Genomic DNA, 70,060 nt, shown 5'->3' on the forward strand with positions numbered 1-70,060 from the left:
GCTGTGCTTAAATTCTGTCATTTTCCAAGTGTGTATTTATAAAAGGGCCTATTTATAGCTGAACTTGTGTGCTTGTCTTCAATTAAGTTTTATTTTGGACTCCAAGGGCTAAATCTCCCCCACATGGGGCATCCGGCAGCAGAAGAACACAAAGACTTACACCCCCCCTCCCACTCCCCTCTGCTGGGAGGTACCATCACATTAGACCGTTTGCACAGAGAATGAGTCCATATTAAACACTGTAGTTCCAGCTTGTATTAGACACTGTGTAGTTCCAGCCCTTAAATGCTGTGTAGTTCCAGCCCTTGAATGCTGTGTAGCTTCATCACATAAAATTGCGTAGTTTCAGCCGGTAAGAAACACTGTAGTTTTCTTTCTTTCCACACCATTCAGCGAAACCCAGATAAGGAGATCTCCCATGCTACAGTGCCAGCTCATTCTGCAGACATGCACTCTGTGCAATGGGCCCAGAACAGCAGCCTACAGGCAGATCCCAGAACGGCAGCCTACAGGCAGATCCCGGAACGGCAGCCTACAGGCAGATCCCGGAACGGCAGCCTACAGGCAGATCCCGGAACGGCAGCCTACAGGCAGATCCCGGAACGGCAGCCTACAGGCAGATCCCGGAACGGCTGCCTACAGGCAGATCCCGGAACGGCTGCCTACAGGCAGATCCCGGAACGGCAGCCTACAGGCAGATCCCGGAACGGCAGCCTACAGGCAGATCCCAGAACGGCAGCCTACAGGCAGATCCCAGAACGGCAGCCTACAGGCAGATCCCAGAACGGCAGCCTACAGGCAGATCCCAGAACGGCTGCCTACAGGCAGATCCCAGAACGGCAGCCTACAGGCAGATCCCAGAACGGCAGCCTACAGGCAGATCCCAGAACGGCAGCCAACAGGCAGATCCCAGAACAGCAGCCTTCGGATAAATGATCCTAGGATAAATACTTAATAATACCTCCGCTGTACACAAAGTTCCAGCCGGCAGTCTCTGAGGAGGAATGCAGTCCGCTGCCTGACTGATAGCTTTGCAATGCTAATGCACAGCGCTGGCATGGAGCGCTGTATTCCCAGGGTCTCAGCCAATGAGGCGAGACGAGGCAGAAACATCAGCACAGGGGGCTCTGAGGACAAGCACTGAGGCACGTCCATGGCCATGAAGCCGGAGCGAGGTTTCACTGTGAGGGAGTCACTCACAATGCTACTCTTACTGTACCACTCACAGCGCAGAGTCTGTGGAGGAGCTGATGGGGGGTTCAGCATGGCAGTGTGCAAAACAGGGAAGGGGCTAGGAGGCAAAGCCCTCAGTCATGGAGACTCATTGCTGTCATTAATGGATGGTGCTGCTCTATTCTTCCCACAGGAAACACACTGCTGTTTGATTAGTCAATGGGCCAGAAACAGATGAAAAGAATCACACCAGGCCCACAGCAGCACTGGCTGCCTCGGCAGCCGTCTGGCTTTTGGATTTTTTATCAGTTGGATTTTTTATCAGTTAAACAGCTGGAGGATTGTGGGAGGAATGACTCAGTGCTGGTGGTGTTCCCCGGCCGTGAGGCGTGATCGCTGTGAGCGATGTGTGTGGCCAGGGGGACAGCACAGTGATTGGAGCACCTGCTGGTGGTGTTCCCCGGCCGTGAGGCGCGCTCGCTGCTCTCTGCACAGTGATTGGAGCACCTGCTGGTGGTGTTCCCCGGCCGTGAGGCGTGATCGCTGCTCTCTGCACAGTGATTGGAGCACCTGCTGGTGGTGTTCCCCGGCCGTGAGGCGTGATCGCTGTGAGCGATGTGTGTGGCCAGGGGGACAGCACAGTGATTGGAGCTCCTGCTGGTGGTGTTCCCCGGCCGTGAGGCGCGATCGCTGCTCTCTGCACAGTGATTGGAGCACCTGCTGGGGGTGTTCCCCGGCCGTGAGGCGTGATCGCTGCTCTCTGCACAGTGATTGGAGCACCTGCTGGGGGTGTTCCCCGGCCGTGAGGCGTGCTCGCTGCTCTCTGCACAGTGATTGGAGCACCTGCTGGTGGTGTTCCCCGGCCGTGAGGCGCGCTCGCTGCTCTCTGCACAGTGATTGGAGCACCTGCTGGTGGTGTTCCCCGGCCGTGAGGCGCGCTCGCTGCTCTCTGCACAGTGATTGGAGCACCTGCTGGTGGTGTTCCCCGGCCGTGAGGCGCGCTCGCTGCTCTCTGCACAGTGATTGGAGCTCCTGCTGGTGGTGTTCCCTGGCCGTGAGGCGCGCTCGCTGCTCTCTGCACAGTGATTGGAGCACACGCTTCCATGCATTGCTGCAGTTTAGGGCGACTGACAGACGCCGTGGTCATGTAACCGGCTGGTCGTGATTTCTAATCCTGGTTCCTGCGCTGCTGTTGTACACTTGAGCAAACTATAACCTGGACTGTGTTAGCAAATATCCGTGTGATGTGTAAAATGTAATTCACTCTGGATACACATGCTGTAGTGATGCAATGGCTCATGAGAGAAGCAGCAGCTCTGGTCAGATACACTGACACGCCGGTGCAGAACGGACCCAGCGCTGTGTTTCTGAAGCAGTTCTCTGATCTGTCTGTCAGCTGCACCGTTTCTGTCCAAACTCAGGATCACTGTTGCTGTGCATGACCACCCTGCGGTTGTGTGGGAGTCACCTGACCACATCTGACCAATCAGCTGCAGGAAAGGATGTGACGAGTCTGTGTTTGTGCATGAGCTAAAGTATGTCAGCTGTGTGTGCCTCTCTGTGGAGGGTGAATGGAAAGTCTGCATGCTAAAGCAATTCTTCACAGCTGAGAAAATCCATTTTTATGAAACACAATTTTAGTCATTGTTAGTTAGAGACAAGTCAGTGGAGTTACTCACATTCCCGAGGGATTCCAGGGCTCATACCTCACGATCACACCTCACTGCCTCTCAGCTTTGATGTGGTTACGTGACTACACAACCCATGTGACCCACCTCCCAGCCCTCGGTGACCTCAGCACCAATGTCAGACTTAATTCATGTGATCAGCTTAAAATATCATTTTAGCAAATGTCATACCCTCTCATTATCCATTAATTAACAGCATAATTATTATAAACTCATTGTAGCATCTACACTGTAGACAGACCAAAGATCATGCACATACAGCAGTCTGCTGAAGCTGCTCCCCCTGCTGAAGAGAGTGACTTCCTGTTATCCCCTGAGTGCGGTTCCTCCGGGCGGTGCTCTCAGAATGCAGGAGCAGAGACAGGCAGCTGGGAAGAGACAGCCTGAATGGATCCGTTTGTCTGAGGGATGAAGGTACAATTTGAGAGGGAGAGCGGGGGGGGGGGGGGGGGGGGGGGGGTGATGCAGTTTGCTCTTTCTAACTTTATGTTTGGATTCATTAGCCAAATCTCCAGACATTTCCACACTAAAACTCAGCTGTGTGTGAAACTGTTTTTCAAGATCTGGTGAGTTTGGGAAAATCTAAAAGTCCAAGATGATCAGCTGCTCTGAACTATGTGGGAATCTGCTTGTACAACATTGTGAAAACTGTAAACTGAAAACTTCCGTAAAGTTAAACACACCAGTCCAGTCTCAGACTTCCTATCTGACGCTATGATTCTGATGGTTTTTCTTAATCTGTAAGAAGTTCTGCATGTCCCAGGAATGTCAACAAGAATCGGACGAACCTCCGGAACCGCTGTGGGACTGATAAAGAGGGGACAGGAAAGGGGGCTGGGGGGGTGAGGGCCGGAGGCATGTCAGTGAAAATCAGTGCAGGGAGGATGACTGCAGTGGCTAATTAATAAACAGCAGGAAACGAGACTACTTATTCTGCGCAGCTGAAGGTTAAAAACGCCGCCTTATCTCGGCCTGTCAGACTCTGTTCCGAGGGAAGCCCAGAATCAGTCACAGGAGACCTCCGCCACACCTAAACGACGCCACATTAACCCAAACGAGGGCAGAGGGCTAATTACCGTTCCATCTGCTGGAGGGTGATGTCATATCCAGCCTGTCAGAGCTCACAGTAACGGGATCAGTGACTGGCTCTACAGTGAGAGCCTGATTCTGATCTCTCTCTCTCTGATCTCTGAGTCCCCCCCCCCTCCCCATTTCAGCACTTGTTTTGGGGTCTCAGTGCATTTGCTCGTGGGAAGGTGTTTCAGGGAGCTCTGGCTATATTAAGCTCTCTGCCTCAGAGCTCAGGCAGTTCTTAGCCATGGCCTTCCCACAGCAACGTGCTGCCAAGCCGACGCAGTTTTTCCTGGCTGCGGTTCAGGAAAGCGGTGCCTGAAGCAGGATCATGGAAACTTGGAGCTTCTGGGGCCTGGATACAATAAAACACAGACAAACACGCGGGGCGATGAGTCACGGACTCACACAGGCCCTCCTTTATCACAGGGCATTCCTCCCGGCCCCTCCCTCCCCAGGCCTCACCACCAGCGGGGGGGGGGGGGGGGTACAGATTTATGAGGAGAGAGACAAAACAAACAGGGGGCAAGGACATCCCCTCTAATCACTGCTTTACGTCTTTCATTCTCTGCAGGAGTGAGTTCTGCCCTTTAAAAAAGTGCCCCTGTTATGGACCTGGCTAAGAGGGTCACCATGGAAACCAAAGCTTGGACACCCCAGTTGCTGTCTGCAAACTGTTCATGTTTCTGTGTAACTAAAACAAGGGATCTGATTGGCTAACTGTGCAGCAAATAAGAGAAATGGATTCTAAAATCAAATGCGAAACTCCAGAAAAGGCTGAAGTATAAGCTGTCACAAAATTCATGGGAGCGATTTTCAATATTCAGCCATGCAGGAAGTGGCAGGAGGTTACAGTGAGTTGAAATGACCTGTTCAGAGACACATCCACTTGTGCAACAGGGTTTCCCTAATGACATGATTGGCTCACATGCTGCTGGAACTCCTGACCTGGGCTCAGCCTCCTGCTGATGAACCCCGCCCATGCGTGACTCCGCCCACCTTCCAGCAGCCCATTGTGAAGTGGCCCATTGTTCCAGGGTCTCTCTGGGGCCATTCAGGTTCAGACAGACTGCTGCAGTACCACTCACTGGTGTCATATTTATTTACTGCTACTATTTACTGCACATTATTACTGCTAATAACAGGCTGTTTCTCACCGCTCTCTGGTAAGCAGTTCCCATGGTTCCATTCCTCTCCATCACTGACACACAACAATTACAGCCAGCAATTCCAGCATACAGACACAGCGGTTACAGCCAGCACACTGTCAACGCAAAGACACAGAGATCACAGCCAACATAGTTTCAGCAGACAGTGAGCACAACCAGCACAGTTACTGGATTAGGCAAACCCCTCAGTACCAGAGATTCCAGCCCTTCAACCTTTCCCATGCACCTAGATGTAGCTCCCTCAGCGTTACCATGACGCCACCGAGCAGGTACCATGCAATGCTGCTATGATCCACTCCTGCTGCGGTTAGACTGTATCCTGCAGGAAATGAGCAGAGCTGAAGGTATAAGCCCTGTGGCCAGCCAGGGAATGCACACTACCTTACACAGGCAATGCTTTCTCACTGAGCTGGACATGAACATACAGCCGCTTTTCAATCAGAGGAATGTGTAGGGCTACACCACCCATCACAGCTATCATTACCCTGATGAAAACATTGATTATCATCATCCTCTACACATGTGGTAACATTACTCCTTATCCTTAAATTCATCTCAGAGCTACTGCTTCCTGTGTTAAATCCACAGTTTGGATCCAAACAGCACTCATGCCAAACAGGCACATGGTTTTATTGGGGAAGCTCTTGCCAGATGACACATTGGTCCTGTGCATGGGTGACAGACCATAGTAAACATTGGCTGGTCTCATCACCGTGGAGACCAGCCAGCCTGGCTTGAAGTGTTGGATCACAGTAAGTGAGACAACTGTCCTGATCACTCTATAGCTCTCCTGATCTGCAAACTGTCAGACAACAAAGCTCTTTGGCTGTAAACTAAACATGGTCAACATCTTCCTCTCTGACCACTGCAGTTTGATCACCTGAGAAAAAGTAGCTGTTGAAGGGACTGAAATACCTCAGCCAATGCCCAGGCCCCCCTCATCCCCAGTGATGTCATGAGAGAAATTCTGATTGGATGATGAGACTTGCGGAGAGCCAGGCCTTTTTTACAGAGAAGTTTCTTTAAGGAGACCTCAGCAAGGCTCAAACAGAAGTCAGTTTTTTGGCGCTGACCTCCTAAGACAGCAGAGTATAGGGGTGATTCCTCCACATGAAGGGAAATAGTGGGAGCTGTGATCTCTGCACTGCGGTCACTCCACTCATTATCCACTGGAATGGTGATGTGTGAGCGCACTGGCAGGAGCATTCAGAGGCTCCCAAACATCTGCTCTGGAGCGGAGAGGCGCAACGATGCATGGGGTTCCACCGTTCAGGAGGAAACGGGTGAGACCCGCTGCAGAGTGATGTCAGCAGATAGAGTTACAGGAGGACATCCTCAGAGCTGCGGGGGCCCACTGAATGCTGGCCTCAGGTGCAAGGCCTTCCCCTGCCACCCTACGGCCACCTGGTGAATGCGGCGAGCATGTAAATCTCTCCTCTGGGCCGGGAGACGCGCCCTTGTGTTTGCATTAGTTGGAGGAAACCCCTGCGTTTTCAACAGATTTGTTCTCCTATTACACAGTTACCCTCACGGACAGTGTCAGAGCTCTGATTGGAGGAGGGAGGGGTGGTTTCCTGGCTGCTAGTGTCAAAGGGAGGAAGGAAAAATAAAAGCGGTCAGAAGGACAGAGGATGGGGGGGTGCAGCAGACCCTGAACCCCAGCGTGGGGAAACCCTGTGCGATGGTGTCGAGGGGTGGAGTCTGCAGACGGACAGTGATAGAGAGAGACAGACAGAGGGGGGTCAGTGAGGGAGCGAGACAGAGGGGGGGTCAGTGAGGGAGCGAGACAGAGGGATGAAGGGGATGAGGAGGAACATTCAGCGCAACAAAGACCTAAACTGACAGAGCTCCCTCCAGAGGACTGATGGGGTAATGCAGCCAACTGTAGCTGAACCAACAGTCCATCACTGAACCGAAGAGATCCTAGGAGTGACAGAAACGGGAACGCGTGACTCCGAAGGAAGGCCTTGCCGTGTGGAACACAGAGCTGCTGGAGCTGCTGGAGCTGCTGGAACTCAAAAACTCTGTCCTTCCAACTATAACACCCAAGCATGGGGTCTGTCACACACAGCAGCTCTCAGCCTCTCTAAACTAGATCAAAACACTGATAAAACCCAGTTTCAAAACAATCCCATTTAAACAGAGAGCATTAAGAGCAAAGCTTTCAAAGACCCCGTGCTCTGGATGAAGCTGAAAACAACCTCATGAGATCAGATACATAACAAACACCGAGAGAAAGCCAACGACGGGGTTGATTGGCCTGTTGCTTTGCTGGTCCTCTGAATTCCATGAATGTCTCTGGCTACTTTGCAGAGTTGATATTCATAAATTCAAACTTAATCTAAAGCAAGCAGTTGAGAATCCTCTGCTTTATCTCATGCTGGCTGTACTGTACCTGCCTTTGGGAGGGACTCACGCTTAACAAATTCATTCCTTCTAGGCTGAAATCAAAATTATTCACTGGCAATGTTCCCTGAGGTTCACTTCAATTATACAGTATATCATCTTCAGCCAGCTGCAGTCTGTCTGTCCACAGCTCACAGAACACACAGCAGATGCGCAGACAGACTAACTGACACAGAGTGAGTCAGACTCGGGGAAAGCAGGGTGATGTCCTGCAGCGGGTGATGTCCTGCTTTTCTTCTGACTCTGAAGGTACTGCCCTCATCAGCATGATTTCTGTGTTGTAATGCAAACTCCTTGTGCGTGGTCTTTGCCGACAGCCACAGATAAGCCAGGGGCGCCTGTTTTGACACTAGTGGAATTGAGATGCTTTGCCTCTAAACTGCAGGAAGCACTGCAGGGCGATCACTAACCGGTGATTCCTGCGAGATCTCTACTGGCTGCATTGTGAAGAGTTAGACTCTATTTAATGTGTATCAAAGCACAGATATGGTGCCCTGACCACACCCGTGTACCCATTGAAGGGCCCTTTGTTATTAATCTCTGCATTTGCATGAAGTGCAGCATCGGCTCCAACAGTCAAAAAACCACAAGCGCAGTGCCCCGCTGTAGCGTCGCGGTGGCTAAAGCTCTCCCGCGCCCAGCAATGCAGAGCTCTTCGTCAGCTCGGCCACAGGCCTCTCCCACAGACAGCAGTGAGGGGGACTGTTACACACACGCGCGTGTGGATCTCAGTGTGTATACAGTCCTGATGATGTATGCGCTGTCACCACATGCAGACCTTTCTGTAAACTCTGGAGACTGAGGAGAGCAGGGCTGCACAGTATTCCTCTCACAATGCATTCACCCAGCACCAGATCTCACTGGCCTGGCCACTCCCCTCACCCCGCTCTGTGGAGTCCAGGTGGCCTCTCTCCCTAACTGTCTCTGGCAGCAGGTAGGTAGGGGTGTTGTCTGGTTTGATCCAGTCTGTTCTGGTCTGCTCCAGTCTAGGCTAGGCTAGGTCATACCCCTCCCTCCTGCAGAGAAAGACTCCCTCCTCGCTGTGACCCCACCTTGACCCCTTACATTGCCTCTAACCCTAACCCTAACCGTACCATTAACCCTCACCCTACCCCCACCCCACCCCTACTCCTACCAGAACCCCATCCCTCACTCTGCCTTGAACAGGGAGTGTGGAAGCTCACAGAGAGAGGGGATCTTAAGGACACTTTGAGGGAATACCTATCTGAACCCCCACCCCCTCCCCGCCGACACTGTATTGAGGAATTTTCCAACTGTCTTGTAAAAGTGCTGTGAGCCATAATCCCCTGTTGCAGTTTTTGGCTGTGCATTCTCTTCGGAGGGCCAAGAAGGAGTGTGAAGCTTTGACAGAGATTAGCTAATTACACTGAGCGGAGAACTCCCTGCTCCACAGGGGTGTGCTGGCCGGGGCAGGATGCCTGCAGCAGTGTCTGGGTGTCTGGCCACTGAGGATGCTGGGAAACACACACTCTCACTGACAGGAGGAATTCTGGGATTTCTCTGACACAGCCTGGTCCCCCTCTTCCTGGGCTTGCAGTGATTCTGGGAAAGGTTACTGTGTGACATACCCCTGTGTGCTGGTGTTTCAGCTCTCTCCCGTGCTGCTGAGTGCTGCTTATGAAGATTTAGACCTCACTGTATTGTATGCCAGGCTGCACATGCCAAACATATATCTCTGAAAAGTAAGGAAATACTACATGTTTGGGCCTGGGCTCCTTAGTAACACCTTAAGCAGCAAATCCCACAGAAAACCCGACGAGCGCTGTTCAGCATTTCATTTCAAAAAACAGCCAGTGGACCCCGGCACACTGACGGCATTCTGTGCCGTAGCAGCCGCCGGGGATGAAATGCCGAGCTGACGGCATTCTGTGCCGTAGCAGCCGCCGAGGATGAAACGCTGAGGCCTGGCTGCAGTGTGGGAGAGCCCTGTAACTGATCACATACCAGCATGAGTCACTCTGAGGCCCTCAAGGCCAGGGCAGAACTGAGGGGGGATTCAAACCATCTGTACGTGTTTAGAACATGAAACACACAGCTGATTCTCCGGGAATGCTGCACGCTCCTGTCTCTGGTCTCCCTGCTGAATATACTGTATGTACAAACATACACTTATATATCCTCTGTCCCAATGCCCAAGAAAGGGAAACATTTTGTATGCATAATTTGGTTTACAGATTTTTTTCATTTTACCACTCTACCTCAGTGTTAGTAAACATGAACAACTACATAATTATGTTTACCATAGGCTATGAGCTCTAAGCACTAAAGTACATTTTAAGTAAGAACTAATATGATATGATTAGTACTACTTTTATTATGATTCATCATAATTGCCTTTTACACTCCTCATCAACCTTCATTGTTTAGTAACTGCCAAGGATCAGACCCTGCTGTTGGTGGCAAGATGCTGCAAGTTAATGTTCCAGTGCAGTGTAACTCAAGCAAGCAAGGACCAGAACTATGAAGCTCAGAGAGAGGGATGACGGAGCTGTAATCAGACGAGAATTCTGTTGGAGCAGGTTCATTCATACAGGTGCTATTGTTCTGAAACAGAATCCCACAGGCTATAGACGGTATCACATCATTACTGCATGAAAATAATGAGGATGATGTTGATCAGTGTGAAGGATTAACGATGTTGGAGATATTTCATGATATGATGCAATGGGATTCATCTTGCTGAGCGAAAGCATGCTCTGACTTGGCAATGTGCAATCTGAGCAGTTTCCAGTTATGTCAACCCAGTTTAGCAATGTATGAATTTATCAAATCTTGCATGCTTGACTGATGAAAACCACAGTTTTTTTGCCAAGTTTTACAGATAATGAATCACATTTCCCAATATCTGGCATCTCACTCTGACTCTGGTAAGGATTTCGGCAAGGTCCCGTCATCAATTGGGAAAGTGTGGCAAAAGGTCAAGGGTGAAGAGGTCAAACAGGGTGAGTTTTGAACTTAATTTCTGAAGCTGCGGTGCTGGAATGTAGCAGCTTCTGACCAAACAGGCGTGTCCCTCTCGCTCCAGCTCAGGTCCGAGAGAGGAAACCCCGACAGGGGGAACACAGAGCTCAGAGTCAGTGCAGCCAAGCTAGAGATTCAGTCAGTGGCAGAATCTGAGGCCGTTGTAGGCTCCGGGCCCTCCCCTAAAAGCTCTGCTCTCTCTCCCTCACACACAGCGCATGAAGGGCTTGGTGCAGGGTATCTGTGTGCGGGATAGATGGTGAGGGCGTCACGCCTGGGTCCCCCTGAACCCAGCTCCATGCACCTCCCCTGGGTCGCGGTTTCCTTTATTACTGCGCAAGACACCCGGAAACTCCTGCCAGTGCCACACTGACCCACTGGGCTCTGAGGAGTGTGGAGTTCTCACCTGCACCGAATGAGAGGGTTCACGTTCACCTGTGCATCGGTGGAGGAACAGTCTCACCTGCACCGAATGAGGGTTCACGTTCACCTGTGCATCGGTGGAGGAACAGTAAATGTGTGCAGGCGTTGCTCTCCGCGGTCACGGCTGCGGCTGCGCTGTAATTTCGTCAGGAGAAAAGCCCTGCAGATAAACTGTGAAACAGTAGCCGGTCCCTCCTCTTGCACTGGAGCCGCTTGTTTGCAGGGGTAAGATCTCTAATCCTCCTTAATGAGGGGATTAAGCTGGCCAGGCTGAGCTGAACAGCGAAAGGGAGCGTGTCCCTGCTGAGACACGGAGTGACCTGACAGGAGTCATCTGAAATGAGTCTGATGGAGAGTAAGAGTTTGTGGACCCTAAAAATGTAACAGCAGGTGGGCAATGAGGCCCATGGGGGTGATGTGGGTTGTAGTCTTCACCATACTGCTGCTCTCAGACAGACAGAGAGACAGAGAGAGAGAGAGAGAGAGAGAGAGAGAGACTGTGTCTGCCCAAAGATGCACAAATTGCCACATTGTTACCAAGGAACAGGGTTAAAGATCAAAATCATAAAGAATATAGTTTAATTGAAAAATCATTGAGTGCGATATCAAAGGCTGTCTCAAAGACTGCCTCAAGGGAGCCAGAAACAACGTGAAACTAGTGAACACAACAGTTTCCAAGCCCTCGCTGCCCACGCCAAGTCAGAACACAGGATGGAAAAAGACTGGCACAAAGTTTCAAATAAATAAAACCACTTAAATAAAAATGAACAGCTGGATGAATCATCACAGTAAAAGACTCAGGAACAGAGTTTGTGTGTAAATTCCTGTTGGAGCGTTTTTAATCGCACTCATTGACCTAAAGCAAATTCAGTGGAAGCCATTGGGTTCGGTCATATTTAGTCATATTCTCTTCTCTTCTGACAGACACAAGCTCTAAGCCCACATCAGAGGCAGGGTTCAGCTCCAAATCCCACTTATCTTACTCCTTTCTTATATGAAACAAACCATTTGAGTCCTGGGCTTGCACATAATAACCCTGTTCCCAGTCTGGGTTCCTCCCTCACACACAGGAAGTCTTAATGCAGGTTAAAGTTTCATAACTTTAACAATCAGATGGGTTGGGTTTTTATCCTTCAGGGCAGCCTGACCCTGGCCTTTGTTTCTGAGATGCTACACTATTCACTTAACAAAACCAGTTTCTCCACTGCTTCCTGAGCTGAAGTCATCAGTCAGAGCATAATTCACTCTCTTAACTGCAGGAGCAGGAGAGATCTTGTGCCTGCACCTTCTCAATCAGGAGGTTTAAAATGCAACCCCCTTATTGCTGGCTTTAACATCATTTAAAAACTGGTTCAAATCTAAACTGCACCACTTGTCACTGTGACATCACTGAAAACATTTAAAGCTGTGCTACTTTTGCCACAAGAACAAGAGGGAAAACAACCCTTCTAGAGTTCATTGCCACAGGGTTTTATGGGTATCTTGTAATTAGCAACTGTTTAGCACCTGCAAAATGGTTAAAATTTGAGCCTTGAGATAATTACATCAATTACACAATCAGGATGTGAGATGGAACGTCTGCCACATGGCAAGTGTACCAAACCACCGCAATTCCTGACACAAATTCATATTAATTACATTCCAGTTACTTAATTGATAAGATAATTAATTGCCTAATATGCCATATGTATCTACTATCTATTTAAATCTGAAACAATGTTGAACTCAGAGAAATCTAGAATGCTGAACTGTCACACCGCTTAATGAGACTTGGTAAACCATAAGCTCTAAATAAGAGTGGATGGATGACCTCTCTTTGAAGATCTCTGGGAGAAGCTCAAGGCCAGTCAGACCATGTGTAAAGTCATCAAGCTGAAACTGATTAAATTCACTCTGCAAGCCCTCTGACTCAAATGGAAAAACTTGGTGTGGTGAGTCTGGTAAGCTCAGCGACAGCTGTGAAACACAGATGCTTGTAGTAAAGGCTTTTGTAAAGATTCAGATCTCACCCATTTGTTGAATTCCCTGATTTGCAAAGACAACATGTATTTCCCCCACTAATATCATTACTAATAAATTACTAATTAATTAATTTGTAGAATAACATGTAAATAGGATTACAGTCACTCCATGTTTTTGATCCTTTTTTGTCTTTATTCAGCAGTGATCTGAGTGAGGCATAAAGGCACAGACACACATGAAAAGCACCTCTCTCTGCAGTGATGGGATTAAGACCATGTCAGGTATATATTTGGTGAAATGCTTGTGATATTATCATAAGTGGGTGTAGGACATAATAAACTCCGGCTGGTTTATTTTTCCACTTTCTGGGATGGCTCTGAAGAGGATCAGGAAACTCCTGAAAGTAAATATCACCCTGTGAACCTGTAACGAACCACAGAGACACTGTTTCTCCTGTCAGCCAATAAGGCCAGATCTCTCTCCCAGCGTTCCACAGACAGCACAGACTCTCCTTCGGAAGGAATGCTGGTCTTACCTGTGTTTGAGACGCCTCACCTTTACTGACACATTGTGCTTGCTTTAGTTTAAAGTTAATCAATTACACCAGTACTCTATGCTTTTCTTTGTGTATTTTTTTACATTGATCTGAAAAGTTATGAAGATGTATCGATTATTCTGTCACATTCTCAATAATATTTTGCTATGTGCCTTTTAGAAGCCACATGAAAATGTAAAAAATACCAGCTGGTTCCAGTGAACTTTGCAGAAGTAGTTTAACAAAGATAAACATGCACAAATGACAAGTGCTTGAATGAAGATCGATATGATCCTACAGTGCCAGTCTGTTTGAATGCAGAGGGAAACAGCGCCCCATAGTGGCTATGTGGTAATATGAACGCTGCCATTAAAGCTTAGTATGGTCACAGTTATTTTCACAGACCAGAGTTCTCCATTTTTACTGTCTAAACACAGTGAACCAAACTGCAAGTTATCACTTAATGTAAACCACTTAATGTCTGGTGTGCAGCACATTGCCTTCATAAAAAACAGAAAAACAAATGTTAAATATGTTAAATATGCTGGCATTTTTACTGTTGAAAAAGCTGCTTAATGAATTCAGACAGTGGCATAGAGTGGGCCACATAAGGCGCACCTGTACTCTACACTCCACATCCTTCAGCGTGAGGCTGGCTAAGAAGATCGGCCTGGGAGGACAGCTCCACGCCAGGAGCAGAGACAGACCTGAACCACAGGCACCTCGTTTAATTCAAATGTTTATTCGGTTCCAGAGCGGATCAAGCGTGCATAAGACAGTATAAAGTGCATTTGATCAGACAGAAAGGAAATAATGGCACTTAAAGAAACACGGTTGTGGAAACTGACACTTTGCGTAGCATTGCTGTGATAGAGTGAGACCCTGGAACAGGACAATAATACTGCACACACCCCTCTGCAGGAACGCAGGCGTCTGATTGGCCTGGCCAACGGCTCTGCAGCAGAGATCAGTACGATCCCCACAAACACCCCGCACCTGAAACAAGTGTGGCACAGGTGCAGAGAAGAACATTTCGGTACCGTGGTTCACATTAATGCAAAGTGCACTGCTTCCTGTACAGGGGCATAGAAAAGACTTCCTTTGTAGGCCTCTAGGTGGCGCTGAACAGCTACTGGCCATTAGAAGACCGTGAGAAGGTTCGAGGGGCAGGAGGAGGGCAGATTTCGGAGGGCGCGCCTCTAGGCCAGGGTCTTCTTTTTGCACTCGACGGAGCAAAAGAGCATTCCCTGCACGGCCATGAAGCGCTGTCCCATCAGGCACTTGGAGCAGCAGGAGCACTGGAAGCAGGCGGGCTCGGCATGCCAGTGGTGCTCCCCGTACGACACCCGCTGCGCCTCCGGCTCCACCGCGTTCTGACAGGCCGAGCAGCGCTGGGGGAGGAGACACGCGATGACATCATCACTGCGCACAGCTCAGGAGCCACCACCAGGTGTCACTATACTGCTGACTATGTGAGCACTCTGAGTGACTGAATGACCAAATGAATGAATGAATGAATGAATGCACTGCTACAGTACTAGTGATGGGAAGATGAGGTCCCAAAATGGGCGGAGCCATCACAGATTATCTATGACTCACTGATTTGCTAAGGAAAGAATTGGCTGTGTTTGAGAGTGTCTGTGGGGTGTGTGACGGGGACAGTGTTTGGGAGCGTCTGTGCGGTGTGTGACGGGGACGTTACCACGGCGTGGCTCTTCATGTAGCAGGCCCGGCAGATGGGTTTCTCTCCCTCCATGACGTAGGTCTCCCCGGCCAGCACACAGTCACAGTCGAAACAGCAGAAGTGCTTCAGGTGCCAGTTCTGCCCCTCCGCCTGGGTGTACTCATTACTGAAGATCAGCTGGGGGGAAAATGAGGCACAACCACAGACAGGTGACACACTGCCCTCCTCAGTCACCACACAGTGTGCTGCGTATCTGAGGCTGCTCCATTAACACAGTGTGCCACATAGGATCCGTGTTTCAGCTGGCTTTTTGCGAGTTTGTGTCTATAAACTGATTTTGAGATATTTGGTTCCTCCTTCCTCTGTGCAGGAGGCTGTGGTTAGTAAGAAAGGTTCTGGTGCTGTCTGTGTTCCTATGCTGACTACGGATGTTCTGTTCATAGACCACGCCCCTCATGAATATTCAATACCATCCAGCAAATCCACACACTTCACCTTCAACAACAAAACAAAGAGAATTTTCAATGTAACACTTTGAGCTGAATTAGCTCTGTCCAAAGAATGTTGCCCTTCTGTACGATACAGGCGATTCACTTCTTTTGTTAACAGGAAGCAGATGGAAGCAGACCTCTCTATCTGTGTGTAATATCTACAGTTCACCTCTTGTGTTAACAGGAAGCAGATCGACACGGTCCTCGTCCGTATGTGTGAGCTACAGTGAACTTCCTGTATGAACAGGAAACTGAGTGAAGCTGCCCTCTTCGTACCTCATCACAGCCTCCACAGCGGGGCTTCTCACTGTCGCCGTAGTGACGGCCACAGTACAGCTTGCCCTTCTTCCAGAAGTAGATCATGTCGACCAGCAGCTCGGTGCAGGTGCAGCACACAAAGCAGGCCGGGTGCCACAGCTTGTCGTAGCCCGCCCGCTCTGCGTACACCGCCGGCTCACCCTCCCGCATCGGCTGCTGGCAGTGCTGGCACGACTGCAGGACAGGAGACATGCGCTGAGCCAAAGCGAACGTCTATGGTACATGGTAAAGGACATCTATGGTACAGAGCAGGAGAACATCTATGGTACAGAGCAGGAGAACATCTATGGTACAGAGCAAGAGAACATCTATGGTACAGGGTAAGATGGATACACACATGAAACAGTCTATAAAACTCTATGGCCCCTTTCTTCTTCATTCCAGTCCAAGATCACTCAGATAACTCGACATGAATATCGATGAGAGGCCACCAGAACCTTGCTATTACACTGAAACAAGAGAATGAAGGCACTCTTTCTCCACTCCCCAGGATAACGTGGCTGCTCATGAAATTCAGTGACTCCAATAAGGTACAGCTGAACAAGCTAGAGACAGAAACAGCTACTGAGATGTCAATGTTAGCAACAGCATCAATGTTGACTCCAACTGAAGGCGCTGCAGACATTACCTACAAATGTGATCAAGACACGTGTTTTTGATTTGTGAGTAATCACCTTGACTTATTATGGTAAACAGCTCCCTCTTGTGACCAATTCCATATATTGCTACCTGGTTCACTTCGACTGGAGGATGAAAGTGTGAGTGAGAAAAATTAGCCATAACAGGAGGAAATAACTTCAGCAGATACACCTGAGGCAGCTGGCAGAACGTGCGGGTTCTGAGCACACTTACGTAGGTTTGCCCTTTCAGGCCCACGGGTTGCATCCCAGGTGCCCCTGGGGTCCCCACTGTCCCCATGGCCGCAGTGGTCCCCCCGTTTCCAACTCCAGCTCTGGCTCCAATTCCAGTTCCAGGTGTAATTCCCGCTCTGACTCCGGCTCCGGCTCCGGCTCCGGCTCCGGCTCCAGCTCCGACTCCAGCTCCGGCTCCGGCTCCAGCTCCGACTCCAGCTCCGACTCCAGCTCCGACTCCAGCTCCAGCTCCAGCTCCGGCTCCGACTCCAGCTCCAGCTCCGACTCCAGCTCCAGCTCCAGCTCCAGCTCCAGTTGGAATTCCAGCTCCAACTCCTGCTCCAGCTTTGGTTCCAATTCCAGCTCCAACTCCAGCTCCGGCTCCAGGTGGAATTCCAGCTCCAACTCCGGCTCCGGCTCCGGCTCCAGCTCCGGCTCCAGCTCCAGCTCCAGCTCCAGCTCCAGGTGGAATTCCAGCTCCGACTCCAGCTCCAGCTCCAGCTCCGACTCCAGCTCCAGGTCCAGCTGCGACTCCAGCTCCAGCTCCAACTCCGGCTCCAACTCCGGGTCCTGCCCTACCTGGGGCCCCTGTGAGGGCCTGGCTCATCTCCTCGGGCAGTCGGAGGTCACCCACGCCCAGCGCCTCCTGCTTATACTTCTTGACGTACTGCTCCATCTGCTTCACCTCCCCAGGGGACAGCTCGTGGCACTTGGAGGGGTCCTGGTCATGTTCGGGCAGCTGCTTAGCCAGCTGCTTCTTACGGTACACGGCGCCCTCCGAACCGGCCACTGGCCGCTTCTCCGCAGGGAGCAGCTCAATGTAGCGCGCCGCCTGGGGGGGGGGTGAGGGGGAGGGGGAGGGGGAGGAGAGAGGAGGTGAGGAGAGAGGGCGTGAGAAGGGAGAACTTTAGGATGACCTCCTGGCTGCTCTCAGTGACTCACTGGGGTGTGATGTATGCTGAGGAACAACAGCAGCCTGACAGCATCACTCACAGCATTTAATGGCACCGAACGCTAACGCCTGATGGGCACTATGACTGCCCCCTGCAGGCGGAGGGGAGGATGCGTGATCACTACGTGTCTGTCTGTCCGTATGCCGCTCTGGTAACAGGATAATGAAATTTACTGGATGACAGTTTGTGATCGACTGCCTTTAGAACAAGTTGGAAAACATCACATTCTGAAGCTGCTGCTGTTAACAGTGATGTGGGCTTCAGTTTGCCTTCTGACTGGCCAGGTTGCTTGTGCTGCCTTCTGCAAGCATACAGCATGCATGCTATTGCACATGAGAGTCTGAACGTTAAACTGAATGTCCTCCGCGGTTAACATGATCATCAACCCACTGTGCTGGTCTCATTCAGTGTTTCCCTGTGGCCAAAGCCACCTGAAGAGGCGACACACAGCGTGTGAACACCTGGGCACCTGGCTGCAGGTAAAGCTGCTCTCTTCAGCCACAGATCTTATGCTGTTTGAGCGAGAGAGAACTCCACACCAGCAGAATCAACAGCTGAAAACATGACAGCTGCTCTTCCCTACCTACTTTGAGCATGATCATGGCCTTTGGAGTGGACTCATTCTGGTTTGTGTTTTTAGGATTTATGTGGGCTGAAGTCACTAGTGCTGCAGACCTTTACCCCACTGCTCCACTGCCCCAGTGTCCCTCCCATCCCCCACCCCCACCCCCACCATTCCCCAGACCCGTACCAGGCTCTGATTGGCTACAGGCGGCGTCCACTCATATGCCACGGCCTTGACGGCGACGTCCTTCTTGGCGGGAGTGGCATTGACGACGGTTGCCATGCTGCTGCTGTAATTGGGAAGCCCGTCCTTCTTCAGCTTGGCCATGAGGCCCGTGTACTTGGTATCTTCAAACAGCTTCCCCACCTTCCTGTCATCCTCCGTCGCCATTTGCACATCGTGGTCCTCCAGGCCGCATTTGCAGTTCCGGCAGATCTTCCTGTAGGGGGCGGGATCACGGCCATTAGGGTCACTCCCATTTAAAGGCACAGCGACCTTTTATTCTCCAATCCAAAGCCTGGAATGCAGGGTGGAGCCGTGACAGGAAACTGACAATTCATGTCACACCACAATGGGTGGAGCAACCATGTATGAGCCAATCAAAAGACATTGCAAAGACACTCCACAGCAAACCACCATGATTGGTGCAAGTCAGTGAATCACTGAATACACACCATTGCCCTGCCATTTCAGTTTCTGGTTTATGAAACCGAGCTCTCACATCACTACAGTTTATAGCAGCAATCACTCCAAACACTGTGCACATACTGTACAGCATGTAGCTACATGCTTTTTATCCCCACAGCTAGGGCAATTTACACTGAAGAATGTGCATTTATATATTGAACAGAACTACCACTCCATAATGTTAGTGTTAGTTAGTCCTGCATTTCTGCCTTTAATTGTAAATTTAAACAGTAATATCATTAAACGCTACTACAAATACACAAGTTATAGTACTGTCTCACACATTGGGGTCTTTGGGGTCTGTCATGTTATACCTTGTAGCATGTATATTAATATGAAAAATTCCCTTTTTAAAATGTACAATAGTGTTGAAGAGCTGTACTTTCTGACAATGACAGTGTGTCTACATGAGGAAAAACAATGTGATAATGTGCAAGAGGAAGCAGTGTTTAGATTAAAAGCTCATTTCTGTGAGCAGAGATAATAACTCATAGTGTTTTTCTTGAAAAACACAGTCCTGAAAAGTTCCTAAGCACAGACAGATAAAAGGTGAAGTGAGCAGAAGGCTGGATTCATCTGCCTCTTCAGCAGCGGGGACTGCAGAGATCTTTATCTCCAGGGTGACACTGGAGGGCCTGGCTCACTCTCCGGCAGCTGTTTCAGCTTCCTCCTGTGAGAGAGGAAGTCTCCCACACAGCGTGGTCGCAGTGGCAGCGCACCCTGCTTCCTGTCTGCGCTGTCTCTGACAGAGCGGGAGAGCGGCCAGCTGTCCGCTACCGCTCAAACCCGCTTACAGCTGGGGAGGGAAGAGCGGACGGCTGCATTTCAGTCCCACAGTGAAGGCAGGTACAGAACGGAGGCTTTCAGTCCCCATTCCCGAGCAGTTCAGGCCTGTCTCTGCTACCCAGGCCCAAAGGACCTTACATCATAGCCTTGGACTGCCAGGCATGCTTTGACTTGAACAGACACACAAGTACTAACTGGAATGACTTAAAATACTTTAAAAAAAAAAAACCTCCACTGTGATAGTCCTTAACAAATAACAAATAATAATTTTTTCCCACATCAAACTTTCTATTCACATGAGAAATCTACACGTTTTAATATAAAATTTAAACTTCTGGAGAGTAAATAGTGTATTGTACCAAATGAAAACATTAGCAGTAAGACAACAGGCTAATCCACAGGGAGGGAACAGCTAGAGGAAGAGGGGAGACAGGTCAGGGAAACTGGGATCCCCCAAACCTCCCCCACGACACGGGACACCACACACCAGAGGGCTCATTTCCTCCCCACTCAGTGCCCTCCCTCCAGACCATCAGGGCCGGGCAGACCTGGGGCACCGCCGGGTCGTTGTCATGGAGACTGACCGCAGCGGGCAGCAGGCTTTCTGTTGAGTGGGTAGCTGCAGACAAAGAGGGTATCCTGCCCAGCAGAGAGGCTGAAACTTCCCCCCAGGTCCTGAACACAGCCCGCACTTGACCGACTGGAACGAAATCCAGCAATGATTTACAGCAGCACGGAAAGGCAGAAATATTTCACCATCAGCTAAACTCATGATGTCACAGCAGATAGCTCTCACAGCCTCTGCAGGAATGGTTTTCACAGCGTGTGTTTATCACAGACACACAGCAACAGACACACCGCAGACGGCTCGAAAGGGCGGGGCAGACGCACCTCCAGAAGTGCAGCTCGAAGCCCTCGCATTTGTCCTTGCACTTCAGACACGCTGCTCCTGCGCCGATCTCGTGGCCGAGCGTTATCTGTGAAGAGAGAGAGCCACGTGAGACCCGCTGCATCGGTGCCTCACAGCTGAGACCCGCTGCACTGGTGCCTCACAGCTGAGACCCGCTGCATCGGTGCCTGACAGCTGAGACCCGCTGCACTGGTGCCTCACAGCTGAGACCCGCTGCATCGGTGCCTCACAGCTGAGACCCGCTGCATCGGTACGTCACAGCTGAGACCCGCTGCATCGGTACGTCACAGCTGAGACCCGCTGCATCGGTACGTCACAGCTGAGACCCGCTGCATCAGTGCCTGACAGCTGAGACCCGCTGCATCGTTACATCACAGCTGAGACCCGCTGCATCGGTACGTCACAGCTGAGACCCGCTGCATCGGTACGTCACAGCTGAGACCCGCTGCATCGTTACGTCACAGCTGAGACCCGCTGCATCGGTACATCACAGCTGAGACCCGCTGCATCGGTGCCTGACAGCTGAGACCCGCTGCATCGGTACATCACAGCTGAGACCCGCTGCATCGGTACATCACAGCTGAGACCCCCTCCATCAGAACCACCCAGCTGTGAGGTCCACTCCCTCAGAACCACTCAGTCACTAAGCTCACCCAGCTCTGGCACATTACTGTACTGCCTCACAGACACCCACACCCAGGGGGAAATACATGGCATTTGTGTGTACCAACTATGCATTTATACAGTTGCATATTTACTGACGCCTTTCAAGTACAGGTTAGTACAACTGTGCCTCATGTGGGATTTGAACATACAACCCTGTGGTAATAAGTCCAGCAAGTTGTCCACACAGTCCAAACAACAACAATCACAGTTTTGATTTACATACAAAAATTATGGACACAGATCAGTACTGTGCTCTCCAAATAAATGCCATGTCAGATCTTTTTAGAGACATGTTTTTGTCTGCTGTTGGCAAAGCACTCAACTTTTCAGTTAACGGCTACATTCAGGGAAGCCGTTCTCCCCGGGATCTGTCTGCCTGTAGGGGCTTAACCACATTCAACCGCTGCCTCCAGGGGCATTTTTGGGGCCCTCCCCTGTGACCAAACACCCCTTTCTGGACAAACAGCACCTCATCCCCATTCAGGCCTACTTTCACTCAGGCTGCCTTATATGGGCAAGTATTCAATGATGCTGGAACAGCAGCAAAGTGTTTGGAGAGTGTATTTTTTGCTGGAGGAGGGCCTAAAATGTGGCATGCTCTCAGAAGATCTGGCAGCCTGTCGTTACCGAAGAATGTGAGTCTTGACACTGGCTTTTTAAAAGCGTGACCCTGTGAATAATGCTCAGATCATCATCCACGCTGCATTCAGCAGAATCCTCACTCTGGCAGCAAATCTGCCAGAGGGTTACCGCGTTTTAAAGAAGGGGTCCCTCCTCCCTGGACAGCAGCACGGATCAGAATGGGAGTGCACCACGGCTCTTTTGAGAGGCTCTGAAAACAAGCTGTCTCTGAAAACATAAATATTGGTGAATGATTTCCGTGAACTCTTAACGTGCAGAGAAAAGACTGCCAGTTTACGGCTGTATGCCGCGACTCGTTTGGGGTCCTTTCTGGCGACACTGTGCTTGAAATGAGCTTTTGGAATGCCGGTGACTCACTGATTACCAGCACAGTCAGAAACACATGGAGCCGGAGCACAGAGGGACTCATTGTGTCATTTAGTCACTCTGCTCCTGGGTGTGTTAACACACCCTTGCATGCACACCAAGAATGAATGAACATTACAGTCAAACAAAGTCTGATAAGACCTTTGCACCACCAAGAACACAACATCCCTGTGGATACTCAAAGCCCTTTACAGAGACTCACTTAACAATCTTCCCTAGTGGGAATTAATAAAAACATGAATTAATATAAAAACAGTAACTGCAATATATGAAAGAGAAAAAGCTACCGAGAACTGTCGGTGCTCTGACTGTTGAACAGAACAGGACACCGCGAGACACTAATTAGAGAAATCAGGAACGCTTTTATGGGGTTTTTATCTGCGTTTACAGTTTATTGAGACGAAGCTGGACCTTTTCCAGTGATCAGCCACAATAAAACGGCGAAGGAGCGCAGACGCGGCGCAGCTGTTCCGTGCGTTGCACATCTGTCACCTCACTGCAGCGGAACAATGGAGCCCGATTCCGCACGAAGCCATGAAATCCCACACCGCACAGCCTGCCAGGAATGTTTCACTTTTTAAGATTTAGCGTTCTAAACACACTTAACACACTGCTCGCTGAACTGAGCTTTCCAGTTGGCCCAGACGTAGATCAGGCACTAAGCGTAATACTTTTCCATACCGTTTCATATCATCTAGTTCGCGAGGTGGACTCGGGGTGTAGGTTCTGCATCTAACTTCAAATTATCTAGTTAAACAAGCTCCTTAAGAAACTCTAACGTTAGGTCTTGGTTAATGCAGAGTCTGCCTACCAAAGTAGCGAACGATTTGAATCCAGAAGTGGATCCATCGCGTTTCTCAGTCCTCACACTTTGTGAGAAATATCACACTCGATTTTAAGATTATAAAAACGGACAGTCATTTAGAACGCAAAGGAAGCTTCCGGTCAGCGACGGTGGTAACTCAGGAAATGCACGGAGCTACCTTGCTGGCTTGTAACTAACGTTATCGTCTACCTTTATGGGCGTTGCCATTTTTTGTTCTTACCGGACCCGTCTTAAGACAGACATACCTTTTTAATTTCCTTTTCCACTTCCATGTTCCAGCACTCCAGCACTTAACTGTGTTAAGCAGTGATAAAACGTGGCAAACTAAAGACGATCAGATTAATAACATACAGTAAGTAACTCGCAGGTCCCGGGCGTCAGATGTGCACGTAGCCCCCCACACTCCGGCCGATTGCTGCAATCGCGCTGAACGCGCTCCAGCTCCATTGTTCCTAAGAAGGGCTTCCGCTATCTAACTCTACGCCAATAGAAACTGAGCATCGGCGGCAGGCTGGCCAATCACAGGGCGGACCAGCTGCAGGGAGTTTTGCGGAAAAACGGAGTTTCGCTTTAAGTGACTGAACTTGTGGTTCATCTTCCTAACACAGCTCTGCACTGTGGCCACAGCACAGCTGTGCTAAAATAAAATATGTTGTAGGATTTTAATAATGCTTCGACGATCGACCCATTGTTGAAGAACATTTAAACACACCAGCTCCATCCATAGAGTTTATACTATCAGAGGATAAACACTGAAAGAAAACAAAACTATATATCCAGTTCGTCCGTTGTAATGAAATAGTTTTAGAACTTCTATATTGGTCAAATATTAAAAAATAAAGACAACACAATCTTCCTATTTTGATAATAAAAATCCATCCATGGTCAACCACCGCGAGTGGCACCGTCATCATGACAAAAAAGGTCTTTTTAAAGTTCATTTTCAGGTACTGACCGCACTTTACAACCAGGTTTGGTGAGTTTTGGCCCCAGACGCACCGCACCCCTGCAGAGGCCGGAAGCGCGCTCCGGTGCGGTTTCCCGTTGCAGCAAACAGCAGCCGCCCGCATGTGGTGTTCTGCAAGGGAAACACGAGCAGGTCCGTCATTCAAGAGGAAGGGTGGAGAGAGTATAGAAGCAGTAGTAACTGCACTATTAATAATAACGACATGGGCAATAAATAAATAAATAATTAAACAAGGATAATAACTTGTATCACTGTGCATTCATATAAAGATAACGATAAAAATGGGCATCTGTATATACTGCTTGGCAGTGAACCTTTCCACCAATGACAGAAATGCATTGAGAGATTATGGATTTGTTGCCACATGTTGCTATACAGGACAGTCACTAAGAGTATGTGAGGATTTTAAACACAACGGACAGCTGTACGTACAGGCAACAGGCTATTGTAGTGAGAGTTAAAGTGTTACAATGGTGCACTACTCACAACAATGCACACTGAAATCACAGCAGTATCTTACATATGTTACAAATGCTACATATTTGCATATTAACTCTACACCAACAAACCTGAAGAAGAGTTATAAAAGCAGACCACACCTCAGGTAGTTCTTCCTGGAGCAAGAGAGCTTTTGGGATTTTTTACTCTGTTCTGGTCTCTGGAAAATGACACAGCTGGGATCAAACTCCTCAGTGGAGATCAGCCTCGCTCAAAGTGATCATGTTTAACCACTGAGCTACTTGTGAGCTCAACCATTGTTAAAATATGCACCTTGGATTTAAATATTTCAGTGACTTTTGGTACCGCAACTAAAAGAAAATGGGCTTTTGTAAGGCTTCATGAAACTATTGTTCTTAGTAAACTCCACATACTCATGCATGGTTCAGTGAACAGAGCAACCACCTCCAATCAACCAAACTGGTAGAAAGACAGTTATTAAATACATTTATTAAGTACATTTCTCGACAATGGACAACCAAAAACATCAAAACTGCTAGTTATGGTAAACAGGCAGTATTGTGTACACACAACTAATTTAATTTACTGAACTTTGATAGCAATGGATATTGAGTACAATCAAATCTGTTAAACAAAATTAAGGCCATTTCTCATCAAAAATTAAAATGTATATATCTACAGTCTAAAAGCACGCATTTTAGCAATCCTGTAAAAAAGCTTCTGGACTATAGAAAGCTTCACAGATGGACAGAGGGTTTTAAGAGTACAGTAGAGAGGGTGAGTCCAGTGGCTGAAACACAGTCATTTGTGTGGTTAGCGTGTTATCTCCAAGGCCGGCTGCTCTGGGACCTGGAGCTGTCTGTCCCTGCGGCTGAGGAGATCTGCTGGCTCCTGCTGCTGGAGGATTTGGACAGACAGCTGCTCTTGGATGAAAGAGTCACTTGGCCTGTAACACATACGTGCACAGGTACACGCACACACATGCATCCACACACAGACACACAGAAACAGAGGAAACCACGTCAGAAAGTTCTGTACACTGCTCCGGAGGAGTGCGTCTGCTGCCATGGTGACCAAGCCCTATAGTCTTAAAGGCATAGTGAATACACACACTCACTCTTACTCACTGAGCGTGTAAGTGAATACACACACTCACTCTTACACACTGAGTGTATAAAGGCACAGTGAATACACACACTCACTCTTGCACACTGAGTGTGTGCGTGACTCACTGTTGGAGGCTGTGGGCATGAGCATCTCGTCCTGGTACTGCTGGATCTTCCTGAGATCCTCGGAGGTGAAGCGCCACTTGACCTCGGCGGGGCGGGACTCGTGACGCAGCGGGGCGCGTAGCAGACTCCTGTGAGAGGCAGCACACCTCACGCAGTGCGTCGGGAGGGAGCCTGTCGTCATACCTTCCTGAAACTTCTGTGCGATCACCCTCAGTCCTTGGAGAGAGAGAGAGAGAGAGAGACGTTATTCCTGATTACACTGCCAAACCAGGTCACCAATCAGAAAGAGGGAGGTCTGAAGCCTGACATCAACATTTATAATAACCACCAAAAGCTCAGCTACAGTTTCACTTCGTGTGAATGTTACACATTATAGCCTCAGTCTCATTTGTGGCTAATTACCAAATACACCTGATTAAGTCCAGTGTTAAATAAGACCAGTGTTAAATAAGGATGTCACCAGCTGAGCTCAGGCAAGGCGTTGCTGCAACCTGAACCCATGCTAGCGCGCTCAATCAGAGCTGACCTCCGGAGAGCATGAACACATTCTCAAATCCCCTTTCACACATGGTGGTGGCGGCCACACTTGCAATCCTCTCATCCTCGTCGTACACGATGATAATCTTCCCTGGAACATTTTTCTGCAGTGGCGGTTGGTTAAGGCGGCCCTGCTTCAGTCGTGAGGACACAGTTTTTTAAAAAATGTTTACCTCTTGGTTAAATAACAGCATCTCAACATGAACACTGTCACTCCACAGTTTCTCTGTCATGAGTTACAACACACACACACACGCACCACATACCACATAAACAGTGGTTTACAGTTTGGTTTTCTAGATGTAAAAAAGAAGACACAGGCATATAGGCTGTAATTTCATTATGTGAACATCATTATGAAACCAACCCCTGCTAAACGCAGGTGGATGTCCAAGGATACATACTCCAGCACTTCCTTGGTGTATGGGTCCATGGTCCGAGACAGAGTTGCAACTGGATAACTGTAGGCTGACAACACATGGTGCCACATTTAACTTGACAGCTATATCATTTTACAAGCCAAGGTTCAACAGCAATGTCCCACTGCCGAATAAATACTGGTGAAAGGACCCATCTCTAAAAAGGTGGTAAATTGCCAGTCACGCCTTCCTCACCATGCGGCTGGCCTTACCGCTAATGACGTGGCACTGGGCGTAATCCTCTCTGTCTCGCACGTCCAGCAGGAGGTAGGGGCAGTCAGGGTAGGGCTGGTTAACGGGCCCGGGGCTGGACACAGGGCCCTGGCTCCTCTTTCTCTGTCCGTGGCTCTCCATGTCCAGCTCTCCAACGCCGCTCACCAGACTGTTTAATCACAACCACACCACTTTCACTTGGCTTTTAAAGCCTTTCTGCCTTCTGTTTAATGGTGTGCGAATGCACCCCCATCCGCACAGACATATCGAATTTCAGCCTTTGTTGCAGTCACGGGGGTTTGTGCCGTGTAACGTCCCCTGCAGCGTGGGGACGGTGGAAGAGACCTGCTCACATGCACACAGACAGGTGGTGGAGACAATGCGAGGTTGGAGGGTGGGGAAGGGGAGGGGCTAGTGCTACCTCTGCAGTGTAGACCTGGGGGAGACTCCTGCCTCAGAATCACTCTCATCATCGCTGAATGGCTCGGGTGACATACGCAGAGTTCCGTTGGTCTGCTCCACATCCTCGTCTGACAGTGGGGACATTTTGCCTGCAGAACCGAGAGCCATCATCACTGCTCAGACAGGAGGGCAAATGTGTCTCACATTATGTTAAAGTGCTCATGAAAAGAACAGGACGTTGTGAAATTTTATTGCACAGACAGCAGGGAAGATGAACTTCTTCACAACTTTACAAATCAAAAACTTACTGATTGGGAAGTGACAAACAGCTATTACCATTGAGCCCTGATGTTTCCTCATCAATCAACACATCGTTCATGTCCGAAACCGAAGCAACCTGGATTACCTAACAAACAACATTGGAGACATTGGAACATTTGAACAAGAGTCGCAGTCACTTGCTGGCAGTTGCTATCCTCTGTTTTGTATTAGTGATTATGTTATTTTTAAAATGTCTGATAATTCACTGTCTAAAAACATCTGGATGTTTGACGTGTCCTTTCAGACATTATATGAATACAAACCCATGAGCATCATTTATGTTTCTTACCAACTGAGCGAATGTTGACACTTTTAACCTTTTGAAGAGTTCACCCTTTCTGTATCTGTAATCTAAGACAAAGAAACAAAAGTTTTCCTTAGAAACAAAGAGGCAATTACTTTTTATCCTTGACAGTAAATAAATAAATTCCATCTAACGTCCTGGATATTATTTTGACAGGACATCCGCGATGTGCTTCACAGTTCATTATGAATGACAATGGATTGTGAACATCATCAATCCACTGGCCCCTGAGATGCTGAGAAGACCGGCGTTCAAATTATAGCTGTCAACAAAGTGAAGCCAGGGTGATAACCCTTAAACCCTGACTGCAGGGGTGAGAACCCCTAAACCCTGACTGCAGGGGTGAGAACCCCTAAACCCTGACTGCAGGTGTGATAATCCTTAAATCCTTATTACAGGTATAATAACCCTTAAATCCGTATTACAGGTGTGATAGCACTTAAACCCTTTATTCCTTGATCTTGAGGCAAAGCCTCAGATGTAGTTATTCTGTGATAATCCCCCAGTTCCATTGTACTTACTCTTCTTCAGATCCTCCATTTTCTCCATGTACTTTATCAGGCTGCAGCCTTTGAATACAAAAGATGTTATTTAAAGACAATGACACTTTCTGCAGGCACATTTAATAATACGTAAAGTCATATAAATCAAGCAACAACATTTGATAGAAACACTGGATGATGTAAACCAACTCTTTACATCATATACATCGCAATACACCAAGAATCAGACTGACTTCTCTGCAGGGCTGAAGTTATACTTTCTTAAAAGTTAATTAAATATCTCATTCCTTCCTATATCCCGCAGAAATGTTACAGTTTTTAATAGATAGGCAGTGATGTGGAAGAAAATCACATAACTGAAGAGGGTGTCTTTGCTTTCCAGTGTGAAGACAACCAGCAGAACAAAGCTGGCTGAAGAGAACTAATATGGAAGGGTGTTGTGTTTGTTTCTTTCTTTGAACTCTGAGGCTCTGACAAGCTTTGAACATGATATCACCAATAAATGTTCACCTTTGCAAATTCAGGGAGTTCTCTCTTGTCCTTATTTTATTGTGTGCACTTACTGTTATGCACTTATTTTGTACTGTCTTTCTTTTTAATATTACCTGTATCCAGCTTTGATTTCACATGTCGGTATTTAGGATTCCGTGGAACTCTCTTTTTCATGTACTGTAACAAATTGGAAAACATGAAAGGAATGGTAACAAAAAATCTAAACCTGAATATTTTGGAGAACAGGCCATTCAGTCCAACTTAGCCCCTCTACCTGAATCGATCACTATGGCCAGTCTAGACTGGACTCTAGAAGGATCCCACAGTTTCAACTCTACAAGTTCCAGCAAGGTAACGCCATTCCATGCATATACAGTTCTCAGTGTTAAGGAAATCTTTCTCTGGTGTTACAGATATCATAAGTGTACACTGGCAAACACAGCTGGTTAGTGAAGTTACATGTGCTGTGCTTTCAATACATTAGCTTCATGCTACTTATATATTGCTCATTAGGCCTAATTAAGGTCTGGGGAACTCTGTTTGCAATTGTGCTGGGCAGAAAGATTAACAGTCCTGCTAAAACTACCAACTTTTCCAGCAAACCGCTGGTTTGTCCGAGCTATCTAGCTAACATCAGTTTGACAGAGTTTGACCAGCTCGATAAGCTTTTTATGAGTTTTGCTAAGCTACACCGATAGCTATCCAGCTAACTTAAATTACATAGGATAATGATGTTATATGCACTACAACTGACGGACCACTTGAAAAAGCTAAAAAATAGACATATTCGACAGACAGTTACCTCTACACTGCCCATACTTTTCACGGACGACATCTTTTAAAACTTTACACAAATTCGGTCCAAAATGACCAATTTGGACAAAATCCCCGTCGATTGATCGATGTGAGACGGACCAATCACGGAGCAGTTTTTCCCATGCCGGGTCCGGTTTGGGCTGGGTTGCTCGGCAACGGTGGACGCGAGCCCCTCCCATCGGTTGGACACGCTGCCGGACTTTTAAATAACAATAATAAAAAGTTATGATTCGAACACCGTGAATAACAGAAGGAAACTTTGATGTGCTGTGATCGATAAAGCTGACAGATGCTTAACGCCAGCTAGCCTTGCTAGGCTGTGATAGCCTCAAATCAAGCTGGTAGCTGGTTAGACAGTATCCACAAAATCAAACTCTTAAATTCCAGCTAGCTAGCTATCTATTAAGCTAACTACACCTAGCTAGCTAATTTTGCAAAGTTATTAAGTAAAATCATCGAAATAGCTCTTAGTTAGCTAAGTTACTGCGTTCACCAACACCAGCAACATTTGCACAGCAGCTAGCCCGTTACTCTGTGCGTGAATGGAGAGGGTGAGACGGGGACTGCAGACGCGCAGGATCCCTACCTTACACCCTCCCCATCCATGCACAGATGCTACATCTACTAGCTCCGACATTGTTTACAATGTCACCTAACGTTAGCCAGCTGGCTAACTCGCTGTTTAAGCATGGTGTTTGCAAGTCATAACTGCTGCGATTGCATGACGTGTCAGGTAAACTTGATTGGTGTGTCGGAGCTCCGCTGCCCCTGAGGCTGCAGGACGCGTCGGATAAAGCGGATCGGTGTGTCGGAGCTCCGCTGCCCCTGAGGCTGCAGGACGCGTCGGATAAAGCGGATCGGTGTGTCGGTGCTCCGCTGCCCCTGAGGCTGCAGGACGCGTCGGATAAAGCGGATCGGTGTGTCGGTGCTCCGCTGCCCCTGAGGCTGCAGGACGCGTCGGATAAAGCGGATCGGTGTGTCGGTGCTCCGCTGCCCGGGTCTGAGGCGCTGAAGCGCGCTCGGTTTGACAGGGGAGAGCTGTCAAACCAGTGCTGTCCGTGTTTATCTTCCGTAGTCCCCGCCATGCAAAGAAGGATCGCATCTACTAAATGGCATCTGTTTTGGTGAGAGAAGTAATTTTTTAGCTCTGTGGCATGATTGTACTTTTTAAAATGCATATTAAGAGCGGCAGCGCTGTTTAGCTCAGGCCTTCCTAAGAGGATTGTGTTGATACCGCCCGCTACATGCAAGCTTAGCTAGCCGGCTAACTTATATTACCATCTCCAAATACACACAGAGCTAAGTTAATTGAGTAGTTAGCTAACTAATTAGCTGGGTGGTTAGGAAAGGGTCGTAATTTGTCGTAATGTTACTACGATCTTGCACAGTCTAATATAGTTAGAAATCTGGCTAGCGAGTTAGAAAGCAAGCCGACGTTAGCGGCATTTGAAGAGTTGATAGCTATAGCTAGCAAAACAGATCGCAACCTTAAGTTAGGGTTAGGGTCAGGGATAAGTTAACTTAGTAGCAAACAAATTTTGGTAACTTACTAGTTACGTTGGTTTTGGAACAGGCTAAAGCTACTAGCTAACGTTACCTGTTCACATAATAGAGTTCACAGTCTGAATAAGTTCATAACAACTATAGGGAAATGCCTTTAGCGATAGGAAATGCTTTAAGCGTTTTTTTTGTTGGTGTGTTGTCAAGTGAAAGTAAAATATATGGCGCAACAACAAAATTGATATTCTTTAAGACATTTCTGTCATTTCTAAAACTTTCGTGAACACAGCACAAAAATGCATACTTTCCATTACATGAGCTATGTTTGGTATTTTGATTCTTACTGCTAAACATGCAGTGATTATTCCTTGATGAAAGATAGTTTGTCTGTGTGTAGAATATAGATACAGCTTGTATTGACTAACAATGGGCATTGCTAGATACAATAAAACTGTAATAATCCTGTTTTAGGAGGATCCTTCCTTGGAAAGACATTTCAAAGGTCATAAGGATGCAGTCACGTGTGCTGACTTCAGTCCTAACAACAGGCAGCTGGGTATGTTGGCACTGAGATGTGTAGTGATGGAGACTGTCAGGACTGACGGTTCGGTGCCCACCTTATACCGTTTCCCTTTTTTGCTTGTTGACCTCTCTCCAGCCACCGGGTCAGCTGACACAAACCTCATGATCTGGAGCATGAACCCCAAAGCCAAGGCTCTGAAGTTTGTTGGGCACCGTGATGCCATCACCAGTGTGCAGTTCTCCCCTTCTGGTGAACTGGTGGTTTCTGCATCCAAAGATAAAACCGTTCGGCTGTGGACGCCCAGCATGTAAGTACTGGAGAGAGGCTGATGAAGGAAGCGAAAGTTTTTGACACAGCGGCAGTGTTGTGTAGTGGTTAGGTGCCTGGACTTTTACCTGGAGCAGGTTTTTTACCTGGTTTGCAGACCTGATGAACACTGCAGTGGAGCCCTTGCCCAAAGTTCCTTTAGTGGAATTAGGTTTATAAAGTATCCACATGCATAAATGGGAGATATGCAGGTATGAACTGTAACTGCCATCAAAGGCAGAAAAGGCAGTTCCATTCAGACTAAGTTACAGTGAGGAAAAAGTTTTGTAAACGTATAGCTGCACAACTGGAATAAATATGGATGTCCTCGATTAGTGCGATATTTACATGTTCTTTTCATAATTACACCACAGCTGAGTTTTGAATGTGTAGCTGTACACTTGTGAGTGTGTGCTGTTGATGGGTGCTTTGGGTTAGGGTCAGGGTTAGGGCTGGGGTCGGGGTTAGGGTTTAGGGTTAGGGTTACACCCCTTAGTGCGTGCTGTTGACAGGTGCGTTGGTTTGGCAGACGAGGCGAGTCGACCGTGTTCAAGGCTCACATCGCCACGGTACGCTGTGCCAGCTTCTCCCACGACGGCCGCATGCTGGTCACCGCCTCTGACGACAAGTCTGTGAAGGTGTGGAACGTCCACCGGCAACGCTTCCTCTACTCTCTGAACCAGCACACCAACTGGGTCCGCTGCGCCCGGTAAGAGCTCTGCACTCCTGGCTGCTGCTGGCTGTGTGTTTGGGAGTATCTGTTCTCAGGGATATGTATTCAGTAACAGAAGTAGGCAAAGCATTGCAGATAATTCAGTGGCAGCGCTGCCTCAGGCCTGTTGTAAACGTACTCCACAGGGGTTGGTGGATGATGACGTCAGAGCTCTTGTAAATGTATGTCACAAGGACTGATGGGTTATGATGTCACAGGTTAATTGTAAGCGCACTGCACAAGGGCTGGTGGGTGTTCATATCAATATGATGTCATGTATTGCCAGAAAGTGCGTAATGTTACAATGGATAAGCCTATAAGCTATAAACCTATGAATCTCTGAACTTGCAGGTTCTCTCCAGACGGGCGCTTGATCGCCTCCTGTGGTGACGACAGGATGGTGCGGCTCTGGGACACCAGCTCCCGCCAGTGCATCAACGTCTTTACCGACTGTGGAGGGTAGGGGGCGCTCCGTCTTCACATGAGCAGTGTTCCAGCTCCGCCTCAGTGAGGAGCCTGAAACAGTGCAGCTAGAGAGTATTCATAATGTGCCACCGCAAGAAGCAAGTGGGCGTGGCCACCAGAATTACTGTCACTTGCTGCAGTGTACTCCCTGACTGTATTAAGTGTGAAAATTAATGGTTTTTGGAAGAGATAGATCTGCAGATCATTCCCTTAGGTTGTTGGGGGGCGTGCATTCAGTCTAAAGCAGCATACACGGGCTGATAGACTGCTTTGGTACTCCCGTGTGGATTTCCTGTCTTTGTTTACATTTGGCTGCCTTTTCTTCCACATGAAACAGCCACACATGTTAGAGTGGGTAGATATAGAAGGGGAGCAGAGCCAGTAGATTTCAAACAGTTCCCTCCACTCACAGCTCTACCCCCTCCAGCCCACAGTGGTGCTCAGTAAAGCCTGCTGGCAGAAGGGCATTTACAGAACAAAGAAGGTCACCTGACCAAGGGACAGCTGCTCTACTAAAGTCAACCGGATGTCTGGAGACAGTCATTTCTCAGAATATCCATGGGGTGGCACTGTTGTGTAGCATAATGCTGTATGAGTATGGGTACATTCTGCCAACTCTTCCCTTGGTGGATGGCCATTGCTATATCACTATAATGTAATGATTGCATTATAACGGCCTTTTAATGAAAAAGATCAGTTTTCAAAGGCTTGAAACCTAACTGAATACCAAGCTGTTAATTTTGTGTTTGTTTTTCCTGAATTGATTCTCTAGATCTGCGACTTTTGTGGATTTCAACTCCAGCGGCACCTGCATTGCCTCGTCAGGAGCCGACAACACGCTGAAGATATGGGACATTCGCACCAATAGGCTGCTGCAGCACTACCACGGTACTGTGCAACAGAGGGCCAATCAGCAAACACTGGCAGAGTCTAGAGCCAATCAGCAAACACAGGCTGTAGTTTTAGACCTCAGCCCTTTGGGATTTCTCAATGGCACCAGTCCTGCTTATGTACTTATGTGTATGTATGTCTCTGACAGACACAGCCGTAAGATCTAATTCAGCTAAGCAGTTCACCCAGAACACTGTACCCTTGGGGAATGTGTGAATCACATTTAAACACTTATTTTTGAATATTTTTAAGCACTTTGATCATATTGCGCTGACGCAAAGTAGTTTTTCTATTTTATGGTGGGTCTCAAGCCATTTTTGGACTGTAGTGTGGTGAATGTAATAATGTCTGCCATGATAAATTAAAATGGCATTTTATGGCATGATTCTGAGTGCCACTTGCTTTGGGACAGTTCACAGATCAGGGATCAATTGCTTTTCCTTCCACCCGTCGGGGAACTACCTGATCAGCGCGTCCAGTGACAGCACAGTGAAGATCCTTGACCTGCTGGAGGGCAGGCTCATCTACACCCTGCATGGGCACAAGGTAGCGCAATGTGATGTCACAGTGGGTGTGCGTGGTTGTGATGTCACACTGGACTGTCTCTAAACGTTCAGGTCACCCAGAGTGAGGATTAGCCGGCACGCAGAGGTGGGAGTTCCTTTCAGCGCCTCCTAAGATGTTATACAGTGTTATAATGACAGCTGGGTATTATGTGACTCTAATCTCCTTCTCTAGAGCCGGATGGTTGGCCTGCTTAGCGTGGGGTTCTGTCTGCTTTTCTGTTGTCCTTTTTGTTAAGCTGTATGAGGTTTACTGGTGTCAGCTCAGCTCAACTTACAAGTGAGCTCTTTGAGTCAGATGGCTGTGCAGCTACTTGAAGAGCCTGAAGAGCTTTTGAAACAGTTTGGGATGATGATGACAATGACGATGATGATGATGGCAGCATGCCCTTCCTCAGGGTCCCGTCCTCACCGTAGCGTTTTCCCGTGGAGGTGACCTCTTTGCTTCTGGAGGCAGTGATTCTCAGGTGAGAGATTTTGCTGTTTCAGGTGCTTTGGCGATGCAGAAGTGGAGTCAGTGTGTTCAATAGGGGATTCAGAGTGAATGACAGGCTGCTTCTGTGTAGGCCTGAGGGGATGTGGCAGTGCAGTGTTAGGGTGCAGTGTGTGGTGATGCGGTGTGGGGATGCAGTGTGTGAGGGTGCAGTGTGTGGTGACGCGGTGTGGGGGTGCAGTGTGTGAGGGTGCAGTGTGTGAGGGTGCAGTGTGTGGTGACGCGGTGTGGGGGTGCAGTGTGTGAGGGTGCAGTGTGTGAGGGTGCAGTGTGTGGTGACGCGGTGTGGGGGTGCAGTGTGTGAGGGTGCAGTGTGTGGTGACGCGGTGTGGGGATGCAGTATGTAAGGATGCAGTGTGTGGGGATGCAGTGTGTGGTGACGTGGTGTGGGGATGCAGTGTGTAAGGGTGCAGTGTGTGGTGACGCGGTGTGGGGATGCAGTGTGTGAGGGTGCAGTGTGTGGTGATGCGGTGTGGGGATGCAGTGTGTAAGGATGCAGTGTGTGGGGATGCAGTGTGTGGTGACGCGGTGTGGGGATGCAGTGTGTTAGGGTGCAGTGTGTGGTGACGCGGTGTGGGGCTTTAGTAAAGCTGGCCTGGCTTCTCACTGTAACGCGCTCTGCAGGTGCTGCTTTGGAAAACCAACTTTGACGCCTTCAACTACAGGGAGGTGCTGAAGAGGCACAGACGGCGTGCGAACCCCGACCCTCCCCCTCACCTGAGTGACATCTTCCCCCGCGGACCACACCTGCACACAAACCAGTCAGAGTCCATCCAGGTGGGACCTCCATACAGCCCACTTCAACACTCACACCTCTCACTGAATTAAGCTGCGCTAGAAATTTTAAACAGGGGCACAGGGCTTGTCTCGGTGAGTTAGCCTGAACTCAGATCAGTTATTTAGCCGAGGCTGTGAGACATTTACATTTACATTTATTCATTTAGCAGACGCTTTTATCCAAAGCGACGTACATAGGTTACAGTTCTTTACAATGTTATCCATTTATACAGCTGGATATTTACTGAGGCAATTGTGGGTTAAGTACCTTGCCCAAGGGTACAGCAGCAGTGTCCAAGCGGGGATCGAACTGGCAACCTTTCGGTTACGAGTCCTGCTCCTTAACCACTATGCTACACTGCCGCCCCCGAGACGTTTTGCTGAACGGTGTCTCTTTTCTACTGTCCCCAGATCAGCCCCATGGTGGCGGATACGCAGTCCGCAGACCCGCACATCGTTGAAGTGGGCCAGTCGCTGTTCTCCAGATCGGTAGGCTCCATGCCCTGTCCGTGAATGACTGTGTCCCGTGTAAGAAGCAGAGAGAAGAGAGAGCTAGGAAACAGCAGCAGGAAGGGGAGAACTCGTTACTTTACTTTATTTGTGTGCCAAACAGATCTGTGATCTGGGCTGTCTGTACGTTATGCTTTTATGCAGTATGTTTATGTCCAGTTCACAGAAATTATTCTTGCCACTTTATATGAATTCATTTCACAATGAAGCAAGTATAAGCTGAATAAGCAGTCACACAGAGGATGAATAAACTCACGAGGAAGCAACATCAGGGGGGAGGTTGCAGACATACGTACTGCTACATCTGTTTTGTCGGGTAGAAATTGGCACCTCATTACCAATCTGGAATCGGTGGGAATTAAAGGAGTTCTCAAACTGGATTCGAAACTGGTTTCAGCACAAAGCACGAGCAATGAGCGGAGACATATCTGAGAAGGCTGCTTTGGGATATTCTCCCTCGGGGTCTGTGCTGGGACATCTGCTCCTTCTTACTGGCTTTAATAACTTCGATGAGTACATCAGTAACAAAACAGTTATATTTGTGTGAAGCGCAATCATATTTGTCTTAAGGGGTTTCAGCCAATTCTCAAAGTATGAACAATGTCCACCAGATGGCGCTGCAGGCTGTTTCACCCCATTTGCTCACATGAGTACGAGAAACCAAAGGTGGGTCATCGTGGATACTTTTATTGTGTTACCTTTATTGATTCAAATACTTGGTTCAACATGCATTGCTAGAAATTGAGCGCTTAATACAGTATCTCATCTGATCTCACAGATAAATTAAAATCTCTTGACTGTTAAAACATCTTGGTTGCAGAGCTAGATTTTGAGAGCTGACATTCACATCAATGGGGTGCAGAGTCATTGGTAAACAGGCACACAGAGACACACACACACACACACCCCTCCCTCCCCTAAATGAACATGGCTCAGTGCACTGTGGGGCAGCATGCACAGCTAACCCATTTAACTCCAATCATGGGCACGTTATCCACAGAGGACAGTGGCACCACTCTACCCAGCCCTGCGGCCCCTCCCCTGGTTGGTTAGCTGCTCATCACCCAGGTGAAGGAGTTGCTCTCTCTGCGACAGCCATTTTCTCGTAAGGAGCATGTGGGAAATGTCACATTTCTGAGAAGGTAAAAGCTGCCTCACAGGAAGGTCAGGGTGACCAGGCTGGTCGCGCTCGAGGGTGGCAGTTTGCAGTGCTGGGGAGGGCACTGTGCCGCCTTCTCTCCGCAGTGTGGCATGTCTCTGACTGAAGGCACTTCCTCTCTCGGGGTGTGTGTAAAGGATCTTTGCGTAGGGAGGTGAGCTCCCATAATCCCCTGCGACTGAGGAAGGCGAAGGCGCGTAGGATGATGGTGATCCTGTGATATCACCCAACAAGGTCACAAGAGAATAGCGTTTCCACCGGATGCTTCCTGTAACCGGTACGTTTCGCCGGAGACAGTCTGTCCATTTCCCCTGGTGTTGTCTTCCCTCTGACGTGACGGTGGAGGAAGTACGCAGCCTGTTGATGGCCCTGTCTGTGTGGACGCAGGGAGGGGAACCGTCTTTAAACCGCGGCGCCTGTGGAAACGACTGAAAGGCAGGAGGGAGACTTTCTGTCGTGTGGGCAGCCGGTTATCGGAGAATGTTGTTGATGCTGTACTTTATGGTTATTTTGGGAGATAGGGGGAGGCGGCGTTGGTAAGGTCAGTCTCTCTCTGCACCTGCAGCGGGTACTGCGACCCCATTTCCACCTCTCTGTGTTTGATCTGTTTCCAGAGGGAGAAAATGCTGCCTTTGGGAGCAGCTAAAAATACACTGACAGCACCTTGACATGGAGGCTAAAAATAACATAGCATCCAATTGCAGGTACTGGGGACACCTCAATGTCAGCGTTTTGATGTGCTTCTCGCTTTCTGTCTCCCTCTCCCTTGCTCGCTCTCTCTCTCTCTCTCTCTTTCTCTCAGTGGGGCTTTGAGTACTTGTGGCGGTTTCTAAGAAACGGCCATTAAAATGTGTGTCAGAGAGTGGCAGAGCAGCAGGCCAGTGTAAATGTGCATCAGTAGCAGCAGTGATTACTGAAGGGATATTACTGCCTCCCCACTCGCTGCGGATGACCCGGGACATCCTGTGGCTGATACAGGGGCTTGTATGATGGCATACCGGCCGTGTTTCTCCGGGTTACGTAGCCTGCGGGGGGTGTGCATGCACAGACTAACAAAACCACAGCAGCAGGCATGGGTAGGGGTCAGATGCATGCCTGAATCCCGGCTGAGACGCGACCCTGAGAAAGAGGTCTGGACCTAAAGCGCTTCAGCGCAGAGCATGTATCTGCATCGGGTTTTCCGTATAATCACACTCTAAAGAGTACTGCTTTTCATCACACAGGTATTCCTATAGGTAGCACAGAGGTGCGGTTACCTTTTAAAATAGGAGGTGTATTTGCAGTAGTTTGTGTACCACATACACTCTTTATTTTGCTTTATTATAGCTTTATTATACTGATTTTAACTAATTGAATGCCATAGTGGTTGTTGTTTTTTAACATAGTATTTATAAATAGTATGTGTGTGCATCCTAAGTCATTAGAGTATATCATGACGTATTTAATTTGAAGAATTAAAGCTAGTCTCTTATCTTGAAGGTGAGAAAACGGTAATGTTCTAAGCTTTGAATGTTGTAACAGTGATTCCATAGTTATAACAGGAAGTACCCCAACAGGAAGTGGAATGTGAGAGTTTTCAAATCATTTTTAAGTCTGATTACAGGATTGCATTAAAGGACTGGTGGGTGGATTCCTTTTAGAAGAGAGCAGAGGGTCAGAGAAAGAAAAACCCCGAGGTCAAAGGTCAGGCTGTGGTGCACCTGTCCCGTGGTCTGGCTCCGGGCTCGGGCCGTCTCTGTCTCTCTGTGGGGTTCAGTGCGGAATCCCGCTGTGTTTCTCTCACGGTAGCTCTGAGCTGCCTCCACAGCCTACCTGTCTCCGTGGAGACCGGAGGCCATGCACCAGCTGGTTTTTGCAGCTGAGTGACAGGGTCTGGGGAGAGCTGTGTCATTGTAACCCATCAGTCACCACCACCTGACAGCCGCTTCCTCCCCATCTCCTGCCCAGGCCAGCAGGGGTGCGCAGACAGGGTGTGTGATCGTGTTTCTGTTGAAGGCTTTTGTGATCATTAGGGACTCTGTAGCAGCCCTGATACAGGAACGCCTCAGTGGGGCGGAGCTTCGGGGCATGAGCCTTCTTCCTGCTGCCATGCCCGCCTGTCTGCGGGCCGTCTGTGTCAGGGGCAGCGGTAGCAGGCCAGTTTATGCTGTGAATGCAGTGAGTGGAATGCGCTGTGTTTGTACACACCTGCCATAAAGATAAAGCCCTGCAGGGAGAGTTCAGCCTTTACTGCTTTACTGGGAGAAATGATCCGGAGCAGAGGAAGGAAAGCCGCCAGAAGACTGCTTTTACTCCCCCAGGCCTGTGAGGGAGGGACGTTTCCCTGAGGCTCCAGATACACACAGTACATCTATAACTACCAGAGCTGCGTTTGCAGAATTACATGCATGAATACACACCCCCTCCATCTTAAACACACGCTCACACACACACACGTGCACGCGCACGCGCACGCGCACGCACACGCACACGCACACGCACACACACGCTCACACACACACACACGCTCACACACACGCACGCTCACACACACGCACACGCACATGCACACGCACACGCACACACACAAGGCAGTTTTCTGGTGTCTGTCTGCCGCACACACCCATTGTGTGCTCAGTTTCTGGGAAGGCAGTGGTTTGTTTGGTAAATGATGAAGGCTCTCTGTTTGGGACGCAACCTTGTGGTGGCTCAGGTGCCCACTCACCTGAACCCCCAGCTTCACCTTGGAGTGTGGCAGCCCTCTGGCTAATGCAGCCTGTGCTGCTTTTCACTGGAGGCCCTGGATCCCACACATCCTGGCCTCGGAACGCAAACCCATCCGGCTTTTTATTCCCGGATTTATTTGTTTTGCGTTACCTTTTTGTGCTGTCTCTGGCAGGCAGCTCCCGGCAGGCAGGGCTGGGCTACACCCCCCGTGTTTGTTGTGGCAGAGTGAGGAGGCAGCCTAATGCTTCCACCACATTCACACACTGTCTTTGTGGAGATTTGGTATTGCCTTGAGTCTGAAAGCAGATTATTGGCTGTTTGTTTGGCACCAGAGCTAAGCTCACTGGTAATCCTGCACTGTGCTGCTTTCTATGGATTTCATTTATTAGTTGCTTTGTTATTGTTCTGTGGCATGTTTGGGAGAGTCAGAGACAGCTCCCGGCAGTCAGAGAGTCAGAGACAGCTCCCAGCAGTCAGAGTCAGAGACAGCTCCTGACAGTCAGAGACAGCTCCCGGCAGTCAGAGACAGCTCCCGGAGTTAGAGAGTCAAAGACAGCTCCCAACAGTCCGAGAGTCAGAGACAGCTCCCAACAGTCCGAGAGTCAGAGACAGCTCCCGGCAGTCAGAGACAGCTCCCGGCAGTCAGAGACAGCTCCCGGCAGTCAGAGACAGCTCCCGGGAGTCAGAGACAGCTCCCGGCAGTCAGAGAGTCAGAGACAGCTGCCAGAGAGTCAGAGATGACACTGCCAGTCCAGAGTTTGCTGAAATGTTGGTGCATCTGGTGTAGCAGTACAAACACAGGCTTTTCACACAACAGGAAAAGAGGTTTTGCAGCATTTCAAGAATGTCAAACTTCCTTTATTCACACAGAAGGATCAGTGATATGAATGGGGACTGAATTAAAATAGAAACGCTTTCCCTCTCATGTCCAACAACTCAGTGATACTGTTTCTGTAGAGTCAATCTGTTGAGTAAATTTTAGTCTGTCAGTTAGCTCTCAACTTGAATCAGATTCAGTCTCTCAGTCCCTGTGAAGTTGAGTCAGTTTTAGTCCATCTGTCTCAGTAAAGTAAGTTTTTGTCTGTACCTCACTGTAGAGTCAGTTTTGGTCCTCAGTATGTTCCCACTCCACTGAAGCCCTAATCCCCTGTGCCGTGTTTCACAGTGTAGCTTACAGTTAGCAGTCTAGACTACGGTTGGCAGTGAGGTCTATGGTTTGCGGTGAGGTCTATGGTTTTTGGTGAGGTCTGTGGTTTGCAGTGAGGTGTATGGTTTTCAGTGAGGTCTGTGGTTTTCAGTGAGGTCTATGGTTTGCGGTGAGGTCTATGGTTTTCAGTGAGGTCTGTGGTTTTCAGTGAGGTCTGTGGTTTTGCGGTGAGGTCTGGTTTGCGGTGAGGTCTATGGTTTTGCGATGAGGTCTATGGTTTGCAGTGTATTCTGCAGTTATCTGTGTGGTCTGCAGCAGGCAGTATAGACTCCGGCTGGCAGTGTGGTCTGTTTGCACGTTTACAGGGCTGTGAGATCACCTGTCCTTCCTGTAATATGAAAGCCGTGAGTCATGCCTTTCCCTGGCCAGCTTACCTGAGCTTAACCTCCTTCTGTCCTCTAAAGCTCTGTGTCCCCCAGCAATTTCCCACAATTCCCCAGGCTGCCTCTGTGTATGCTGTAAACACCCTTATCAGCTCACTGTCTTCCCACCTAAAGCTATGGCCCTGGCAGATTTTTATGCCTCAGACATTTTGCCCCAACCCTGGACTGTTTATTCCTTTCAGAAATGCCCTCTCCCTCTCTCTCTCTCCCTCTCTCTCTCTCCCTCTCTCTCTCTCTCTCTCCCTCTTTCCCTCTCTCTCCCTCTCTCTCTCTCTCCCTCACTCCCTCTCCTCCTCCCTGCCGTATCCACTCACCCATGCATGCTCTGTATTGGCCTTTATTTATTTCTGTGTTTGTTGAGTACTTTATTTAATCGTTCACCTTGTTAGCCCTCAGCAGACTGTCCGTTCTCGTTGGTCGTGTCAGAATCATGTCTCTGCTCAAGGCCCTGGTGTGCAGAGCTTTGTCCCCATGCTGTGGGACTGCAGCGGCACTGGAGATCAATCCACCTGAGAGGGCCAACCTCTCTCAACATGGCCGCTAATTCACACCGACAGCTACAGAAGCAAACCTTTTTTAATTTATTGGTCCAGACCAGGAAAAAAAAATACTTGTATCACTTGAATTCCAGTGGCTTTTTGTGTATGATTTTCGTGCCCTGCGTTTGTAAGGGTGTTTGTAGCAGCGGTGGAGGCGCTGGGCTGGTGTTGGCAAGAGTAAGCGGTGAGATAAACCTGTTTGATGGCAGATTACCTCCGAGCTCTCGATCGATCGCTCTCACGACTCTCTTCTCCAGCAGAATCTCTGCATGTGACTCCTAACATCCTTAAAAGGAAGTCATGCTTTTAGTTATTTTCTGTGCGCTGTGGTTATTTATTTATAGATTCTCTTGGTGGTGCTGTTGGGGGATATCATACTGTGTTTCAGAAGAGAACGTCTGAAGTCATCGTTTGACCATCACCAAAGCCTCTCAAACGGCGCTTTATCGTTTAGATTACTGTTAAGGGTCCAGTTCTTCACAGATTTCGCTCAGGTGAAGAGAACCGTTCAGGATACGTGTTAAACAGGCAGCTCACGGAAGTCCCAGCCTCCGGCGGATCAATCAGATTAGGAGAGCAGGTTCCCATGGAATTCCTCTGGGGGCCCAGGTCTGTCCCATTAGGGGCCTGGAGACGGGTGTCACATGTGTGGTTCTCTGCAGCGTGTCTTGGTGCGTTTGTGCTACAAACTGGGCCTGATTTGCTCCTGTTTGAAGCTGCGAGTGGAGACAGTGTGTCTGTGTCCTACTTTGCGGTGGCAGTGAGCGCAGCGCTCTACAGGCCTGGCCATATGGCTCCGGTCAGGTGAGAAGGTGGCGTGCCTGAGTCATCATTGTACCACTTTTCTGTATAACTGTCCTGCCCCTTATCTTGGATGATCTATGAGACACTCTTACGCAGAGTTAGTCACCAGGAAAGTGGAAGCAGGTTTCTGTCCAGTCTTTTCAGTCTGGAAGATTCCTTGGGAAACGTTCATCGTGCTACCCGTGGGAGGAGCTGTGTATGAAGGTAGTTCCACACGCAGCGGAATCCTGGCCAATAGTTTCACTCTAACAGTACAGAATTGGACTGTGAAAAAGAGCTACCAGTTTTTCTATATAGTCAAGAAGACATTTGGGGTATTAAACAGTGAACAAATACATTGCAAGTAAATGCTTTATGAACAAAAATAATGGAGGTTTTAGTCATGGTGACTAATGTACCTCTGTATTCAAGACCAGGGCTATATTAGTACTAATATTATTATTACTGGTAATATTAGTGGTGATGTGTAAAAGTGTCTTTCCGGTGAAGCCAAACGCTGTTTATGTGTTTGTCCGTAAGCCGTCATGGCCTTGTGGGGTGGCAGCACAGTGAGCTTCTCTGGCCCTGAACCCAGCTCCTGATGGGAGTGACACAGCCCCTCTGCAGCACAGAGACGCGGGAGGGGAGAACAGGACTGAAAGGAGGATCATCTCTTCTGAAGGACAGCGTGGGGAAGGAGAGGAGAGGAAACTCTCTGCTGAGATGATAACATTGCAGAAGCAGGGCGTAGGGGCGTTGTGTGGGGGTGGTGTGTAGGGCCAGGGCGTTGTGTGGGGGTGGTGTGTAGGGCCAGGGCGTTGTGTGGGGGTGGTGTGTAGGGCCAGGGCGTTGTGTGGGGGTGGTGTGTAGGGCCAGCGCATTGTGTGGGGGTAGTGTGTAGGGTCAGGGTGTTGTGTGGGGGGTAGTGTGTAGGGCCAGAGTGTGTAGAAGGGGTGGGGAGGCCAGTGTTCCGGCCAGAGGAAGAGGGTGTCAGAATTCATGCTGCTGTTTTCTTGCATTCCATCCTGCTCCCTGGGGGAATTATTAGTTGCAGCATGGGGGGGGTGGCATTTCTCACTTTTTAGAAGCAGGTGAATTTGACACTTTCTGGAGCGTCAGCCTCTCTCTCCTTGGCTGTGGGAGGAGGAACGGGACTGGCTGACTCTGGGATCTCACTGTGGAATGAGCTTCCCGTGTGGGGGAATCAGATTCCCTGCTGTGCTGTTCCACGCTCAAGGTGCCAAACTTCGCACTGTTGAAAACTCATAACTAACTCAACTATTTAAGGCAGTGTAATAAATAATACTAGTCATGGAACGCCCATGCTAAAATCACCAAAAGAAGTGTTTAATTCATGTAAGTGCAAGGCGTTTGGTACAGGAGTCTGGTAGAGATGGAAGGTGGTAGCGAGTGTGTGTGTCATTCCAGATTATCAGACTATGTGTGACTAATGTGTGTTTTGGGCCTTTGAAGGTTAGCTTTCGAAAATGCGCGTCCGTGTGGAGCAGAAGAGTTAAGTGGAATTTCATGGGGATGCCTCAGCCTTTGGAACAATGGAGGCTTTCTTCCTCAGAACGCTCTGAGTGTCTCTCCCGTCAGAGCCCAGTCACAGAGCACAGGGGTGGGTGAAGCCCTGCAGCTCTGAGCCCTCACTCAGAAACAGGCCAATTAAAGTTTCATTTCTATTAATCAGCTTGTAACAGAAACAAGGGAACAGTTTCTGACAGGAGCTGAACATCCTTTTTCCAGCTTACATCTAAAACTGAACTGTGTCTCATCGCTGACAGCCAGGGTTTCCGTAGCTCAGATGAACTGAGTTTCATAACCTGCATGAGCTCTTCGGTACATACACACACACACACACACACACACACACACACACACACACACAGGCCTGCAGACTGTTGGCCTTCTTGTCTGATTGTGCCTGGCCTGACCGTGGCCTCTTGGGTCCGGTCCCGTTGTGTTTGGACCACATTTTTCCAGCCCCCCTAGAATTCCGATTCCGGCCCCAGTCTCCCGTCTGTGGGCAAGAGTGATGTCGTTGCCGTGACATAGCCATAGCAACGCAAGCCAAAACAACAACAAGGAAGTGGATGCAGGAATGCTAGCGTGTGCTTGCCAAACAACAGATGACAGCAGGAAGCTAATGGCTAACAGAGACAGACTCTTCTCAAGTGTGTGGGTGGAAGAGAGTGTGATTGTTGTGTTCACTCCTCCGCTGTCCTCATAGGAACACAGACAGTGGAATCCCCGTTCTCTGCGCGTGATGTCATTCAGGTCGGGAGCAGCCCCGCCCGGCGGGCAGGCGTTAGAGGGCGGCTCTGAGGAGCTGCGGGGTGTCTGCGCATGAAGCAGACAGCAGGTCAGGTGGACACGGCCGCCCTGTTAGCAGATGCAGGGAGCTTGCTGACGGCGTTTTCCTGTACACAGGAAGTTAGGAGGGGTCTTTCAACGTGGCCACAGTTCTGCCTGCGCTCGGCTGGTCAGCAGACGTGTCGCAGGAGACGGTGCTGGCGGTGTCGGCAAGGTCACCCTGTGGTCTGTGGAATGTAACGTGCACATGAGCGGACCCCTCGTGGCTGTGTGCGTCGGGCAGTGCCAGCGCCCCCTGGAGGAGGCACCTTTTCTGGCTGTCCCAGCAGCCCCGGCGGACTGACGGTGGTGCGATCCTGCTGTGGAGGGGAAACTGATGCCTCAAACTCAGGAAATGCCGCAATCAGAGAAACCCCGCCCTGATCTGGAGGGAGGGGGAGGCTCTTCTACCAGCCCGATAAATAATGAATGCAGAGTCTGCTGCTATTTTCTGACCGGCAGAAACAGAGACCACCCTGTGGTTTCTCAGAGGGCAGCGGCATTTCACGATATTCACTGCTGCTGCTGTGCACTAACCCCCCCCCCCCCCCCCGTTAATCTTTCCTGTTCTATAGCCATGTGAGCCCTGACTGCAGGCATCAATGTGAGAGGTCACAGGAACACAGACACACCGTGGAGTCACTGCAAAAAGTCACACATTCATGGAGCTGGAGGCAACTCGGTGAGATAGCCGTGGCACAGCCAGGATTTGAGTCTGCAATCCTCTGCTTACAGAGATAGGAAAGAAAACACAGATAGAATTTGAGTGAGTGAGAGAGCAGCTGATAGAGCTGGATATGGGCAGGTGTGGGCCAGGTAGGCAGCACCTGCCAGTATTTCTGTCATTTTTACAAACTCCCCTAAGTCTGTGTTTCAGCCCTGCTGCCACAGGGGCTGTTGCGCTCCAGCCTGGGCCAGGTGATTGACCAGGACCTCCAGGTGGGACTGACATTGCCCATTTCCACGCAAAGCAGTCATCTGCTGTAACCCGGCTGCACAACTTGTGCTTGAACTGCGTGTTTTGTTGAACTGCGTGTTTTGTTAGCAGAGTGAGGGAGAGTGAAGGGATTGTGGGATATTGTAGGAATCATGGCTGTAACGAGCAGTCCACCTGAAACTGCTAGCTCTGTGTCCCCCTCCCAGAGGCACGGCCTGGGGGTGGTGGAGTGGTACAGGTGTTAGTGATTTGTGTGAATATTAAGCAGGTATTAAGGTAATTATTCTTTCTCTGTGGAGCAGTGTGTGGGTGTGAGGATTATGCCTCCTATCAGGCAGAGTGACACGCAGGTTCAGTGTTACTGAATGCAGGCTGTTTTAACAGCATGGCTAGGCTACAAACATTTCCATGTAAATTTGATTGGATGTAGCCCTACTGAATAAATGGTGACCCAGGTTGCCTCTCGCTTTCACTCTTTTTCTCCCTCCCTCTTCTGTCTTTTTCCCTCCATCTCCTTCTCTCTCTCTGTGGGACGGGGGGAGCCCCTGAAGCTCCTCTCACCCCCCCTCTCTGTGGGACGGGGGGAGCCCCTGAAGCTCTGTATCCCTGGCTGAGGTCTGGAGAGGTTGGGACCCAGAACTCCTTTAGATAGAGAGTGAATAAAGAGGCTGGTGTGGGAGAGAGGCCCGGGGTGCAGTGCAAAAAAAACGGATCATTCTGGATTTCCTGTTACACACTGAGCGCTCCCTCCCGGGCTATCCCCCCGCACACGCCTCCCCCGCTCCGCTCCAGAAAGAGGCCAGTAATGATCAGTTACCCTGCACAAGGGCTGGGACGGCAGTTTGGGAGGCTGCGGAATTGAATTTCCTGCCCTACATTCACCGTGTAATGACACATTAAGAGTTTCCTGCTCTCAGGCGTCTTGCCTGCTGCAAACCGCCAGCACAGGCTGACCTGAGCACAGTGCTGGAGCATCTCTCCCCATTTCATTACATTAGAGACTGGGGTCCACAGACTGTTCCTAGGTCAGCCCCAGTGCTCTCCCTGGATCGGGTTCATCTCCACAGGCCCTGATTTTGGGGGTGGGGTTTCTGACCCTCAGCCTGGATGGGACGTTGGAACTCCATGACCGCAGCCGTTTCTGTGATGTCCTGCGGCTCTGCGTTAGGCTCTGTTCCTTTTACGGTCATCGTGTGACGTGAAGGCTGGAACAGTGGAATATAAGACTGTTGCAGAGATGAGAACAGGCCATCCATTGGCTGATTGTCAGTAAGAGCAGTTTGAATGTGAGCTCTCTGTGTGTGAATCTGATAGGAGCCTGCAGTGTTGTACTGGGAAACACTGAACAGACGCTCCAGGGACAGACTGTGTTCTGTGACTCTGTAGTGTCTTTGGGCCGTGAATGAATGACTCGAGTGTGTGTTCGGACAGAGTGTGCGTTCCACACTGCTCTGTCAGAGGGTATTATCTGCAGTTTATAACAATGAGTCACGGATGCATGACGTCTTACTTAAGAGGCTAAATTTCCTCTGGTGTTATGCCACAGATGACAGCAGTCAGCTTCTGCAACCCTTTGTCCCAATAGAATGGGGCCATATTGAAACAAGTATAACTAAACATTGAAATTGATTTAAAAATAGAATGACTTTACTTTCATATATAATCATATAAGCTATGACTATATATGGTCTTTACATTGCGATGTGCAAGGGGAAGCTCTTAAAAAAATTACCCCTTTGGGGGTAGCAATAAAGTACTGTATTATCATCTGCTGTTAAAGCGCTACATTAAAATCTGCAGGTATGTTAATTCTTGTGGGGTGGCCTGAAATTTGAGCTGTTAGGACAGAACGAACCATTTGTGTACTCGATGACACTGCTACTGGCTGGCCTGCTTTCAGCGTGTCTCCAGGGGCATTGTGGGTATTGCGGTCTTTGTGATGACTCACAGTGGCACTGTGGGATGTGGCAGCCGTTTCCTCGGCCCTAGAAGTGGGTCAGAATGCAGTCGCCTGGAGTCCGTCGCTTGTTCGTGTCTGGCCTTGCTTACAGGAAGGATATCTCTCAGCCCTCTCTGCGTTACCATAGAAATGCTGCCGCCTCTGCTAGGGTTACTCTCCCCTGCGAGCCGCCCGCTGCCGCCCACAGGAATGAGCTGTGTCCCTCAGAGCGTGTGGTACCAGCCCTGCACACCGGGACTCAGAGCCGTCAGAGCGTTGGACAGCCCACCTGACCCAGAGAGGACCTCTTATCAGCACGACAGCGCTGTGATGCTGCTTTCCTCCCTGTTACCGCTCTGACTCACCGCGCTGACTCTCCGCTCGCCGCTCTGAGTCTCCGCTCGCCGCTCTGCTCGCCGCGCTGACTGTCCGCTCACCGCGCTGACTCTCCGCTCGCCACACTGACTCTGCGCTCGCCGCACTGACTCTCCGCTCGCCTCACTGACTCTCCGCTCGCCGCGCTGGCTGTCCGCTCGCCGCACTGACTGTCCGCTCGCCACGCTGACTCTCCGCTCGCCGCGCTGACTCTCCGCTCGCCGCGCTGACTCTCCGCTCGCCGCGCTGGCTGTCCGCTCGCCGCACTGTCTGCTCGCCACGTTGACTCTCCGCTCACCTCACTGACTCTCCGCTCGCCGCTCTGCTCGCCGCACTGACTCTCCGCTCACCCCACTGACTCTCCGCTCACCCCACTGACTCTCCGCTCGCCGCTCTGCTCGCCGCACTGACTCTCCGCTCACCTCACTGACTCTCCGCTCGCCGCTCTGCTCGCCGCGCTGACTCTCCGCTCACCCCACTGACTCTCCGCTCACCCCACTGACTCTCCGCTCACCTCACTGACTCTCCGCTCGCCGCACTGACTCTCCACTCGCCACGCTCACGCTCCGCTCGCCACGCTGACTCTCCGCTCACCTCACTGACTCTCCACTCGCCACGCTCACGCTCCGCTCGCCACGCTGACTCTCCGCTCACCTCACTGACTCTCCGCTCGCCGCGCTGACTCTCCGCTCGCCGCGCTGACTCTCCGCTCGCCACGCTGACTCTGTTCGCTGCACGGCATTTGTTCCGATCGCAGTGAAGTATGGCATACGGGCTGAGTCAGAGCGGTTATGAAAGGAGGGAGTTTGTGGAGTGTGTGAGCAGTGAGCCGGGGCAGTGTGGGCGGTGCTGGGTTAGGAGGTGAAGTGCAGAGGAAATGGCCTCCGCTGCATGATCCATCCTGCTGCTGCCTCTTATATAACGGCATTCTGCTCAGAACAGAGTTATATCAGCAGTTAGCCGTTACAGCAGCAGAAGCGGTTCTGACATAGGAGGCAAGCGCACTGGGCACAAGCTGGCTATAATTCTGAGGATTCACTATTGCTTTGAATTCCTAGAATCACAGATAATTGTTATTCAGTTTTTCCCATTTGCTTTGCAGAGGAAACACGTTGCCTCTTACGCGCTTTAGTAAAATCTCAGAATCCTCAAACAGAGCCAAGCTGCTAAATGCTAGGAAACAGTAAAACTTAAAAACAATGTTACTCACTATAATGGAAATGGCAGGGCTCAGTAAAGCATAGTCTGTGTATGTTTTACCTGGAACAGCCTCCTTTTCTGATTCCTAAAAACCCTCTGTGTCTAAAGCACAGTTTCAGACTGGTCTCAGGTCAGTGGAGGGGCCATTAAGCACTCCATTAGTGAGGCTTTAACAGGTACTTTGAGGAACGGAAGGCAGATTTGGTTCCGCAGAAGTGAGATAAAAAAAGAAGTCTAAATGAATGCGATCTTTCAGGGCCGGGGGCCCTAATGCTGCCTTTGATTTCAGTAAGGATTTCCTTGTGCTGGGAAATGGTCTTAATGGCATTACCTGGCATCCTGTTCCTTCTCCCTGTCACAAGACGCAGCGGGGAGGGGTCTAATTGCATCATGTGTTTCTGTGGATGGAAAGAGGAGACACGGAGAGCACTCTCCTGTGAAAGCCCTCCTGTGAAACCCTGTGAAATATCTGGAAAGCTCTCCTGTGAAAGCCCTCCTGTGAAACCCTGTGAAATATCTGGGCAAGCTCGCCTGTGAAAGCCTGTGAAAGCTCTCCTGTGAAAGCTTGCTGTGAAAGCCTGTGAAATCTCTGAAAGCATGTTGTGAAAGCTCTCCTGTGAAAGCTTGCTGTGAAAGCACTGTGTGACAGCTCTCCTGTGAAAGTGCTGTGTGAAAGCTTCCCCCGCAGCCTCCTGTCAGGATGAAAGTGATGGCAGCGTCTCACTGCTTGGCCCGGGAGTCGTGCCACTCTGGCTCTGAATAAATGTGACAGGAACCCTCTGATCTTTACTGGCCTTCATTACCACCCTTTTATCTCCCTGCTTTACATAAACAGAATGAAAAGTTCAAAGATTGCTGTTTTCTTTTACCTCCACACAGCTAAAGTGGCTTATAAATATTCTCAGTGGCTGGAGAGGGTCGCTGGGAGTGAAGAAATACAGTCGGGAGCGTCGGCTTAATGAGGGGATTCGCGGGCTGAGAGCGAGTCCGGAGTGGGCCCGGAGCGGGCCCGGAGCGGGCTCCATGCCTCACAGTGATAATGACCCACCTGCAGGCCCTTCAGAGCAGCTCAAACGCAGTGTGGGTGTCACAGGCCGGGCCTGCGTGAGGCAGGGAGGAGGGCGGTGATCGGGCGGTGATCTGACGGCTCTGTGCAGTGCTCTCCGCTTCCATTCCAAACATTTCCCACAGTTTAAAACAGAATCCAAGATTTCAGATTAAACGTCAGACCAGCTCCCCAGTTCCAGTAAGTCTTTATACACTCATGTTTCCCTTGAGATAACCCGATAATGACATTCCCAGATGATCCACGAGCGCTTTACAACATTTCCTTTTCCCACAATGCCAGGCGGTTTTGTCCCAGGGGTTTGGCCTGTTCTTCAGCATACCCTCTGCCATTAGAAGGGTCCGTAAACGAACTGATCATTACTTTGTAATAGAACAATATTATACTACTTGTAGTGTTACACATATTTCTGTATTTGCTTGAAGTTGTATCTGGGATGGTGAGACCTCTTTGATGGGCCAGACGCTAACCTGTGGCTGCCAGCTCATTTTGTAAGGTATCAAAGTAAACGAGAGTAATTAAATTCATTAAGTTGTCTGGTAAGTGAGGTTATTTTGGAACTGTCCTGCAATTAAAGTTGTTTTAACCATCCTGTAATTAGAGCAATTTTAATGCGTCCTGTAATTAGAGTGGTTTTAGACCTGATTGAGCTGTCCGTCTGATGTGGCGTTGATTGGCGGGAGCTTGAGACGAGGGCCAGGCTCTCCATCCTAATTGGCTTTGAATGTCTGTTAGGAGAGATGAGGGCGGAGCAGGGTCAGCGGGCAGGGAGAAGCCAGAGCTGATGTTTTCCAGACATGGCTGTAGAGAGGGAGCCCAGGGAGACTCCCCTTCACACACTGACAGCTCTACACCCAAACCCCCACCACCCGGTGCCAGGACCATGCACAGGCGTGGTGTACACCCCTGTCTGCTGTCTCTGCATTGTAAAGGGTTAATTACTGGTCCCAGGTCAGTAGGACCTGTCCTGTCCCATGTTGGTGTTTTAGTCTGCCTGGTGTTTGGGAACTCCTCTTTTCCCCATGAGCATACCTTCTCAGCAGAAAAAGAATTCAGTGGCCTGAAAAAATATAAGACTAAACCATGGTGCACTTGGTCCTCTGACAAATTTAACAAATTTACTTGTGAATGTTACATGTAAAAAAGGTTAGTAATGTTTCTTTTTAATTACAGAAATCGCTGAGATCATGACAGTAAGTACAGGAAGAAAACACAGCAGGTGCTATTCAAAGATCAAGACTAAGTTTTAAGATTAGATCGACGTCAACACTAAGACCCACAAACTGAAAAAAGCCTTTAACCATGTCTATTCCCCCAGCATGCTGATGGTAATCTGTGTGAGCTGCAGAATCTGTGGCTGGGGGTTGAAGGGTTGGGGGTTGGGGGTTGCCACAGTCCCCAGCTTTGGGGAGGTGGTGGCAGTGTGTTGCGGTGTCTCTGAGTGTCCTGCACTGAGCACTGCTCTGTGTCTGTCCCTAGCAGCCGAGTGGCCGTAGCCATGGAAATGAGGTTCCAGGGGGCAGGGCCAGGGGTCTCTCCAGAGGTGGGAGTGGCCAGACCTGGGCGGGGTCGGTGGGGATGCAGGAGGAGGAGGCGGGCAGCCGGACCTTTGCCCTGGAGGAGCGATCAGGCCTTCCAGACGGGGTCACCAGAACATTGGAGCACATTGTGCAACAGCTGGATGTCTTGACGCAGGTACGTTCCTCCATCCATAGCTGCTGGCTAAACGGCTTTGGTTGGTTCTGATTGGCTTGCAGACGAACGGCTCTGCTTGACTAACAGTTGTGATTGGCTTGCAGACGGTGTCGGTGCTGGAGGAGCGTCTGTGTCTCACGGAGGACAAGCTGAGGGAGTGTCTGAACACGCAGGCACGTATGGTTCTGCAGGTGCAGCAAGGAGCAGACTCCGGCTCTCAGGGCTCTGACCTCTGACCCCCTTCCTGAATTTTGGGATAGCCCGTGATGAGCAGAACTCATCTGCTCTTTTTAAAGACGCCCAGCTGCGGAGCTGAAACGGGCCTTCCGGTCTCCCTCACAAAGCAGGGTATGGGGAGGTGGTCCGGCAGAGACCCGAAAATTCATTCAGCCTCTCTTGGAAGGCAGCTGCAGCTATGAAAACACCCTGCCTTGTTTGGACAGCGGGGCGCACTCCCCAAAGATGCAGAACACAGAGGCGGGGTACCCCGCTTCCTCTCACTGCAGCTGTGCTGAGGTTAGCAGGCGTGACCCCGCCGTCCACAGCTCCTCTGTGTCTCCGTCTCTCTTTCCTCTGTTTTATGCTGTAATTAATAAAGGATTTGAAGTGACTGCATAGACGTGCTTATTGTTGACTCTGCAGGCTTTGAGCAGGCTGCTCCACTCACAGGAACATGGGTTTCCATCGTGGACACTCAGCGGAAGCAGTGAAAAGCCACACAAAGGCTGTGGCAGATCTCACACCCTGTACCACATCCTCCCTTACCGCCATGCCTGGCCACAGCGCCTCCCCGCCCAGAGCTAACAGCACCCCGAAAACCGCGCCTTCGCCCACAGCACAGATTCAGAAGAAGGTTGAGGAGGGTGTGCTTTAAAAGCCCTGTAAGAGGACAACCAAAGCATATTCAGAGTCCAGCGTCTAAAAGATGACTGCTAGAAAGGTTTCAGACACATAGCTCCACTCAAAGAATGCTTCCAACTGCCTCAGTCAAATAACTGCACTTGTGATTATTCACATCAAGTGAAAGTTACTCTAAATTCAGAGGCCATGAGACGCTCATTTTGATGCATGGCGTAATGCTGTCATATTGAATTTGAGATTAAGATAAAAGCAGGTGAAATAGACGTGGAGACGACTACAGATGGTGCGAACACACAAATTTACATTCAGGTGATTTTCAGGGGGTTTAAAAAATTGGTCTAAATGCCTTTCCCAACGGTGGCACTGATTGGGGAGTTGCAGTTGAAATTGAAGCCAGTCAGCTAATGGCACCTCCAGGGAGAAGCCACTGGTTTCTATTTATTTAATTTTCCTGTGGAAAGGAGTTTCATTCAGAACAATTATCGTTGCTCTTGCCAATGAACTAACTAAGTTCTCATGTTACATTGTCTGGGTCATGAGAAATGGCCACTGCACAAAACTCCCTGCTCTGCCATGAAGCAGCTCAACGCTCTGTCCCCTGAACCACTAACATCTGCCTCCTCTCACTCAGACTAAGGGAATCTACACAGGGCCCACTATGGGCGGAGTCTGATCTTTCTCACTGCACACTGGCCTGACCTCACTGTGGGCGGAGTCTGACTGTCCACTGCACACTGGCCTGACCTCACTGTGGGCGGAGTCTGATCTTCCTCACTGCACACTGGCCTGACCTCCGCCCTGTGCCTGAGTCAGGCCTGCCCTGTGGCCCTGCAGGTCGAGTGGACAGGAAAGCCTCTGATCTGCTCTGACGTACTGTGCCACTCCTGCCACACTGGGCCCTCCTGACTCACTCCACACCGCTGTGTTCCCTAAGACGCACTGCCACATGTACGATGCTGTGGGTCACATGCACAGCACTGCGGGTCACGTGCACGCTACTGCGGGTCACGTGCACGCTACTGCGGGTCACAGGTCACATGCACAGCACTGCGGGTCACGTGCACGCTACTGCGGGTCACAGGTCACATGCACATCACTGCGGGTCACGTGCACGCTACTGCGGGTCACAGGTCACATGCACATCACTGGATTAGATATGCAGCCCTGGTTGAGTTCCCTTTGCTCAAGACTGCTGGCTTCTGCTGGTCAAAACACCTTTTTGACACAATCTGCCTTTTGTCTGTTACCCTAAGCCTAACCTTAACAACAACAGTGCATCAGGTGGCTGGTCTGGGACTCAGTGTTCTGGGACAGGGAGGCTCAGCCTGGCCATTATTGGAGATTTTAAAAAATGCAGTGTCCTCAGCACTCTTAGCACAAGCTAATTTAGGAAGCGCCGCTACCTGGGAAAGCAAAGGTCTCTGACTTACAGCCTGAAGCAGAGTGAGTTTGCAGGGTCCCTTCATCTGCGAGTCCTCCAGGCTGCAGGACAGGCTGCCTGTGCTCGGGCTCCTTCCTGTGGGTTTCTGCTGCTGATTAATGAAAAACTCGGATAACAGCAGGACTCCAACAGCTCCGGCTGCACAATCACTTCCTGCAGCGCTCTCCACTCGGGGGCCGATCAGGGGCGGAGCCGAGCTCGGCCAAACACAGCGCACAGCTGCGCAGCTCGCTGTAAGGACACTCTTAAGACCGGGGTGGAACCGCGTGCACCGTTCTCTCAGGTCGAAATTTTGTATTTCTCCCCAACAGAAGTCCTCAATATATTCTTGTCTGGGTGGAGAAGAATGCAAACTCAAGGCAGAGTTTTGTAAGAAGGAAGTTAGGATTCTGTTTTTTGATTGCATTCCGGTATTCACACTGTTACACCAGCTGTATTAGCAGACATAATGACTAACACTGCAGACTGCAAACACTCATATCCCAGAGATGTGCTGGTGATGCCAGGAAAAGAGGAAATGTCTGAAGACATCATGAAGCCGGATGTCTCTGTGACACACCTGTCTGAATCAGGTAATTGGTGTTCAATACAGGAAGGCCACCATGCTGACTCCACCTCTATTAGCCAAATGACTGACAGCAAGGCAGTCCCCCCCCCTCCCCCCACCCCCCCCCACCAAACCCAGACCCTGCTCCTTTAATCAGACAGTGCCTCTGCTCAGAGCCCTACAAGGAATATTTGGTACCTGGCAACCATTATGACTGGAGATAAGTGGCCTCTCTCCCTTCCCCTCTCCCTCTCCCCCTCCCTCTCTCCCCCTCCCTCTCTCCCTCTCCCTGTCCCTCTCCCCCTCTCTCTCTCTCTCTCCCTCTCTCCTTCACCCTCTCCCCTTTCCCTCTCCCCCTCTCTCTCTCTCCCTCTCTCCCTCACCCTCTCCCTTTCCCTCTCCCCCTGTCCCCCTCTCCCCCTCTCTGTCTCCCCCTCTCCCTCTCCCTCTCCCCCTGTCCCCCTCTCCCCCTCTCTGTCTCCCCCTCTCCCTCTCCCTCTCCCCCTCCCCCTCTCCCCCTCTTACATGCAGATTTCGTCAGCCCATATGTCACCCATCCTTTCCCAAAGTAAGAGTCACACACAGAGTGTGATAGAGAAGACAAAGAGACCGAGTTTCCAGAAAAGATCCACAACTCAGGGAAACATATTTTACAGAAGGAAGAAAAAACAAGGCTGTGTGCACATAAGTAGCTGTTTTCAGGAAATTTCACCCTGTTATTCAATGGAAGATGTGGGTGGAGGAAGCATGCGGTGTATTTTATAAGAGAAAATATCTTCACGGAAATCTGAGCTGATATCTGGCTAATACCTGTGTCTGTGAATGAGTCACTTGTGCTACATTGCAGCAGAGTTAAACTCCTCATGCACAGCTTTGAGGTGGGAGGAAACGCACATAATATGTGGAAAACTCCAAACAATTCAGCCAATATCCATTATTAATCAAAATCCAAAAAAGTGTGATTTCAAAGTAGAAGCACATTTTGAAATCATTTAAAGAATAGCAACCTCCACCCCTATCGTTGGAGGATCAGAGGAGAACATTCCCCTCAGTGAGCTGGTCTGAGGGTCTCCTCATGCAGCTGCAGGACCACCCAGGACAGATCAAACAATTAGGCTTCATCAAATCATAACACACCCCTTAAAAAGGACTAGCTGTTAAATAATTGTGGTTTATTGTGTAAAACTTATCAAAAGGTTGCATTGAAGTTGTTACCAATATTACAACGCCGATGTCTTAGAATTTAGTTTTAATCACTAAAACATTTCAAACATTTACACATACTACACTTGTGCAGTTAATGTCTGTATTCTCGATGTGTCTGAATGATTCTGAAGTGTTTTTTCACACATAAAATCCTCTCTTTTATCATTCAGTGCTGTTGCAGTGGCATAGCTGGGAGCTTTAGGTTAGGGAAACTCTTCCAAAACATTAGTTTTAAAAATTGTGGTTGGACCTGCGGATTTTAGATGTCTTTTTTCACCTGCTTGTTGAGGCAGTGACATTTCCCCCCGTGCTTATGGTTCCGCTGTAACGGCCAGAGAAACGATCCTAACTCAATGCACTCTGCATAGTTTCCGTCTGACTCAGCTCCTTCTGGGCTTTTAAATCTTTGCAGCATCTCAGGGCAGCACCTCGCCTCTCCAGCGTCTGTGGTTCAGCAGAGAGCTCTGCATATGATTTGGAGAAAAACGAATCCGCTTAGGCAGTTATGTCCAGATCAGTCTGTTCCAGGTAATGAACAATGTCCTCGTTTCTGTAATCAAATCACCAATAACTCCATCAGCTCTCCTACTTTGGAGTCTCTTTGACACAGTTGTGAGGGTGTACTGCCATTACTCCCCCTTGCAGGGGGGGGGCACTGTGAGAATTTAATGGTCAAAAAAGAACCAATGAATGACATGACTGTGTCCTAGAACTGACTCACACACATAGAAATTGGAGTTAAGTTAACAAAAACCTTTTCATTCAAAATCAAAAGTCATGTTAAAAACAGGGTCACAGTTAACAGGGTCAAGTCTTCTACACAGCTGAACGCATCCATATCTCAGCAGTGTTGGCAAGCTGAGCATGAACTTGTCGACACTTAAACAGGCATTTAAACTACACACAATGAACAGAGACAAACATCTCTGCAACACAGTACTGCTGCTGATCAGCTTTAAGTAGAGAAAGGTAGCATAATTTATGGTTTCAAATTACAGCACTGTGACTGTAAGCATTAACAACTGAATGAATAAATGCCATGACTCCACATCCACTGAGCGACCTGCCAAACAGGCGGATGTTTTTTGTTTAGAGTGGCCGCACCGCTAGCGGCTGGGTCCTGCGTCTGCCCCAGCACGTCGGGACTTGCACTCTCTGCGTGCGTTTGGAAACTCGGGCTGGCATTCAGAAGCATGCCCACAGAGGGGCGGAGCTCTGGGTCTGTGATGTCAGAGGTCGAGCGTAGGGCATTGTGGAGGCTGGTGTGGTGCTCATGCCAGACTGGGGGGAGGGGCCAAGGCCAGGGGGCGTGGCTGCGAAGCATCCGGCCTGCCGCATTTCAGCAATTATTCCCCGGATCTCACGGAAGTGTTGTGCCGGACGCAGAGAAACACGGAGCAGCATCTGTAATTACAGCTCCACAGCAACCTCATAATGACCATCCTGCCACCGTTACCCAGCATGCCCCGGGGTGCTGTTTACAAATTCTTTCCATATTTCAGCATCTCTGCAGGGAAAGACATGCGTCTGCAGTGGGGGGGGGGTCTGGGAGCCCTGTCCTGCGAGCGCAGAGATGTCCGATCGGGCTGTGAGTGACCCAGGGAGAGACTGTGGAAGCGACGTCTCACATGGAGCTAATGCAACAATCACAGATCAGCACGAGACACCGTGGATAGGACAGGAATTACCATTATAACGACTGCAATTACAGACCAGACATGCTCATTCAGTGCATTCATACTGATACCTTATGTGACCTTACAGTAATAGAGAGTACTGCTTATTTCACATCAGGCTGCTCAGCTCTCCTTTTTTACCTTTCACCTCAGCCTGTGGATTTTGGATGTTTGAGGTGTTGGTGTTTGAGGAGGCACATGGGTCCCTGATCTCTCCACTCCTCTAGCCCAGAGCACTGGCCTCCTGTCAGCCTCATTAACCCACACAAATTCTCTGGTGTTCCAGGAGCCGATGGGTTTGCCTGTTTACTGAAACTCCTCTGGGTGGGTTGGGGGTGGGGGGCATGGCTGTCTTCTGTCTTCTTCCTGTTTTCAAGGACGGCACATGCTGTGGAATGTGTCTCCCGGGGGCCGGAGTTGGGGGGGGGGTGCCTTCCATTCACTGCAAACAGCAAACAATGACCCCTCCAGTGGCCCTCACCCACAAACAGGAATGTAAACAAAATACCACAAGTGTTATTACAATGAGACGCAGCAACGCCTGTCCTTTGGGCTTATCTTCACACACCATCTAGATAGCATCATACAGAGTCTCTGGGTTAGATTGGCTTTTGATGATGGGAATATGATCTCCTGGTGATACGATCACATACCGGACAGTCATCTGACCATTGTACAAGGGTCAGAGACAGCTCTTGGAAAGTAGGACACATGTTCGTGTTTACAGAGAGTGCCTGAGTGGGCCCTGCATTTCTAACATATCTATCTGTATCTCTGCCTCTCTGAGCCACTGATTATACACCTCTGTACATACGGAAAGCTGTAATTACACAGACAGAATCGCTTGAAACTTCATCTCTCGGCATGAGAGCAATGAAACAGAAAGAGCTAAAGTGACATGCCTCCCCTAGCAAATTAGAAACTTGAATTGCAAGTATAAACAGTGTATTACTGTCTACCACTTATGGTGAAACTAAAAAACAAATTCCTGCCATTTCTGTGTATGCCTGCGTGCCTGTGTGTGTGTGTGTGTGTGTGTGTGTGTGTGTGTGTGTGTGTTTGTGTGTGTGTGTGTGTGTGTGTGTGCACACAACAAGATTGAAAAAACCTACCTTTTCACTTTTTTGAAGCTGGGGCAGAAAGCAAAGCAGGAAGTGGGCTGGGGTGGTCAGGGACAGGAGGAAAGCTGCTGACCTTTGACCCAGAGAGACCTGCAAACACAGCCTCTATGCGGTTGCTGGTTCCACCTCCGTGAGGCTGGCGGAAAAGGAGAGCCTGAGAGTCTCCGGAGGCCGGGCGATCGGCACCGCTGACAGGGCCCCCCCCGGGCCCCCGTGCAGGAAACACACCCCATCCCAGGCGCCACCGGGCCCTCCTGTCGGGCAAGCCGAGAGGGGAGCCGTTTCCCACAGCTCCATTTGAATAGATTTGAATGGGTAACTGAAACTCTATCAGTCTCATGTGGGAAGCATGCCTTTCTTAGCACAGGAAAATAAAACACTGTGGAAAGATTTTCAGCTGTATGATTGAATTACTGAATACACCCAATGCAAATGCCAGTAAATATTAGTCCTGCTTTTTTCTCATGAAGGGGTCCGTTTACCTTGTGATGACATGAGGAAGAGTTTTGCTGTGCTCAGGTAAGCCCTGGCTGTGACGGCTGGTGGATTCGTGTTGAGGCTTATCTGAGAAGCCTTTTCATTGATTGTTTTTCCTGGTTGTGGCCTGCTTGAATATTGAGTGCATTACTTCCTCCTAAACCCCTGGCAGTTGCAGAAACTCACATTCCTGGGATTCTTAAGTCTGCTACCAGCTGAATGGTGGAAAAACAACAGCAAAAAACAGGAAGCTAAGAGATTTTCTCCCCTGCAGTGACCTGAAGTAGCACTGGGAGCCCATTGCTTCTGTTTAATCGTTCTCTCCCAAAAACAAAACATGAAACAAACGTCATTACCTTTACAGGCAATGAGACTCTTGTTTGATGTGAAAACTCCACCAATGTGGATTTTGACAGCACTAGTACAATCTGAATAGGTTTCCATTCCAAATACACAAAGCCTCCCGGGGAATTTAAATGTGAAAATCTTCACAGAATCAAGAGATCAGCTGCAGATTGAGGCATCTCTCATCCCAAGCCCTTAAAGCATGAACCTGAAATGAATCAAATTCAGGCTTTGTTCAAGCCACGTTTAAACACATCTATGAAATATATTATTCATGTGCTTACATGGAATTTTACTGCTGGCTGGACTTTTCTTGTTGTTGTAATGCTGTTGGAACAGGAGCAGAGGCTCTCAGGGCTTGTACCGGCAGTGGCTTTGCTCTTCCTGAGCAGATACACATAAATCAGTGCAGCAGGAACTTCCTGCCGAGGGCCGTTTGTGTGAAAGACAAAAGCATCTCCATTCAGACCCGAGCTGTCAGCGCCTGGAGCAAGCAGGAGGCAAATCTGATTAGCGGTTTAGAGAAAGGTGAGAGGGAAAGCATTTCAACCTGAAAGGAAGAAGAGTGGGTGTCTGCACAGGGTGGGGGCACAGGAACTCTGCCGTTAGCCAGGACTCACAACAATGCTCCCGGCGGGGTGAGGGGTGGCGACCCCATGGCGCTAAAGTGCTTCAGGTCCACAGGTGACATTTCTCATGTTAACGATCCTGAAACTACACAACCTGGACCTGCATGCTTTCACAGTTCTCACAGTTATTCTGATCAGGCTGCGGAGTCTGTCTGTCTGAGAATATGGCCTCATGTGCACCACTGACCTACGCTGTACTCTGCCTACAAAAAGTGAAAATATTCTTAAACATGACAAAAAAAATGAATTTAAAATGTAGACATGTCTGGGCACCCTCTGTAATAAATTAGATCTGCAAGTAATTAAAAGCTCTTATTAAAAGTTTTTAATTACCAATGACTCTCTTACAAATGGAGAAATGTGAGAAAAGAAAAACAACAACGACAGCAGCTGCAGTAAAAATATTCAAATGACCATGACTGTCTGACCAGATCAACACTCTATGAGCCTGCAGAGCCCATGCATGCACTCACGAAGGGTCAAAGCATGAGGAAAACCTCAAACTGACCTGACACGTCTGTCAAAGGCTTTAATTTCCGCAAAGGGAAAGCGAAGTGCGTCAACATTGGGGCGTATGGCTGTTTCTCTGTGTATACAGTAGGCAGTGCCCCCGTACCTGTATCTTTATATGAACTGATGTGAGCTGACTGACAGCACACGGAGGCTTCTAACGCCAGCTCCATCAGCTGCCTACTGACCACCTACTTTTCTCACACCTGTGTGAGCTTCCTGCACTAGTGAATCACACGGACAGGTGAGCTCCTCCAGTGACGTATGGACCAGGTTGCATGAATGCGCCTCATTTTCGCTGATGAATTTATATAAACGATCTGGTTGCATGGGATAAACTAACATTAGTCCCCGCATCTTTGTTATGCAAGTCGGTGTGCCGAATGAATACGTGTAAATGTGTCACTGCCGTTTAAGGGTAAAATTATATTTTGGCTTGCCGCCTGACCCTCATTACGGCCCTGTGACATTGCTTATTAATGGACTGTTACCGCAAACCACGTCTGGCTGACAGTTTCTGCTGCTTCACACACCTTTGCAGGGAAAAGCCGCCCCCGCAGAGCGCGGCCCTGGAGTGAGCCCTGGCGCGAGTCGTGTCGGCAGCCGACAGAAATAGCGCAGCGATCAGCGCCGTTGCCACGGCCGACAGCCCACGCGCGCCATTCAGCAGAAGAAATAAAAACTTCTCCATTTCCCTCTTTGTCATCACTAACGGTATTGATTTTTTTTCAGTAGGAATCTCTAAACTCAGGCAACACCAGTGAACCTGAAAGCTTCCAGACTGAGCGTAAATCAATATCTCAACAATAGGCGTTTTAGTAAACCGGTTCATTTGTTTCTTGCTTCTGAGGACGTTGGGCTATCTTATGAAAAAAAGAAAAAACATGTCTCTCAAATAGACTAGGTATGGGTTGTAAATTAAGCAGTCTAGGACCTGGTGCTGGGAATTAATTTAGGTTACAAGTACATGCAATGCATCCGGCACTTGGATTATTAACATGAATCAATGTTTACATTGTAATAAATTCTACATCCAATAAGCACATAGATATATAGTTGTCCATGTTCTTTTTGGAACATTTTAAACGAAATGAAAAAATGAATTGAAATTTACCCGAGTTAGTTTTGGTTACGATATTTCATTGTAGTTGTGGCAATGCAGATAACCACCACTCAACGCAGACAAGCGTGTGTCCAGATTTGAGGTGCCATGTCACTACTAATTTAATCAGGGGTATTGCAAGAGTAGAATAATCCCCCCCACCGAAAAGTAGCCTTCTCCTTTTTCCCTTTCTTGTGAAAGCGCTGTCATCGTTTCTTCGCTCTCATTTGATCAGGAGCGGAAATTCTTTTCCGTTTTGTGAATGACAAACTTATTAACAATTCATCAACACAGGCCGTTCCATCCGGCCACGTTTCCACGGTAACGATTGCTCGGAGCTCTCTCATTGGCTGGCCGACATGATGTATCCATTGAAACACTCCATGTTAGTATTCATTCAAGAGCTTGCCGCGGCCGAGAGCTCATAGGAGAGGACAAGCCAAAACGGGACTTTCATTCTATGACACATCGCCACACCGCCGCGATTTAAGGAGATATATGATCTACATTTGGCACAGAAATCCAATCCAAAGACGGGCGCTGCAGATTTTTAACCGTCCGTTTTACTGTACGAGCTGTTATTATATAACGTGAGCACAGCGTCATTCCAGCGGGTGCCTCCGTGAGTCATTGATAAACGCACAGGCATTCCTTGCAGTGTCTCTCAGCTTGAATCAATGCTGGGAAGAGCATCTGCAATCGAATATCCGTGTCAGAATTTGTGTTTTGACGATTTTAATTGTGTTCACAAGACCGCCAGCAGTGCTATGAATATAATTCGTGCGTCTTAAATAGGGGATCTTGATTATCTGAGATTTTTTGTGAATGATCACGCGGGTGATTACCTCAATGCTTTAGTCGGCGCAGTAAGGTGTACAACCTCCACACAGCTGTGCACTTACTGCATACACCGGACCGCATTTCACCTCTTCTTCTTATAGATTTTTCGTCTGCTTTTCCCCTAATGCTAGATAAGTTTAAACCCGTTCATTTCGATTCGAAAATGGCAATTAGCAAAACCGTGGACTGGCTGAGAGAGCAGCTGGAGACGCGCAGCGACTGCCTGCTGCTGATGGACTGCCGAGCCCGCGAGCTGTACGAGTCGTCGCACATCGAGACGGCGATCAACGTGGCGATCCCGAGCCTCATGCTGCGGCGGCTCAGGAAGGGCAACCTGCCCATCAGATCCCTGCTGGCCAACGGCGAGGACCGCGAGAAATTCGCCCGGAGGTGCAAGACGGACACCATCGTGCTGTACGACGAGTACAGCCGGGAGTGGAACGAGAACGTGGACGGAGGCTCGGTCCTGGGATTGCTGCTCAGGCGCATGAAAGACGAGGGGTACAAGGCTTTTTACCTGGAAGGTATGTGTTTACGCTTGCTCTTCATTCTGTGAAACAGATCAAATGTTTTATCTTAATGTCACACTTCCTGGAACAGTTCACATAATCGTTCTAAATTTTTATTACTGAATGATTTGTGTAGGTTTTGAATGAAGTGTCCCACGACTACGTAAACGTATAGAACTCCACAAAACGGCATTTCAATTTTATTGCTGAATGTACAATGCGCCTTGCGGGATTAAACTCATCAGGGTGAATAATTCACTTCCTGCAGGAGGCTTCAGTAAATTCCAGACCGAGTTCCCTGCCCTGTGCGAGACCAACCTGGACAGCTCCTCCAGCAGCGGCTCCCCGACGGCGCAGGTCCTCGGGTTAGGCGGCCTGCGCATCAGCTCCGACTCTTCGGACATCGAGTCCGACATCGACCGCGATCCGAACAGCGCGACCGACTCCGACGGCAGCCCGCTGTCCAACCCCCAACCCTCTTTCCCGGTGGAGATCCTGCCGCACCTCTACCTGGGCTGCGCCAAAGACTCCACAAACCTGGACATTTTGGAAGAGTACGGCATAAAGTACATACTGAACGTCACCCCGAACCTACCCAACCTTTTCGAGAACGCCGGGGAGTTCAAATACAAGCAGATCCCCATCTCAGACCACTGGAGTCAGAACCTGTCCCAGTTCTTTCCGGAGGCTATCGGCTTCATTGGTAAGCATTAACGACACCGCGGCATGTCACTCTGAAGTAACCATTTAAAACCGAAAAAACAAACGCTTTGGTTCATCGTAAAATTGTCTTAAATGAGTCACGTGTGTTTTGGTACATAACTGCACAAATGTTTTTATCTATATGTATTTTTGCCGTGGATAAATAAGATAACTGTAGCCATATGGCCCTTAAATCGCATTAATAAGATAACGTATCCTGGGGAAGTGCTTAAGACCGTATTGTGCAATTCAGATTAACTGCCCTGGGACACCTGATGAAATAGCACAGCTGCCTCGTGAACTACTACTGCTGCGCGTGTGTCCGTAAGGGGGGGGGGGGTGGTCAGAATTCGTTCACAACGTGCGCTGGAGAATGACGGTTTACACGTTGTTGGTGACATTGCACCATTTGTGGTTGGTTTTATCCAAGACCATCCTGACTGTAGTACAACATGTAAAAGTGAATTTGCGCAATTTGGTTGGGGAGGAAAGGGGGGGGTGGCAGTAATTTGAGTCCAGCAGGAAGGAATTTAGTCTCCAGGCAGCGTAGAAATTAATCTAGGGCACTGTGATGTTTCCTGGGACAAAAGGCCATTTGCAGGGAATGTTGACATCCTGTTAGCCTTAATGGGCCTCCCCCATGGCTTCCTCTTTCATTTAAACGGCTGAATGGCGCCATTGTCTGCCTCGCCACAGTTCGCAGAATCATTTAATAGACTTTAATAGTCAGTTCCCGTCTCCGATACTCAAGGCCATGTTGGAGAATTCCTGTCTTTATTCGTGCTCACGCGCAGCAGAATGTGTCTACTGAAACCCTCTTCCCTGCCGTTGGATTTGACGGACAGCAGTGATCATTTCAAACTTCCGACTCCCACCTTGAGGGCTGGCCTTGTTAAAGGACATGACAGGGAAATAACGAGCACTTTGTCAGTTCCCTTTCTGCAAACTGTTTGTTGCAAAACTTTTTTTTTGTTGGGGAGTAAGACGCTTTTGTTGGCACACTGCATGTGTGCAAACCCTTTCCCCTCAGCGGATCAGCTGTGATCGGGCGCCTTTGAGCCCGTGGCGGCTTTGCTGCTGTGGGGGGTGAGAGTGTGCGCTTTGCTGCTGTGGGGGGTGAGAGTGTGCGCTTTGCTGATCTGCTGTTTGTTCTGCTTCCCCAGACGAGGCTCGCAGCCTGAAGTGTGGCGTGCTGGTGCACTGCCTGGCCGGGATCAGCCGGTCCGTCACTGTCACGGTGGCCTACCTCATGCAGAAGCTCAACCTCTCCATGAACGACGCCTACGACATTGTCAAGATGAAGAAATCCAACATCTCGCCCAACTTTAACTTCATGGGGCAGCTGCTGGACTTCGAGCGCACCCTGGGCCTTAACAGCCCCTGCGACAACAGAATCTCCACCCCCTCCACCCAGCCCCTGTACTTCACCACCCCGACCAATCACAACGTCTTTCAGCTGGACGCTCTGCAGTCCACATGAGCCCTGCCCACAGGGCCTGCTCTGTCACGGAGGGTGACTTCTCCTCAAATTGTTTTTTCATCTCCTGTCAAGGGGGGCTTGACACAGCTGTCACAGTTGGCTGGAGCAGCCATGTGTGCAGCGCAGCTGAGGTTCATGTGTCTTTGGCTGAGGCTGGAGAGCAGCTGTAGGGCTGGGAGACACTCTCTCTCCCTCACTCTCACCCACAGTGAGACTGACTGCAAGGTCAGGTGTGAAGAACTGGTATGGAAAGCCAAAGAGACATTGTTAGTCTAACTGGACACGTTTGTTACAGACAGCACTTACACTCACAGCCGTGTGTTCGGTTTGGGTGTGCATTTCATGTCTTCAGTGAAGACCTGCCTGTTTTGGGGTCGAAACACCCCAGGTTATGAGGGCCCAGTATTTGGCACTCCACGTTATTTGTGTGGAGTCGTTTGAAACGTTTATACATGTGTATACGTGGAGTATTTAAGAGTAATGCCTTGCTCTAGTAAGAGTATAACCTCTGCTAGCAAGTAGGTACTGATGGTTTAAGCTCTCTACTCAATGTAAACCTACATTCAGAACATCAATCTACCGTTGTTTGATATGCCAAAAATTTTTTTGAAATGTGTAAATGTGTAATATATTTTGACTTTGCTTAATGTATCGATTGAATCTATGGGCCTTTCTTTTGCACCTTCTCCCACCTGACTCAGAATCTCCCCCTTATGCCTTAGATCTGTACATACAGCCCGATTCTTACATCTGCTTTCAAATTGGAAATGCAACGCCAAAAGTCATCACGCACCTCTCTGAGAAGCACATCCCAGCAGGCCTGCTCTGTGCAGGAAGTTCGGCCTCGCACGCTTCCTTTCCACGGCCTGTGGTGCTTTTGGGAAGTGGTGCATTCAGACTCGATGCTGCATGTGACTGTAAGGATAATCATTTAATTATTAATGTGACGTTGTGGCGTTCGTGTGCATTAGTGGTGGCGTACAGAGTACAGGAGCACTAAGCTGGGCGTGGCCCAGCAGGGCTCCCCTGAACTTCACTTTATTTTTGCGGGGGACCCCGAGGGCTCATCCTGGTGTAAAGATGTGGCTCTAAGGAAAGTGGGTTGGGGGTGTCGGCCTTTCTCCTTTCAGGGATGCTGTGTAAATGAAGAGATGTAACAGGATTGTGGGTGTGTTCGGTGAGCGAGAGCTGCCAACGACATGGTTTTCACCTACAGAATGTAAAGAGAAATTTAAGTTATTAATAAATTGGTATTTTGTCTATTCATATTCACCTGTGTCGTGTTTTGTGTGGGATTTGGGGGTTACAATGCGGCGCAAGAGAGAAATGCCCCAGCTGGCCTGAGGTGCGCTCCGGTGATTAGTGCTCTCCTCTCTCTTTTGAGAGTTAGATGTTATCTGCAGGTCCCAGGGCTAAAGCACTGTTTAAAATCAGGCAGCTTTGAAAAGGTGAGCAGGCATTTCCGTGTCACGCAGACCTGTTTCATGTGCACAGGTGGGACAGGGAGGTGAGGGCGGCTCCTGGAGACCGAGAGGTTGCCTCATTGTTGCCTGCGGAGCTCGTCTGGATCAGAATGTTCTTGGAGAAGTGATCATTTGCAAATTCCCCTTTGTAAGGTGCGAAATGTTCGAGCAGCATGTGAACAGTTCCAGCTCAGCCTTTGAATAACCGGCTCTTCCAGGTTACCCTCCTCCTGCCAATAAATCCCCACTCTGAACACCTGAGAACAAACGGAAGAAGCCGTCAGCACCAGCTGACATCTGCTGTAACGCGAAACCAGGTGTACGTTTGCCCCCGGCTGCCTACATCTGAACAGGAAATTAGCTACATTCCACCCTGTGTAATTTCATATCAGCATATAAATTATGAAAGTGCTTACACATAACTCAGAAATGCTCATTACAATGATATGGATGCAAAATATTACATTTTCAATATTACAATTAACCTGAAGGATACCCAGGAGCCTTCTCCAAAGCATAGCCTGACAATGATCATTTAACTTCTCAATCTAATGTTAGCTTGAAATTTAAAATTAATTTCCTAAAACAGTATTTTAAAATTCAGTATTCAAAAGCATGCAGAAAATGCGGAGCCCACAGCAGGGCCTTTCCTCCTGCAGACTCAGGGCCGCGGTAATAAGCCCTGCGTTCAGCCGGCAGCTTTCAGGGTCTGTCTCCTCAGGAATGCACCCTCAGTTTCTGTGCATTCTCATTGGCTAATTCAAGAGAAACAAACATTAAAGGAAAACAACCACTTCAGACACAGCCATAATTAGAATGCTTGGTTTTCTGGTTTTATATAAAGTGATATCACCACTATGCAACTCCAGTGTTGATTCCTGGTCTTAAAGGGAGACCTTATGTTTATATAACATCTGATGAATCTGAACAAATAGGTCCTTATAAAAGTACAAGTACATGAGAAGGCTTAAAGCATCTGAGTGTTGAACAGTTTGGGGGCAGCAGTGCGGAGTAGCTTTCAGCAGGGCTTATAACACAAAGGCTGTTGGACCCTTGGGCACAGTGCTTTACCCAAATAAATACCTACTACATACTCACTTAGATACTTCAGAGGAATTCTCTGAAGAGGACACATACAAAGCAGTCTAATATCACGTCATCTTCAAAGATGAAGTTCAAAGTGAGGCCAACAAAAGGCCAGGTCATGTCCTAACATCCTGACTGAGGAGAGATGCGGTAGCGGCATGTAATGCTGGCCTGTGATTGGCCACAGTGGAGAGCGCGGCCCTCTCTGTGGGGTGTTCTGCATTACAGCACAGGGGAAGGCTCATCTTTCTGGTCACATTGGGGAAAAGTACAGAAAAGTGGGGGGGAAGCCTTATATTTTCCAGATGGTTCCTGGGTGGAGGAGGCAGGACACCTTCATGGAACTGCTGCAGAACACCTGGCAGCGCGAGGGGTGTGGCCCTGCAGTCAGGCATGGCGATACCGCCAGGGTTTGTAGCCCATTTGCTTTCCATGATGGGCGCCTCGCAGCAGAGCGATTTCCTGCTCAGATACGGCTCTGCTCTCACTCACCGTTGTTGCTATAGCTGCCTGCTGTCTCTGCAGATTTATCAGGCCTGCTTCCTCCCGGCTGCTGCTTCCTCTGAACCCACATGGATTTTCCAACCTGCCCTCCCCTGCCCAGGCCTGCCACGGATGGCACACCCGGCACCTGAGAGGGAGAACAGCGTGTCTCTCTGTGCAACCAGGGGAAGTCAGCCTGCTTAAATGAGCTGCAGAGGAGGTGCTGGCAAAGTAGGACCTGCTCTGATCTCAAAAGGATCCACACAGGGAGGACTGACACTGGCAATGAGAAGGGAAGAAAACAGACATAACAATACAGGCATACAATAAAGGGAAAACAGCCAAAACACGCAGCTCACAGAGAGAGCAGTGTCTCAAAAATGGGAGAGGTATGTGTATGTGCATGAGTGTGTGTGTGTGTGAGTGTGTATGTGAGTGTGTGTGTGAGTGTGTTGGGGGGGGTTGTTCTGTGTAAAAATGTTCTCAAATTGACACAAAAAGAACACAATGGAATCACTGTTTTGTAATCCAGCGTGGAGAACAACGCTGTGATTTGCTCTAACGAGCCAGTGCCTGAGAGCTCCGCCCCATCCTGTCAGTGCTGCCTACCTGCTCGTCTCACAGGCCCCGCCCCCTTTCCTGCACTTCAGGCTACTTCCTGTTATGAGCTGCAGCACAA

At 49.3% G+C, this 70,060-nt stretch overlaps 4 protein-coding genes across 4 annotated transcripts; 2 read left to right on the plus strand and 2 right to left on the minus strand.

The window, feature by feature from the left end:
* Nucleotides 1-14,017: 14,017 nt before the first annotated feature.
* Nucleotides 14,018-23,565, minus strand: tes (testis derived transcript (3 LIM domains)). Its single transcript, XM_036518055.1, has 7 exons — nucleotides 23,400-23,565; nucleotides 20,636-20,721; nucleotides 18,458-18,710; nucleotides 17,004-17,585; nucleotides 15,861-16,076; nucleotides 15,112-15,270; nucleotides 14,018-14,800 (listed from the first exon to the last, which is right to left on the minus strand). Exons 1-7 carry the CDS (start codon nucleotides 23,424-23,426, stop codon nucleotides 14,609-14,611), a joined length of 1,515 nt encoding a protein of 504 aa, XP_036373948.1. The 5' UTR covers nucleotides 23,427-23,565; the 3' UTR covers nucleotides 14,018-14,608.
* A 1,836-nt stretch (nucleotides 23,566-25,401) lies between these two features.
* On the minus strand, nucleotides 25,402-29,838 carry cep41 (centrosomal protein 41). The gene is made up of 11 exons (XM_036518525.1): nucleotides 29,806-29,838; nucleotides 29,117-29,180; nucleotides 28,530-28,577; nucleotides 27,994-28,055; nucleotides 27,720-27,789; nucleotides 27,403-27,532; nucleotides 26,981-27,150; nucleotides 26,750-26,817; nucleotides 26,339-26,453; nucleotides 25,813-26,028; nucleotides 25,402-25,520 (listed from the first exon to the last, which is right to left on the minus strand). Exons 1-11 carry the CDS (start codon nucleotides 29,836-29,838, stop codon nucleotides 25,402-25,404), a joined length of 1,095 nt encoding a protein of 364 aa, XP_036374418.1.
* Nucleotides 29,839-30,807: 969 nt separating this feature from the next.
* On the plus strand, nucleotides 30,808-53,434 carry poc1b (POC1 centriolar protein B). The gene is made up of 12 exons (XM_036517945.1): nucleotides 30,808-30,943; nucleotides 31,791-31,875; nucleotides 31,978-32,149; nucleotides 32,678-32,857; nucleotides 33,212-33,319; nucleotides 34,098-34,213; nucleotides 34,629-34,762; nucleotides 35,178-35,246; nucleotides 35,897-36,049; nucleotides 36,461-36,538; nucleotides 52,688-52,903; nucleotides 53,008-53,434. The coding sequence occupies exons 1-12, from the start codon at nucleotides 30,929-30,931 to the stop codon at nucleotides 53,137-53,139; spliced, it is 1,458 nt and encodes a 485-aa protein (XP_036373838.1). The 5' UTR covers nucleotides 30,808-30,928; the 3' UTR covers nucleotides 53,140-53,434.
* Nucleotides 53,435-63,228: 9,794 nt separating this feature from the next.
* On the plus strand, nucleotides 63,229-67,546 carry dusp6 (dual specificity phosphatase 6). Its single transcript, XM_036518512.1, has 3 exons — nucleotides 63,229-64,182; nucleotides 64,436-64,870; nucleotides 66,033-67,546. Exons 1-3 carry the CDS (start codon nucleotides 63,783-63,785, stop codon nucleotides 66,347-66,349), a joined length of 1,152 nt encoding a protein of 383 aa, XP_036374405.1. The 5' UTR covers nucleotides 63,229-63,782; the 3' UTR covers nucleotides 66,350-67,546.
* Nucleotides 67,547-70,060: the final 2,514 nt, after the last annotated feature.

This window comes from Megalops cyprinoides, chromosome 23 (genome assembly GCF_013368585.1).
Source record: "Megalops cyprinoides isolate fMegCyp1 chromosome 23, fMegCyp1.pri, whole genome shotgun sequence".
Taxonomy (NCBI): domain Eukaryota; kingdom Metazoa; phylum Chordata; class Actinopteri; order Elopiformes; family Megalopidae; genus Megalops; species Megalops cyprinoides.

Bases quoted from the DNA above. Each gene is read 5' to 3' on its own strand.
- tes (XM_036518055.1), bottom strand. From the start codon at position 23,426: ATGGAAGTGGAAAAGGAAATTAAAAAG. The intron at 20,722-23,399 runs GTATGTCTGTCT...CTCTCTTCACAG, and splicing joins TGGAAAAGGAAATTAAAAAG to ATAACGCTCGGCCACGAGAT. The intron at 17,586-18,457 runs GTACGGGTCTGG...CCCCCCCCCCAG, and splicing joins CTGTAGCCAATCAGAGCCTG to GCGGCGCGCTACATTGAGCT.
- cep41 (XM_036518525.1), bottom strand. From the start codon at position 29,838: ATGTCGTCCGTGAAAAGTATGGGCAGTGTAGAG. The intron at 28,578-29,116 runs GTAATATTAAAA...TTGTATTCAAAG, and splicing joins GAAATCAAAGCTGGATACAG to GCTGCAGCCTGATAAAGTAC. The intron at 26,818-26,980 runs GTAAGGCCAGCC...ATGTGTTGTCAG, and splicing joins CCAGTGCCACGTCATTAGCG to CCTACAGTTATCCAGTTGCA.
- poc1b (XM_036517945.1), top strand. The intron at 32,150-32,677 runs GTAAGTACTGGA...TTGGTTTGGCAG, and splicing joins CGGCTGTGGACGCCCAGCAT to ACGAGGCGAGTCGACCGTGT. The intron at 33,320-34,097 runs GTAGGGGGCGCT...TTGATTCTCTAG, and splicing joins GTCTTTACCGACTGTGGAGG to ATCTGCGACTTTTGTGGATT.
- dusp6 (XM_036518512.1), top strand. From the start codon at position 63,783: ATGCTAGATAAGTTTAAACCCGTTCATTTCGATTCGAAAATGGCAATT. The intron at 64,183-64,435 runs GTATGTGTTTAC...CACTTCCTGCAG, and splicing joins CAAGGCTTTTTACCTGGAAG to GAGGCTTCAGTAAATTCCAG. The intron at 64,871-66,032 runs GTAAGCATTAAC...CTGCTTCCCCAG, and splicing joins GGAGGCTATCGGCTTCATTG to ACGAGGCTCGCAGCCTGAAG.